General features: G+C 31.5%; 4 protein-coding genes across 4 annotated transcripts; all 4 read right to left on the reverse strand.

Moving 5' to 3' along the window:
- Positions 1–2,953: 2,953 nt before the first annotated feature.
- Positions 2,954–4,396, reverse strand: LOC107919048 (late embryogenesis abundant protein D-34-like). Its single transcript, XM_041109733.1, has 3 exons — positions 4,007–4,396; positions 3,465–3,773; positions 2,954–3,367 (listed from the first exon to the last, which is right to left on the reverse strand). The coding sequence occupies exons 1-3, from the start codon at positions 4,316–4,318 to the stop codon at positions 3,203–3,205; spliced, it is 786 nt and encodes a 261-aa protein (XP_040965667.1). The 5' UTR covers positions 4,319–4,396; the 3' UTR covers positions 2,954–3,202.
- A 2,152-nt stretch (positions 4,397–6,548) lies between these two features.
- LOC107898435 (uncharacterized N-acetyltransferase p20) lies at positions 6,549–7,494 on the reverse strand. The gene has a single exon (XM_016823913.2). It carries the CDS (start codon positions 7,246–7,248, stop codon positions 6,718–6,720), a length of 531 nt encoding a protein of 176 aa, XP_016679402.1. The 5' UTR covers positions 7,249–7,494; the 3' UTR covers positions 6,549–6,717.
- A 32,666-nt stretch (positions 7,495–40,160) lies between these two features.
- Positions 40,161–42,537, reverse strand: LOC107899417 (uncharacterized). The gene is made up of 5 exons (XM_016825124.2): positions 41,998–42,537; positions 41,702–41,850; positions 41,365–41,526; positions 40,815–40,930; positions 40,161–40,391 (listed from the first exon to the last, which is right to left on the reverse strand). Exons 1-5 carry the CDS (start codon positions 42,233–42,235, stop codon positions 40,370–40,372), a joined length of 687 nt encoding a protein of 228 aa, XP_016680613.1. The 5' UTR covers positions 42,236–42,537; the 3' UTR covers positions 40,161–40,369.
- A 3,410-nt stretch (positions 42,538–45,947) lies between these two features.
- LOC107919317 (putative phosphatidylglycerol/phosphatidylinositol transfer protein DDB_G0282179) lies at positions 45,948–54,232 on the reverse strand. The gene is made up of 4 exons (XM_016848796.2): positions 54,164–54,232; positions 53,434–53,551; positions 52,470–52,630; positions 45,948–46,259 (listed from the first exon to the last, which is right to left on the reverse strand). The coding sequence occupies exons 1-4, from the start codon at positions 54,230–54,232 to the stop codon at positions 46,119–46,121; spliced, it is 489 nt and encodes a 162-aa protein (XP_016704285.2). The 3' UTR covers positions 45,948–46,118.
- Positions 54,233–72,089: the final 17,857 nt, after the last annotated feature.

A 72,089-nucleotide genomic window follows, 5' to 3' on the forward strand; every position in this document is an offset into this window, starting at 1 on the left:
TTAAGCATACGAGGTATTAAAATTTATCAATTTCTTGCTAATGGTAGTTGACAAAATAAAAAATAGTCTTTGCAGATATAGTCAATGCCTAAAAACTTAAAAGACAAGTTTAAAATATTTAAGTGTTATGATTAGGTTTTTTTCGAAATAATATGGAAAAGTAAATTAATTATCGAAATAATATATTTTTTTACCAAAATAATATGAAGTATGTATGAAAACTCCAAATTGACACGATGATTCAAAGTTGCAACAATTGACATATCGATTTAAGGTTTAAATGGATTGTTATGTTGATGTATGTATAGTGAATATTCTCTGTTGCCTAGGAAAGTCAAATTGGCAATCAACATGCCCATTTGGGCTTTCGAAATCCTCTACTCTCCTGTTGTCCGATATGATTAAAGGTCGAGAATCTCAGACCTATCGACCCCAAAGTTTTTGGAAAAAAGTGCTTGGAAGTGAAAAAAAACATAGTTAAGAGAAGAAAGAAACAGTGAGTTAAGAGAGTTGAAAAAAATATAGTTGTCAAACAGATCAAATTTGTTAAAAGATAGTCCTGCTTAGAGAATGAGGGTTAATACTTAATACTCCAAGGTGTCAAATATCAACCATTAATTAATATTTTTAAAAAACTAAATTAATTAAAATAATAATAATAATAAATATTACACTTCATGATCTTTGACGATCGAAATCAGGATCCAACGTTACGAGATGAAAATCCAAACACCACCGCAATCTTCTTGCCGTCTTATTCCGGTAAGTAGAATTACACGGCGCCGTAATATTCATTGGTGTTTTCCTGGCTTTAGGTGTGTTTTTTTAATTGTTGTTTAGTTGATATAAACCACTGATTGACTAAATTTTAATAAAATTATTCAGCAAAATTAAATAATTTTTTTAGAACATATAATATTATAACTGAATTATATAATTTACCTAAAAATTAATATTTTTAAGCACCAATAAAATTTTGTTACATCATCAAACATGAAATTATTATTATACACTCATTCATAGAGAAATTATTTTATAGATCATTCACACCATATTATTCAGCCATTTTCAATTATTTAATGACATTTCAATAATTTTTTCCATATTAACCTATAATTTTGATTATTTTTTACCCTGAACTCCAAACTCTAAACATTGAATCTAAAAACTCAAATCAAAATCTAAAACCCCAAACCTTAAACTTGAACCTCAAACATGTGACCCTAAACCCTTAACTTGAATCAAATATTTGTAACCCCAAATATTGAACATGAACCTCAAATCTCAAATTGAAAATTCAAACTCAAACCCTAAACTTTAAATCCCAAGTCCAAACCCTCAATTCTAAGGTTTGAGATTTAAGATTCAAGACAATGACATAAAAAAATTACACAAAAAATATATATTTTTTAAATTGATTGCATAAAAATAATAAATATTAACTTACAAAAAAATAAAATGATTAAAATTTATAAAAAAATAAAAAGATGTTTATTTATAATTTTAAAAATATTTATTTTAAGTAATTTAATTAAAAATAAATTAAATTGAAAAAATATTAGATATAAATGAATGTATGATAATACTGTGTTATCTTTAAATTTTAATGACATGACACTATTTTATTAGTGTCTACAAACTATAAATTTTATTATATCTTAATAGGGAAAGGATTGTATTAAAATTGAAAATTTTGATTTATTATTTTCCTATTGGAAATAGACCTGATCATGGGTTGGGTCATCTAGCCTGGGCCCGAAGGCCAGACCGAAATGTGGGAGGTTTTAGGCAAAAATATAGGTTCGAAAAATGGGTTTGGACAAAAAATAAAGTCCGTTTAAAAAATGGACCGGGCCTCGAATAATGCATTTTTAGCCTCGGCTCGGCCCGGATTCACTAAATGACAAAAAATCTATTTTTTTTATTTTGAATGTTATTTTCTCCCTATTTTGCTACCATTTTACTATGGTGTTGCTACTATTTTGTTGTTATTGTTTGGATATTGTATAAAACCTATTTTATTGTTAATTTTGTTATTATTTTATAAGCATTTGCTTGTTAAATTGCATTTATCTTAGTGTTATTTAAGTCTACATATTTTTAAAATTTTATTTTCAATTTGTTGGGAAATATTTATTTTGATGTTTTTAGTATTTTTGAAGTATTATATATATTTAAAAATTATATAAATAATACAAAAAATTAATATGGGCGGGCCGAGTCGAGCCCGGGTTTATTATTTTTATCCAGTTCAGGCTTGGACAAAATTTTAGGCCCATTTTTTGGGCCGGGCCAATCCCGGGTCTAGCAAATGGGCCTAAATTTTAGTTGAGCCCAACCCGACCCCGCCCATAATCATCTCTAATTAGAAAGAGATAAGGATGAAGTTTCATACAATTCTTTCTTATCCTAATATTAACTAAAATTTTATTTAGAAGGGACACGCAAATAGAGGAGAGGAAATCTATTGTCTCGTGGTTGTATATTCAGAGAACTGACATTATTATAACTAGAGGTGCTCATGGGCCGGATCGAGTTCGGGCTGAGCTCAACTAAAAATTTAAGTCCATTTATTAGGATAAAAATACTAAAATTCGGGCCTAAAATTTTGCCCAAGTTCGACCCGAATAAAAATACTAAAATTCAGACCCGACTCGACCCGTATTAATTTTTTATATAATTTTTATATAATTTTTAAATATATATGATATATCAAAAACACTAAAAACATAAAAATAAATATTCCCCAACAAATTAAATTTTTTTTAAAATTTATGTAGACTTAAATAACACTAAGATAAATACAACTTAACAAACAAATGCCTCTAAAATAATAACAAAATTAACAAATGCTTTTAAATTAATAACAAAATTAATAGTAAAATAAGTTTTATACAATATCCAAACAATAACAATAAAATAGTAGCAACATAATAATAAAATGGTAACAAAATAAAAAGAAAATAACAAGAAAATAACATTCAAAACCAAAAAAAAGACAGATTTTTTTATCTTCGGGCCGGACCATCCGGCCCAAAATACTTTACTCGAGGCCTTATTTTTTTGTCTAAGCTCATTTTTCAAACCTATATTTTTGCTCAAACCTTCTTACATTTATATTTCAAATGGTCCTTCGGCCCAAGCTGATCAGGTCTAAAAGAGGTTGAGGTCTAAATAGGTTGATAGATATGAATGATGTGGATCATTTGGAAATTTGGTCGTTGAGCCTAGCAGCTGCTGTCACAGAAGCTGAAACACCGGCAGGATGTGTGGTGAGGGTTGGATCATTCCTCAGCTCTGCAACCGCCACCCCTTCTGCATCTCTTCTTGTTGCTGCCTTATCTGATCCCAACCTTTCTGTTGCATTCTGCCATTCCAAATATATTTCACCTTCTTCAATCAAATTTCCACTAAATCCCTATATTTTAAATTTTATTTGGTACTACTAGTAGTAAGTAAGTTACCGATAGGACATCACACAACTTGGTTTTCTCCTCTTCTCTACTCGCCCTAGCATTGAGAGTGGCAGCCGACTGAGCAGCAGCAGCAACCCCACCTGGCATTATGGAGGTACGACCGGTTGCTCTCACTTCCGCAGCCTGTATGGCAGCAGCATCACTCCATTCCACCGGCTTATTCCCTGCTGTGAGAGCCGTTGCTTCCAGTGCTTCTCCAATAGTGATTGGACCACCCCCACCCTCTTCCTCACTCTGTTCACAAGACGAGTAAGGTCCCGATGTCAACGGAGCTGCCTGGCTATATTGTCCGATAACCTGCAGTGCTCACAACAACAACAACAACAATATATATTTTAACCATTGAAACTTTTTTATATTATTCGTTGATAAGATAGTCAGATAATTTTAATTTTCAAAAAGTAACCTACAAAAATAAAATATAAACAAAAAAAATGAAATATAAATCGTATAAAAGATTATACAAAGCTAATATATATAAACGCCTCATATATATATGTTTAGGAGATGGCAAATTGCTAATGCTTTACCTCATTATCAATAGACTCTGTGATTATACGTTTGCCAGCGAGATGAGTCTCTTCAACAGTAACACCACTGTCGACATTGACATCTTGGTGACCAACAAATCCGGCTTTCTCATTCTTCATTGCCGCAGATACCATGGCGGCGGCTGCGCAACCCTTCTTGGTTTCGCCAAGCAAGGCGTTCTCCGCCATCTGCATCATGGCGGCATCTTTAGGCGCCACCGGCTTCTCGGCAAGTTTCCCTTGTACATCGAACACATCTCCGTATTTGATCGCTTCTTCTTCTTCAGGCTTCCTAAGTTGTTGTTGGCTCATCTTTTTATTCAACTTTATTCTTTCTTCTTTTAAATCTTGTTTTGGGTTCCAGTTACTTGCTAGAGTTTTTGAGAAATTTATTTGATGAAGGAAATAGAAAGAAATTAGTTAAAATTTAGATTAGACGTGCATGGAACATGCAAGGTTTGGACACGTTAGTTTCGGATGCAGGGAAACGTGGCGAGGAAAGAGATGAGAACGGTTTTCGGCAGGGAGGGCAAGTGGAGCAATCCTGATATTCAATTTTTAAACGTGGCATAAGATGATGTCCTGGTCTACGCTTAGTGGACACATGTATACTTTTTGTTTTCTTCAGGAATAATATAAATTTTTACCTTAAATTTTTACTAATTCAGTTTATAAATTCGAATTTCAAAATTACACTTTTTGAAACTACTAACTCAAGTCGTTACATGCATAAATAATTGTATATGAATCGAAATGATAAGTTTCATTATAGCATGACATAGAAAAAATTTGGTAATTGTTGTTTGACTTAATAATTACGTTCAAATGACATGAAATGTTAAGTTCAATTAATGTATTAGTAGCGAATGTCATGATTAGAAGTTGAATATGGATGTTGAACTTTTTTAGCAGGTTTTGGGGTATATTTTGAACCGATTGAAATAGGTACTTGATGCATATGTTGGATAATTTGGTTGGAAACTTAAAAATGAGATTAAATTATGTATTTTTGTCAAAAATAAGGGTTACGTCTCGACCACTAATTATTTTTGTTGCAATGTTGATAGACAGTATGTGATATCGAGTGGTTTGAGGTCGTGATGTGACGTACCGTTTTGGCAATGTCATGATGTCAGTCTTAAAATTTTAAATCTTTACAAATTGTTCTTATTTTATGCTCGAATTAATAAATGAGTTTTCGTAAGCTCGATTAAGACTCGATTTTAACTGTTTAATCTGAAATAAATGAGTTTGATATTGAATTGCATGTGCAGATGATTATTTATTGTGAATTGACTATAATTGCTCTAGTAACAAAAGTAACATTTTGTGACTCAAATCCAATAATTGAGTCGGACGAAAGGTGTTAAAAGTAAAAAGGATAATAATGACAAACTTTTTTATGAGATGATAGGTTTAGGGTGGTTTTTTTGTGATTTGGGTTTAATAAATGTAATCTATATACTTTTAGGTTTAACTCATTATTTTTAACAAAATAAAAGAAAATGTCTTTTTAGTTGATTATATGTCATTAATTCACCTGGATTATCAGAATTAGAAAAATGAACAGTTGGCACTTGTTAAGTGTCACGTTAGCTTGATTTAACAGTAGATACGATTAAAGAAAAAAAAGAAAAAGTTAGTTGAGAGATTTAATTGATGTAAAAAGTTTAACAATTGAATCTATTTTTTATAGAAAGATTTAATTATTTTGTCGCTTTTCTACCCTTAAGTAAAAAAATTTCCGATATTCAAGCAAATAACCCTAAAAGGCATAAATTAAACAGTAATCGTGGTTTAATTTGGCAATAGTCCAAATACATATATGATACAAATATAAAATAAATATCTAATGTCTTAAATTATTACCATATAAAAAATTTATTTAAATATAAAATATTTTAAACACAAATATTTATGAGGACCTTCCTTCGGCTAAGACGTGTAGAACCATGGTGCTTATTTATTTATTTATTTATGGAAAATGGTTAAATTTTGGTTTTAATGTCTCTATTATGCCTTTCATTTATATAATTTTAATTTATAATATAATTTCATTCTTATATTTTTATAATGTTATTAATTAGTCTAAAAAATAACTATTGTTAATTTTTTTTATTAAATTGTTATGTAATTATAGATAATTTGAATGTTTTAAGTGTTTTAGAGACTAACACATAATTTCTCATTTTCTTTAAGGTTCCCTATTTCTTTTTTACGCTATAAGATAGTGGCCAGTTTTTAATTTGGACTCTATTCTATGTTGAAACTTTATATTTAATTTATATACTTTAATTTTTTTACATAATTCAGTCCCTCTACTTTTATAATGTCATTAGTTAATCTAAATAGTTAATATTGTTAATTATTTAATCTAAATACTAACATCAATTTTTCTTATCCCAACAAAAAAATATATGAGATTTGTTTTCAAAACAGGAAGGTTAAATTATACAAAAAAAATAAAGTTACTAAATTCTTAAAAACAACAAAGCTAAATTCTAAATATAAAAATGTATGAGATTTGTTTTCAAAACAACAAGGTTAAATTGTAAAAAAAAAAATTTACTAAATTATTAAAAACAACAAAGCTAAATTCTAAATATACGGAGACTATAACATATTTTCAAATTTCAAATCAAGAAGCAAACCATACTGGTAAATAAAACAAAAGAAAATGCATGAGGTCTATTTTCATCTAGTGAAAGCTCTTATGGGTTAGCAGGAAGATCAGTTGATAAGAAACTATATATAAACATATCTCTTAATTTGCCCTTCATATATGCATATTTCCTTAACATCCCTTCCTTTTGAAACCCAGTCTTTTCAACAACCCTTTGGGAACCCAAATTTTGTGCATCAATAAATGCTTCAAGCCTTACCACATCTGGGAAGTCAGCAAAGAACTGAGGCACTGCCATTTTCAATGCTTTCGTTGCAATCCCATGTCCCCAATACTTGACTGCAACACCGTATCCAATATTAGCCTTGAACCTGTGTTCTTCCCCGGAGAACGGAAAGATCGAAATGAATCCGATCGAACAGTTGTCGATGCATATGGATCGACGCCATGGATGGGGAATACATACATCCTTGATGTGATCCAGAGCTTCTTGCTTTGAGTTCAGTGTTTGCCATCGAAGGTAATTGGTGACTTGATCGTCGCCTGCAAATAAGAGGAAATCATCGGCGTCTTCTAGCTTGAATGGTCGAAGAGTTATTTTTGACAAGTCAACTTCCATCTAGCCAAACACTACAAAGTAAGTCTATAGGTGAAGATGGTCTTATTTATCATATTAACTTGGTGGAATTAAAGCTACTTTAGAACATTATTTATTTATTTATTCTCTCGCGAAATTTCTTGGGAAAAAGACATTGATTAGCTTAATGGATGATCGAATAGACCTAATTTAAATTATTAAAGGATAGAAACCAGATAGTTGGTGGAATTAAAGCTACTTATTTAATGTTTTTTCTTCAATTTAGTATCTAAATATCACGTGTAAATATATTTTTTATTTAATTTGATATTTAAGTTTAATACTTTTACTTTTAATTTTTTATTTAATTTTTTATCCAATTTGATACTTGAATTTAACACTTTTTTCTTAAATTAGTACCTAACTTTTTTTTCCAATTTGATAGCTAAATTTGTTAAATGCTATACAAACGTGTAATTACTTTTAAGTTTTATTTGCTTATTTATTTTTTAATTTAACATTGTGAATTTCTTTTATTGGGGTTTTTAGAACTGTTGTTTTCTGCTTCGATATCCATTCATTAAAAATATCTCGAATTAGAATTTCTGAACACATATTTCCTCTAATATTGATGACATTTTTTGTGGAATTGAGAGCTTTATGAAGATCAAGCTATGCTTTATGTATGTGGTCCCTCTTGAATCGTTTCTTCCATTAGCAGTCAAAGTAATCAAAATTCCAAGTAAAAGTAAAATTTGAGCATATTGTTTAGTGAAACAGAGGAAACTCCAAATATATGTAATTATTCCTACCATTAAATTTCATGCATCTACCACATGTCGATCATATATTAGCTATTTCTATCCCTTCATAAAAACTTAACACCATTAGTGTTTTGTGGTAATTTATATAACATTTGATAAGTTTATGTACCAAATCAAATAAAAAAATATAGCTTAGGTACCAAATTAGGAAAAAGTATCAAGTCTATGTACTAGATTGGAACAAAAAAAAGGTGCAAAATAAAGAAACAATGTCAAGTTTAGATACCAAATGTTATATTAAGCATAAAAAATATTAATTATTAATAATAGTTAAAATCAGGGTAACCTGCCGCCAAATGTGGTGGTAGTTTTAGTACGTTTCGGTACTTAATGAACTTATTTTCTGGTCATTTTATATCTAATTATCGCATTTTCAGCTTTCGTAGTTTAGATTCAATTATGTGCAAAATAAGCGTTTTTACTCAAGAATTGATGTTAGTTGACCTATTAGGCCAATACATGCCTTAGGTGGTTTTAATATGCTTAATTTAGTGTGCAAGAGGTGTATTTAGCAACCCAACAACCTTATAGATGACACCCGAGTGTAGCACAAGTTTCTCGAGATGCAACACGTGAAACCAGAGCTCCAAGATCGAAATATCGATGTTGTGTCGCAGCACACCTTGGTTGTGTCGCAACACAAGTCTGAACGTGGACACTAGAATCGACAAGGTTAAAACCGTCCGCATAATCAATAATTTTTGAGATTATGACCTGTAATAAACCTAATTAGGGTTTCTAAACATCACTATAAATAGAAAGGTTATTGCTAATATGTCGGCGAGCCTTTAGGAGTCGTAGTTAGTAAATTTAGGTTTTATTTCATTTGTATTTTTAGTTTCTAAATACTTAGTTCTTTTCGACTAGGTTCAGCTTGAACCTAAGTCTTTTCTATTGAACTATTCAATAGTTTTATTTTATTGTTCTTTTGCAAACATCAAGACTAGTTAGCTATTAAGAGATTACGCAACTCCGAGCATATTCGATTTAATCAATTGAGCAATTTCTTACCCTGTCTCTTACTATAGTTTATTTGTGTTCTTTTACTTATTTAAATTAAAGCTAAGAGTTATGGAATCTAGATCCATGAGAGGCTAAGTCTATAAAGAGATTAACAAGTGGATGTGGGAGTAGTCAACGGATGAATTAGGGTTTCTTAACAGGAATTAACTGATTTCAAATTATGTGTGCCTAAACCCTAGGATTGATGACCTTAGAAAGTAATCTAGGTTAAACGAGGTCGGGAGATAAGTTTGTCGTGTAAATCATAATTTATCTCGGTGGGGAAAGTGAGGTTGAGAGATAAGCGAGTACCTGTTGATTAGTTAATTAGTAGAGGCCGGTAGGTAATACTAGTTAATTAATAGTTAATTTCATTTAAACCCAAATTCTGAAATTAATTACAACCACTGCAACGAGTTAATCTTCTGCATGTTATTCTGATTTAGTGGTTTGTTTATTTTCTATTTATTTAATTCAGTTAATTTAGTTTATGCTTGTTATCTCTTTTTTTGTTTATCGTAATATAATTTTTAATTATTAATGTTTAGACTTGTTATTGTAGAAGTAGATTTTTGATTTAATTCGTCCTCTAGGTACGGTCCTTAAAATACTTCCCTATGTTCCATTACACACATCTATATTACAATTTGACCTGTATACTTGCGGGCATCGTTGATTTAATTTACTATATTTTTGGTGTGGCATTTTCTAGTCAAACATTCGCACGCTTGGCATGTTGGGAAATGTGCTCATATTGTAGTAAACATGTAATTATTTTCTATTTATTTGAATGATGAATAAATAAATACAGTTAATTTCACATTGCATTATTATATCTTTTGTATTTTTTTCATATTTTTCATGCATAGAGAAATTGTGACAAACAAATATTAGCTCATTGATTGTCTAAATTCAAACTGAAGATAAGTGGCATTGTAAGAACGTTTATATTGCGAGAAAGACAACTTACTTCAGTAGATAATCTAAATGAGTTCGTAATCTCATAAAAGAAACAAAGTGAGCATGGAAGGATTATTATGTCGTCTACAATTCTAATTGGGGAGATAACTAGTCTTGGCTATCGAAGCAGTTGATTCCACAGGTAGAGGCATAGATGTATTCATTGGTAGAATGATATATTGGACTAAACCCAAGATGAATTAATTCTAAATTTGTTTGTGAATTAATTCACTTGTGACGTTCATGGTGTGATTTTTCTAAATCTGAGTTAGTCATTAACCATGCGTATGCAACTCATGTGCTTTGATATAAGTGGAGGCTTATGCTCTAAAGATGATCAAGCCCATAGCCCGTATGTTGGGTACATGACTTGTGTATGTCATGGCTTTACTAGCAATAGTGGAATTCATAGCTCAATTAAAGAATTACTGATATCCTTTCATTGGCATTGTATGGATTGAAAAATATGGAACATGACCATAGGTTACTTGTTCTCGAACGAGCAATTTATCACAGCCATTTGTTGACAATGATCATATTAATCATTAAGAAGACACAATGGTCACAATGAGATAAAATAGGATTGTATTGAGTGAACGAATTTAACTCAAAAGGATCAAGGATACCATATGAGTGTAACACACAAATGATGAGGTCATTGGACAAAATAGTTGGATGGATTATTTTCGTAAAGAGTATACAATAAGGAGTTTTCAATCATGGTACTTCTTGTGGATTAACTCCATGATTAAGTAATTGCGAATTATTAGAACGGTGCTTCTGGACATAATTGTAATTACTAGAGCCTAATTGAATATGTTCGATTGGTCCCTCCGCTAGCTCAACAAAAGCTCGATCAGATTGCATTTGAATTAGAAGAAAATTCTACGACTTTAAAAATAATTTAATTGGGTCGATTTATTCGATGTGGAATTAAATTATGTGGTCTTGTGAATTGTTCAACTAGAGAATTTGATTAAAGAATTTTCTTTAAAAATTAATTTGGAAAATCTAAGTGATTTTTGGGAAAATTAATTTTGATCAAGTAAAATTAAATTAATCAAATTAATTAAAATTAATATTATATTTTTGAAAATTAATTTTCAAGTCAGACAATTAGCCAATGAGTAATTGAACTTGAAAATTGGACTTGAGACCACAAATTAGGCCCGAAAGCCTAAAACGAGACCAAGACCCAAAATCTGGTCAAATCGGGTCCGATATGTGAAATCGGGCCGATGGTCCAACCGGTTCTATCACTGACTCGGATCGAACTGATAGTAGCCGAACTAGCTCGGGGTGCCGTAAGGGTGTCACACCTGCATCACCGGACACGGCGGTGCAGGCAGCTACGATGACGGCATCCCGGTGGCCAGCAGCGGTTGGTCTTCGGTGGTTGAGCAGTGGAAGAGTTACACTCCTACTGGGACTCTACAAGAGAATTTGATTTCACATTAACTATTCCAAAAATAATATTATTTTACTAGCTTAATATTAAATTAAATTTAATACTTATCTTAATAGTACTTTATTAATTTAATATTAAAGTGATTATCTTAATATTAAATTTAATTTAATGTTTATCTTGTAGATCAACATACTATTATTTTAATAAGATTTAATATTAAATTTAATTTAGCATTTATCTTGATAAATATTATATTGTTATAAAATAAATAGACAAGAGTAAATAACAAAGAAAACGAGAGAGCAAAAGAGAGAGCGTATTTTATTAATCAATTAGAATATTTGCAAAGCTTCTCCAAAGTCTCTATGTATAGGCATAAGAAGTATAAATGAAATAGAGATCTACTTCTAATAACTATTTGTAACACTCCTAACCCGTATCCGTCGCTGGAAAGGGGTTACGAGGCATTACAGAACATAATACGGTTTAATACAAATTTGGCTCAATAACGAACGCAAGGTGAACTTTCTTCAACCGATTAAAATAAATAAATAAAAATTTAGAGAAAGTTTCAAACTTAACCTGAACAACAGTATCAATTATAAACAATCATGTTATGTTCTCATATTCCATATTCAATTTAATCATGTAGCAAGCCAAAAACAAATCGAGAAAGAAACATATCAATTTAACCAAACTAACCAACGTTAATATCTTAGCATCCGGATAACTATAAAGAAAAAAAAATTATGTCATTCAAAACAACAATTACATTGAACCAATTCGGATAGTAATAAAACATATAATTAAGGTATTTTAATTTCTAAGGTCAATTTGACAAGTCCATCTTCAACTGGTTAGATCAGTCCACAATTTACAATAGCAAAAATCATGAAATTCAACTTACAATTTATATTTGGTTTGTCTAAATTTATTGGACAGTAAAGTACAACATTAACATACAGTATTTAATCAATAATAGCATGTAACATAATCAATATGTCCAGATTTGTACAACATGAACACATTAACAATACAACATAGATAAGGCAATTAAACAACATAAATGACAGCACATTAGATAAATTCAGACACAATTACTCAGCTTAGATTTGGGTAATTTGGACACAATAAACTCCAACCATCATACACCATTACTTGTAACATTTAAACCTCATAAACTCTTTAAATTTTCACATGTAAATATTTTAAATGGCATTTTCGAACAACCTTTTTATTTATTCAGACAACATTATTTACATTCAATTAACTTATTAATGCAACACATATTAATTTCCAATTACATTCTTCAACAACTTAATTTGGCTTCAATTCAGACATCATTAATTCACAAATATCCGAACAGCAGTAACAACATTCGGACATCATTGATTTGTACAAAAATGGATAGCATTTAAACAACATTCGGACAACATAATATGCTAAAAAATGGACAACATTTAAACAACATTCGGACAACATAATATGCTAAAAAATGGACAGCATTTAAACAACATTAGACAGTATAATATCCTCAAAAATGGACAGCATTTAAACAACATTCGGACATCATAATATGCTAAAAAATGGACAACATTTAAACAACATTCGGACAACATAATATGCTCAAAAATGGACAGCATTTAAACAACATTCAGACAACATAATATACTAAAAAATAGACAACATTTTGTTATCACACATACTAAATTGCCACCATCCAACACACAAGATATACCATATAATATACTTCCAAAATGAGCTAATTACATGGCCTAATATGCACAAACAATACCATCATTATCAAGCCATTTTCGCATGGCTAAATATATATACACTTCATGACCAAACAAAACAAATACTAGCTTATACATGCCATATATTCAAAGTTCGAGCTTTCAAAATATCGAGATAGAGATCGATAGTGTGACGGATTTCCTTGACGACCCCCGAGCTCGTAACTAACCTCCAAAATCTATAAAACAACGAATACACATACAAGTAAGCTTGGAAAGCTTAGTAAGTCATAAGTAATTAAATTATCAAATGAACATTAGTGTGATTATTTCAAGTAGGCCGAATACTCCCAATCTCAAATACATGTTTTTATAATCACATTTAAACAATTAGTTCTCAATATCATATTACGCAACAACACCTACCTGTATTATTAAACTTTATATAAACTTAAACATACCTGAATCGTTTAATTTGAGCTCACATTCGGTTTTACTGTACCATTGCCCGTTGAACCATTCGGAATCAAATAGGATACTCAGGTAACTCAAAAAGCTTGTACAATGCCAACGTCCCAGACGTGGTCTTACATGTAATCAAATATCGATGCCACTATCCTAGACAGGGTCTTACACGAAATTATATACGATGCCAATGTCCCAGACATGGTCTTACACGTAAATCTCAAATCGATGCCAACGTCCCAAACATGGTCTTACATGAAATCACATATCGAAATCCTAGGTCATGACATATGTATCCCAATTATTCCTATGGTTCGTATGGGGCTTTCGGACGTCGTAAATCGATCGAATCGAGCTCGTAACTAATTCTCCCATGCTTATATCAATTTCGGCATTTACCCAAGTATAATTAATAATTCAATTCAGCACTTATAAATCATATACATTTGAAATTAACGACATTTATTTACTTATGAACTTACCTCAGACGAAGACGAACTGACCGGGACGACTATTCGACAACTTTTGATTTCCCTCGATCCAAATCCGATTTCTTCTTTTCTTGATCTAATTTAATACAAATTTAACTTATTTAATAACATGTTCACTCAAATTTATTCCAAAAACACATAAATGAGCAAATTGCATTTTAACCCCTAACATTCACATTTTAACAATTTAGTCCCTATTTTACAAAACACAAAATACACATAATTTAAAAAAATCTAGCTTGGCCAAATATTCCTATAGCTCATATAAGTCCACACATTTCATTTATTTCACATTTTAGCCCCTCAATTTTTTTATTTTCACAAATAAATCCCTAATTTGGATTTTTATTAAAAATTACTTAACAAAATTTAATAATCTATCAACAAATATTTATTTTTCATCATCAACAACAATTTTATCACATTATCAACAATGGCACTTCTCAAAATCATAATCAATTCCAAAATTAACACATGGGCTATGTAATATACAAAGCAACGGTATCAAAAATGTAAAAATTATCAAAAAATCAAACAAAGAACATACCTAATTTTAATCTTCTAATTGCCAAAAATACAAAGCTCCAAATTCTCTTTTCTTTCTCAATTTTTGGCAAAATAAAGCCATTTGCATGGCTATATTGTGTTTTATTTAATTTAATTATAAGTTATTATGCTTTTTACCATTTTACCTTTAATGCATTATCATTAAAATCCACCTAACCTTGTCCAATATTGTCCACCACTATTATTAATGGTATAATTAACATGAAAGTGCTCCATATTTCTATTTTACATCATTTTGATGCCTTCAATAAAAAGACCTCAAATTTTTCACTTTACGCAATTAAGTCCTTTTTATCAAATTGAGCACACAAACGATAAAATTTTTACATGAAATTTTCACACGTATTAATTCACATACTGTAAACACCAAAAGAAATTTTAAAATATTTTTCTGACTCAGATTCATGGTCCCGAAACCATTGTCCGATTAGGGTCTAAACTGAGCTGTTACACTATTAGAATTTAAAGTACATTAAAAATTATCTTGACTTGATGGGCATTTACTTAATAAGATATTCATAACACTCCCCCTTGAATGTCCATTGGTAGATAATGTGTCTCGTTAAAACCTTACTAAGATAAAAACCCTATGGGAAAAAAAATTCCTAATGAAGGAAAAAGAGTATACATATCTATAATATGCATAATATGCTGCCTCATTAAAAACCTTACTAGGAAAACCGAGTGGGACAAAACCTCGGTTAAGGGAAAAAGAGTACAACGCGTATTTACTCCCTCTCATGAAAACATCACATAATATCTCATATTCTATGTATTCAGTCTTGAATACTAGCTTTTCAAATGACCATTTGAACGTATTTGCTAAGCATTTATATCAACATTCTTTTGAAAGTCATAAGTGAGGAAAAATTTGGGGGAAATATATTTTGATCTCTTCAGGAGTTTCAACAATAATCATAACAAACTTTAATCATGATTCTTCTATAAAAATACAAATAGGTATTTTGGATCATTTTATAATCCTCTTTCAACTACTATTGACTATGTAAAATTTACCATATATGTTCAATTATTTCAATTCATATAAATGAACAATTTCCCGAGAATTTCAATATGATTCTGGCATTTTAAATCCTTCAAACATTTTAATATAAACTTTACTATATAGTGATTCATAAAAGATTGTAACAATAACCATTAGACGCAAGTTAAATCATTTATGAACTGCTAGTTTAATAATATATCTAAAGGTTATTGTATCCACCACAAAAGAATATTGTATCTTTTCATAATCAATGTCAAGGCTTAGCGAAAAACTTCATATTTTTATTCCACTTTTGCAAAACTACTTCATTTGTACCTTCACTGGCTTTATACTTTTAGGTATTTGGACTATTGGTCCAAAAATTTCACGAATTTAATTATACTTGAGTTGCGTCTTTCTATTTTAAACAATCTATTCCATATCTGTATTTCTTAATAGATTTATTCAAGATCCTCATTTTATTTCATTATTTCACCAATAATATTGCATGCGAAACCATTGTCGACCACTTTTATTATCGGTTCGACATTTTCTCGAATTGACATAACTTATCGAGATATCTTATTTTCACTATTTTAATCTTCAGTTTCAGGTACCTGAATCTCTTTTGGAGTTTTACTTATTAGTTATGTCTTGGGCCTCTTTTGGAGCACCTACCTTCACTATATGACCATCTAGATTTATTATTTTCTTTTATGAGAATTTTCATATTTGAAACTTATAATGACTTATCCTTGTTGAACTTTTGGTTCAAATTACTCTCCCCCTAACTCATTACAAGTTATTATTTCTCTCTCTCTAATGTTGGGAAAATTATTGAATCAAAATAGTAATCACAAATCATGTCACAATTGAATCTCCAATACATTCAAAACATCTAAAAATACAAGGAGACTTATAATTAATATATATTCTCAACTTTCTTTGAGGGTTCACTCATCTTTGTGCATTGTGTTGGAGCAATTGGAACATATACGCACATACAAAAATTCAAATATGAGAAATATTTAGCTCTTGACCAAAAGTAATTGAAATGTGGAGTATTTATAACTTATTGGCTTGATGTGTACAACACGTAAATCAACATAGTCTCATGTTGAAATAGGAAGTTTAGTTCTCATAAGTAATGGTTTAGACATTAATCAGAGGCGTTCAATCAATAATTTCTCTAAACCATTATGCACTTAAATAACAAACTTTTACAATTTTTTTTCAAATTCAATCAATAAAAGACTGAGATATAAACTCATCAGTATTAGCAAGATGAATTGTCTTAATTGCATGATCTGAAATTAATTATTTGAACAAGCAATCTTGCAAACGACAGGTTGCAAGTTGATAACACATATGTGATTATTTTGTAGATGCATATACCAAAATCATATAATATCAAAACCATCCACATTGTGGATGAATAAGCCCATATTCATTTCAGAAATGTAATACATTAAATCCCAACTTTAGCTAGTGAGTTTCTAATAGTCAATTTTCATTGAGAATAAGCAGCAAATGAGAATTTTTTAAATTAAAGAATATTCTAGTTCTTTAATGAATGTCCAAATGAATTCTCAATTAATTTTCATATCAGATATGATCCAGGATGGTCTAATTGGTCACGCCAAGTAGTAAATGTATTTGTATTAGTAAACTTCTAGTTTACTTTAATATGCATTTCAATTATACAAAATTGTAACAAATTGATACTTTTACTATCATTCCTTTTACTTTGTATCCACATGTAAGTACTATTGTGACATTTACTACTGGAAATGTCTAAATCAATGTGAATTCTATAATGCCACTAAGTCAATAAATATAATTTCCAAATAATTATATGCAATATTCGCTTCAAGGAATATGTTAAAATCTTCAAATGCATGACATTTGGTCTAATGGTATGATTCTACTTCGAGTGCGAAAGGTCCCAAGTTCGATTCAAAATACTTTTAAAACCATTTTAACAAGAGTTTTACACAATCAATTAACTTCTAAGAATAACTGCCTAGGTAATGTATAGAAACAAGCCTAAATTAAATATATCTCTAACAACCCAATTTTCAGTAGTGTCGGAAACAGTGATTTGGGATCACTAAATCTGACAAGTAAGCTTAAAAATTTAATAAATTAATAATTATGGGTCAAGTGTGAATTTAGAAAAGTTTTTGAATTAGTGAATTTTGTGATTTAAAAAGAATTTAATAGATAAATTGGGTCTAAAATGAGGTATCGAGACCTCAAATTCATAACCCGAGCCATAAATATTTTTATAAATATTTATGGAGTGTCATTAAGTTAGTATTAAATTTTCGTTAGAAAATTTTAACGTTGGGATAGTCAATTAATTAAAAAGGACTAAATTAAAAATAGTGCAAAATTTTTAAATTGTGATTAAATAGCTTAAGTGACTATTAAGGAGGGATTTAAAAGGAAATTAGGCCCAAATTATATGGGATGGACGGTTTGGGTAAGAAAATCAGCAAGAAAATAAGGAGAAACAAGGGCAAAATTGGAAATTTTGCAAATTAATCATATAAAACAAAGAAAAATTGAAAAATCTAGAGATTTCATCATTTTCTTCAGCCAAAACGCCATAGGAGAGATTTTTCAAGCTTTTTTTCATATTTTCATCATGTAAGTTCAATTTTTTGCTTTTTATTTGTAATTTTTCACGTTTTGTGACTTTTGCAATTAAGTCCAATTGTTGAATTCATTTGTTTTTGATTCTATGAATGATTTTGAAAGTTACCATAAGTGAGTACTAGAATTTTATGATGAATTATCATAGATTTGAAGCTTTAATTTCATTATATTATGATTTTATTAAGTGATTTTAGTAGAAAATGATTTTTAGGACGTAATTGTGAAAAAGTTAAGAATTGGGGTTTTGTACTGAAATTCTAAATATAAAAAGCTGTATAATAGCCTAAAATGCTTAGATAAAGTGTTATTTGAGGAAAAATTAGTTCAATTAGAGTGTTAATAGAGTAGGGACTAAATTGTAAAAATTATAAATTTTGGGGTAAAAGTGTAATTTCAAAAATTGAAGGGCATAAATTGCAAAGTGAGTTAGTATTGAATTAGATGCTAATGAATGGAAAAATTTATATTATAGATCGAAAATCAGAAGATAAACGCGAAAAAGAGAAAATATCAAACTAGTCCTTGAATTTTTACAAATTCTACTGATTGACCCAAATAAGTTCATATGGCTAAATTTAATGAGTTGTTATGAAAATTTCATGAATTCTATGGTATGTTATTGTATATGAATGTTATGAAACCGAGATAATTGTGAAAATATGAATGTTTGAAGAAAAGTTCTAATTTATAATGTTGGGATAGTCAATTAATTAAAAAGGACTAAATTGAAATTAATGCAAAATTTGTTAAATTGTGATTAAATAGCTTAAGTGACTAATAAAGAGGGATTTAAAAGGCAATTAGGCCCAAATTATATGGGCTGGACGGTTTGGGTAAGAAAATCAGCAAGAAAATAAGGAGAAATAAGGGCAAAATTGGAAATTTTGCAAATTAATCATATAAAACAAAGAAAAAATTGAAAAATCTAGAGATTTCATCATTTTCTTCAGCCAAAACGCCATAGGAGAGATTTTTCAAGCCAATTTTTCATATTTTCATCATGTAAGTTCAATTTTTGCTTTTTATTTGTAATTTTTCACGTTTTGTGACTTTTACAATTAAGTCCAACTATTGAATTCATTTGTTTTTGATTCTATGAATGATTTTGAAAGTTACCATGAGTGAGTACTGGAAGTTTATGATGAATTATCATAGATTTGAAGCTTTAATTTCATTATATTATGATTTTATTAAGTGATTTTAGTAAAAAAATGATTTTTAGGACGTAATTGTGAAAAAGCTAGGAATTGGGGTGTGGTACTGAAATTTTGAATATCAAAGGCTGTATAATAGCCTAAAATGATTAGATAAATTGTTATTTAAGGAAAAATTAGTTTAATTAAAGTGTTAATAGAGTAGGGACTAAATTGTAAAAATTATAAATTTTGGGGTAAAAGTGTAATTTCAAAAATTGAAGGGCATAAATTGCGAAGTGAATTAGTATTGAATTAGATGCTAAGGAATGGAAAAATTTATATTATAGATCGGGAATCCAAAGATAAACGCGAAAAAGAAAATATCAAACTAGTCCTTAAATTTTTACAAATTCTACTGATTGGCCCATGTAAGTTCATATGGCTAAATTTAATGAATTGTTATGAAAATTTCATGAATGCTATGGTATGTTATTGTATATGAATGTTATGAAATTGAGATAATTGTGAAAATATGAATGTTTGAATAAAAGTTGTAATTTAGTGGAACATTGGATTGAGTACTTTCGTTCAGTGACTCATACGCATTGACGGAAAAGACCATGGTTGGACCATGACAATATGTGATATGTGATTTCCGTATAAGACCATATCTGGGATATGACATCAGTATAATATGTGCTTTAGTGTAAGACCATGACTGAGCTATGGCTTCGGTGTGTGATATGTGATTATGTGCAAGACCATAGTTATACTATGGCATTGTGAAAACGAAGTACTCAATTCCGTAACTATTCCCTAAATTGATTAAGAAAAGTAAGCGATAAATGGACCAAAGAGATTGAAATTGATTATTATTTGATATTGAGCTTAATTAAGTAAATATTGAGGTAAGTAACTTTATTGAATTGAATGAGAAATATGTGTTAGTATTGAATAATGCTATATGTGTTATTAAAAGTAAAATATATTGATACATGAAATTTTGTGCTAAGGACTAAATTACAAAATATATAAAAGTGATATGTGAAATACATGATAAGGATTATTAGTGGATTATTGATGAATAATGAATTTAGAAATATATTACATGTATTAAAGATAGTGAAGATATAAGTATACTGATTATCGGTACAAGGATTAAAGTGTAAAGTATATAGAAGCATTATGCGAAAAGTTTAAAAGTGATATATGTGCATAATATAATTTGCCCAAGTAGACGAGATTAGAACTACTAGGATATTAGTGGCATGCCATTAAAGAACCTTAGCGCTCTTTCTGATTATTAGCACATCAATGCTCTCAGATTATTAGCACGTTAGTGCTCTCCGATTAGCACATCTATGCTCTCTGTATAGCACTTTAGTGTTCTCTATTCATTAGTGCATAATAATGTACCTCTGTATTTTTTCCGTATAGCCGGTGTGTTCTATAAAGTCTACTTTGGGCTAAGAATATGAAATAGTGAATTGAAAATAGAATGTGAAATATGTTGCAAATATATGGAACATATGAGTTATATACTCATGAAATGACTATGGAATGGATATTGCCATTGTATAATGTAATGTGAAATAAATTGTGAAAAGCTATTTATATAGCAAACATGAGAATTGAGTTATTTGTGAAACAAATGAAATATGATATGGTTGTTGTAATGAACTCAAGTGTGACATGTCGAGAAAATAAGTTTATCAAAGTTGAATTTATATGTAATATGTGCAAGTACGCTAACTAGTTTGGTTGCTTGATGCATAGGCAAGTGCCAAGCCATTGGCGGAATGGTAATATGATTATTTATATAATGTATTGAAGTGGTAATGTTTAAATTATGCAATTTTTTTTATGAAATGACTTATCATGCGATCAATTTGAAAAAAAAAGAAAAGGCTTTGGTTAAATGCACTAGTTTGTGACCGTGATTGAATGATATGATTACGACTTGTGTGTTAGGCATATGGGATAAGTGGGGAAAGTAAAGAAATGCAAATGAAAATAAAGAAATTTAGAAGAGTTAAAGTTATATATAAAATCTTACTAAGCTTACATAAGCTTACTCCTGTGTGTTTAATGTTCTTTGTAGATTGATGTGAAATTGGTGGATCGGGTCAACACATCAGGGCATACTATCCAGATTACTTTGGTAAATTTTATTGTGCATCTTAAGGTTTATATGGCATGTATAAGGTTTAATTGAAAGGAAGTGAAGCTGTTATAAACTTAGTTATCAACATTTTTCACTAAAACAGTTTTGGACAGTAGTAGTAGTCCGACTTTGAAAATTTACCAAAAATTGTGGAAATCAAATTAGAGGTTGAATAAAATATTAAATTAAAGATTATTCATTCTAGTTTTACATAGAAGAAACAGTGTAAGAAAAAGAATTTCATATTATGAGATATTTAGATTTTTATGAGATAATGTCAGAGTGATTTCGGAATCCCCTATTCTAACTTTAGAAAATCATTAAAAATTATATAAAAATAATTATGGGTTATAATTTATATGTTTAAAATTCTTAATGAGCCTATTTTCAATAAAAACAAACGGTAACATCATCTGAATCTCGTATGAGGAGATAATTAATTTTTAGTGAAGAAGGGTCAAAACTGTCAGATAGCAGAACAGAGATGACTTTAAAGAATAAACCGTACTTACTGGTTAAACCATAAATTTTGAAAATTTTATGGTAAGAAGATATGTGAGTCTAGTTTCAGAAAAATTTAGTGGATCTTAATTCGGAGTTCCGTAACTCAAGATATAAATAATTTAATGACGATGATTTGAGTGAACAACTTTGATATGGTCATAAGTAAATAGTGGAATTATGTGTAAACTTCGGTAAAGCCTCTTAACTTATTCCGGCGACGGTTACAGGTTAGGAGTGTTACAATATCAATAACAATCACTTCTCAAATATAGAAATATGACATAATGAAATACTAGTATTTTTTTCTTTCATAACCATCATAATAAACATGCATGAAATTTAATTCAAAATCCAACCATTCATGCTCATAGAACTTTTCATTTACAATTGCTCATGTCATTTTTGTAAATAATTAACACATAGAATAATATAAAATGTATGAACTACTACCTTTAACAATTCTTTGAATTAAATCAAATTTGAATAACCATAAAATTCTTTGGTTTATTAACACAAATTTGCATACTAGATATGTTTTAATAAAATTTATTATTTAATTATAAACCCTACTACAGCAACATAAATAAATCAGTTAATAGTCATTTTCATGAACAAATGAGATGCTTAAAACAATATGTAACCCGTGTAATCAAAACTTAAAAAGAAGACCATATCAAATATTTAAACCATATATCAAGTCGATTTAATATTTAAAGATATACATTTTTTTTCTGTGTTGAGTCTTGACGATTTTATCAAGAAGTAAGCAAATTAAACTCCAGTAGTAGACTTTGAATCGAATCAAAATCTATTAATAGAAAAATTTGAGGGTGTATCTTATTTTCCAGGTGTACAACATGTATATAACCAATGAATTTTCATACATAAATTTTCTCTCTTGCAGGTTCTCATCAGTAATATTTTTCGACGTAATTTTAATATACTCACAATTTTTTTTTAAATTGCAACTTCAGGAGCATCCAACCATAACGAGCTTTAAATAGAATTACCATATTCTATTGCTCATAAGTAGATCTTTCACATTCAAATATTTTACTCTCAACCCCTTAATGGGAATGATGACAAAAGATCACAAAGATAGTCGCAATCAATTCAATTTAATAATAGGAGTAATCAATAACTCAATCCTCCATTTTTTTCATCCTTTCAAATATATATTTATAGCAATAGTGATTCATATGAAATATAATATTTTCTTCATTCACAATCACAATATGACATCCATTATAATAAATATCTTTTAAAACCAATGCATTAACAATCACAAATTTTGTGTTTTTTAGATATTGATATATTAGCTCTTCTAGAGATTTCAACTAATTTTGTATTATCAAATATTGAAATAATATTTGTTTGTTTCAGTACCAAATAAGATAAATATTTTCTATCTGTAATGATAGAATTCATTAATACATTCTCATATCCTTCCTCAAAGAATATTAACAGAAACAAAATATTTACGCATACGCCACATATGTGGCCAATAATATTTCATATCACATTGATAACATAAGTTATCTTTACCATTTGAAGAGTTATCTTGAGAACTATCATTGTTTTCTTATTTATTACTATGTTCCCACTTTTAGTGGTCCATGATTATATCTTTTATTTTCTTTATGTTTGCATTCACTTCGAGGAATGCAACAAATATAGTAGGAAAGACTTCTAAACACCTCCATTGATTCTTTATTTCATAATCACCATCGCAAACATACGTGGATTTCAAATCAGAATCTATCTATTCATGTTTGTCATGATTAATATCCAATTATAATAAACATGATATAATAAATAAATCATAGCAAAATATATCTAAAGATTTTTAACACCACCGTCGTCACCTTGGCTATTATCACGAGCACTATTACAAGTACTAAAATCACTATGCTTCCATAAGAACGTACTACGTATGACTTATAGAATCTTATGATGCTCAAATAAACTATTTATACTTTATAATTCAATCTAAAAGGTATAATCCAATCATTCAACAATAACAAATTAATGAGTTAATTAGATCTTATTGAATTTCATTTTTTTTCTTTAATCAAAGGCAATTGATTAGTGCTACTCTTTCACACAATTTTAATCAAATTTCAAGCATATTTAATAACAATAATTTAATCATAAAAAATTTAATCATCCAAATATCATGCATACTATAATTTAATAAAAGAATCTTAGTTTAAAAGAAACTTTAAAGTAATAATATTTTTTTCATAAAATAATTTTACCAAAAATCAATGAACAAAGGAGAAAAACATACCATGTAAGGATTATATAAATTTTTTTGCATAAAATGGTATAAATTTTTTTTTGAGATTTATGTGTACCTGAATGGTTAAAGGCTATAATGATTACCCATAGTGCGTAAACCTCAATTGAAATAGCATTAGCTCTAGAAGACAATCGACAACAGTAAATTTTGGGATATTTTTGTGACTTATGGATAAAATAATTAAAAGAGAATCATGCTGATAACATGTTATAAAATAAATAGACAGTGAGTAAATAATAAAGAAAATGAGATCGCAAAATAGAGAGCGGATTTTATTGATCAATCAGAATATTTACAAAGCTTCTCCAAAGTCTCTATTTATAGGCATAAGAAGTATAAATGATGTAGAGATCTACTTGTAATAACTATTAGAATTTAAAGTACATTAAAACTTATCTTGATCTTGATGGACATCCACTCAATAAGATATTCATAACATGTATTAATTTAATATTAAAGTGATTAAGTTTAATCGTAGTTGAACGCTCTAAACTCTCCCTATATAAAGAGGGTCTTGGGTCATTATTTGACACACACTTGAATTCAATAGAAAGTTGTACAGAGAAAATTCTCTGAAGAGATTATTTCATAAAATTTCTAGAGATATTTTTCTAATTTACAACTTGACCCAAAAGTTTAGATAAATTATGGAATTACCTAACTAATAATTCTTGTGAAAATTTTTCTAATTTGAAGCGAGCCCACACTCGGCAGGCGTGAGCTTGAGGATAGCGGAGAAGACTACTCAGTCAAAATGATCATCCAAGACAAATTGAAAGGGTACAATTTTGATTAAATGTTTATTACTTTAGATATCACAACCAAGATCTTGTTTTGAAAAAAAATTAAAACTTTGTTTTCCCTAAATTAATTTTCCACTGCATTTTTCAAACCCGTTTTTCCAACATGGCGAGAATCATAGGGTTAACTACACCATTTGTCACTCTAAATATGAATCATTCCTATTTTGGTCACCTAAAAGTGAAATTGGTCAAATTGGTCATTCCACTGTTAAATGGTAATGGAAGATTAACTGTGCATTTGTTCGAAAAATTTTGGGGTGACCAAAATAGGAACAACCCCTATTTAGAGTGACTAGTGGGTAGTTTCCTCTAATTTTATAGTGACTAACATGAAAATGCACTGTTAGTCTTCCATTACCATTTAACAGTGGAATGACCAATTTGATTGTAACACCCCATTATCCGATCCGATCGCCGAATCCAAGTTATAATGTGTCACATTAATTGCCGAAGAAACTACGATTAAATTACATTCATTTACAAACCATTAAACATTCTATTACAACTAGAACGAGTAAATAAAATGATACATAATCATTTTCAAGTCATATATGAGCTTATGAAAGCTCTTTTAATAACTTGAGGTTGAAATAGGACCAAATTGTAAAGATTCTAAAGTTTTGGGTTGACTTCACAATGCCGAGGGTTGCTCATCACGACGTAACTCACTGTTTGATGCTCTTCATGACCTTGAGCAATGGCATCGCCTTCTAGATTTTATTTTGTTTCTCGTCGCGACACCAGTAGTTCTTCGTCGCGACGTGACTCACTATTTTCACAAGAATCAACCTGGTACAAGTTTGGATGACCTGAAAACATGTTTAAACAAATTTCATACTACCATATCAAATTTCTACCAAAGCATAGAATGCAAGTTGTGCAAATTTGGCATTTTTAAGTATCATTACACTACTAACTTCTAATAACAACTAATCAATTTGGCTTATACAATTGACAGCCCTCCTGCGTACTATCATCGGGAGTGAGAATACTACAACTAAAGATATGAATTAAGGCGGTGTTCACAAGTATATGGGTCAAGTTGTAATATATTCTATACAACGTACCAGAAGTACTCCGAGGATAGTACCCGAAGGAGGCTTGAATAAACTAAAATTAATTCCTACATTAACGAGTATAACTAGTACTTTAACCAAATTATTTTAAAATGGTTAATAAAATAATGATAAAAGGGAGATTTAAAGTGCTTATAGGCCCCTTTTATTATCAATTTACAAAATTACCCCAATATTTTATCCTTTATGCAATTTAGTCCCTAAATCCGAAACTTACAAGTTAATCACATTTAACCATCATTCATGCTAGCCAAATTTCCTAAGGTTTCTAATCAACCCATATTTATCAAAATTTCAAAATATTTCTATAGAGTTTTACTATTTTAAGAAATAAATCCTTAAACATTAAAATTACTAAAAATCACTTAACAAAATACCTATATTTAGCTATCAAGTTCATGAATCGATCAAAAAAGTTCATAAACACATTTAAATAATTCATAGTAGGCCTTTAAACTTTAAACAATTTTACGAATTATCCCTCGGGTTGGCTAAATTAAGCTAATATGAGTTCATAAACATAAAATCACTAAGAACAAGTGAAAAATACATACCATGCACTTGATTTCAAGCTTGGCCGAACCAAAGAAGTTTAACCATGGTGTTTTCTTTAATTTTCGATGATGATGATGAAAAGTGAAGATGATAACATTTTTTTTATCTTTTATTTTTAACATATTTATTAAATTATCATTATAACATTGGTTTTTAAATCAATTTCTCACAAAACCTATCACTAACCGTCCACTATACTTCAACTTGGTAAATTTACCAACTAAAACCTTTAATTCTTGGTTTTATGACTATTTAATATAATTTGATTCTTAGCAATCAACTTTTTTGACTTTTTCAATTTAATCATTTTTACTTGATTAACTATCTAAACGCTAAAATTTCTTAACCAAATTTTAATACAATCCTATAATATCTTTATAAACATTAAATAAATAATAAAATACTGACTCGCTGGTCAAAATTGTGGTCCCAAAACCACTATTTTTGACACTCTTGAAAACGGGCTGTTACAAGCCCACTGAATTATCTCATTGTTTGTAACATTTGGAACATCACCGGCTTTAATTCAAACTGAGGGGCCTTAATTTTAGGTCTTACAATCCTTGGATTGAGTTCACTAAATAAGGGCACAACATACTACTAAATAGCTTGATCTCTACCATCAACAACAAGGATCAGATTTCGAGTATTACTGGCTGCGTCTTCCCTTGGATCTTGATTCATTTCTTTGACTTGTTTTTGGGTTGATCGTCCTCTTCTCCTTTACCTAAAAGTGCGTTCAATTTCTGGGTCAATTGGTAATAAATTGATAATTTAGTTAATGTTCATAAACCCTAAAATGTCACAAACATAATAAAATTAAAATTAAAATTAACAAAAACAAAAACAAAAACAAACTAAATTACAAAACAATTATCTTCATAAACAATGAAAAAATACAGTCCCCGGCAATAGCGCCAAAAAATTGTATCGTGGTTGCATGCAAGCGTACACAATTGTTACAAATAATAAGTAGTAAGTAAAGAGTTGTTGTCTCCACAGGTTGTAACACCCCTCACTCATCTCTGTCATCGGGTTAGGGTTACGAGATGCTACAGTAATTAAAAAAATAAACATAAACTATTTCGATCCAAAATTTATTTGGACACAATCATCAATAGATTTTCATTTAATAAACATGTTATTCATACCAAAACGAGACTTAAATCAAACTTACAAAGCTTTAAAAACAATTAAGAAACAAGTAGGGACTAATTTGAAACATAACATAAAAGTAGGGAAAAAATAAAAAATAGGGGTCACACATCTATGTGGTCGGGCCGTGTGATAGGGTTGAGGCCGTGTGGTGCAATAGCACACTGTTGTGTCCCCAAACCATGCAATAGACTGATGCTGTGTATAATAGGGTCACACGACCGTGTTGCTAGAATGTGTAGCAAACTAAGGCCGTGTGTACCTAAATTCACTAAAATCAAACAGAGCACAAAATCGTGTCCCATGCCCCTGTGAGTCACACGGCCGTGTGTCCTGTCATGTGGTAGACCGTGTGTGCCATATGGTACCTTGAAATACAAGATTTACTTCAATGCTTAATTTAAGTTCCAAACATACCAAAATCATGCCAAAATATTTCATTTGCCTAGTTCTAACCAATATGCCATAAGGCACCATCACATCTAACTTAACTATACAAAACAAACCAATCATCAAAGTTTGCATATGTCCACCAATGTGCACTTAACCTAAAAGGTTAACCAAACCATATCTTTTATCAACTAAGGCATGCCTAATTCATACCCAAAATAAAACTTACACCAAACTCAAACATACCATTATTTTGATGCCTATCAAAACTTACCATGTACATATATAAACAACAATTGCATAAATCATAATCATCAACTAGTACATGAACCAAAACATTACATTCAAAATTCAAGCATTTCATAATTTAGATCAACATACCATCTTCAACATGCCTTCATCACGTTCACCATATATGCATAACATGATAAACATTAGGTCCTTTAAGCACATTACAATTTCAACCTAGGTCTTCAAATTCACCAACCCAAAATACCTTTTATACATGCCACAAAACTAAAATAACGAGTCAAAATCTACCGAGATAGAAGCTTGATAGTGTGAGCTTGGAAGTTGATTCGTCTACCTAGTTTCATAAAACGTTTAATACAAAAAAAAACAGAGTAAGCTTATATAGCTTAGTAAGTCCATAACTAAATCTAAACCAACTTACCTCATTCTAACAATTGAAATTAAAACAACTTAGATTGTATGAGCTTGACAAACCATTTGCAAGAATAGATAGGATTAGCATTGAAATAATTCATCAAATATTTCATGTTATTCAATAGTTTAATCAATATCATTCGTATATACATTTCATTAAATCAATATCGGAAACATTCTTGTATATTCATTCATTAGCATAAATCTTTTGATATTTCATCACATATATTAACAAATCCTATAAAGATGATTAAAAAATTTTAATATCCTAATGAACTATAGTAAAATAACTCGGATACTCAGGTAACTACACCACAGTAGAGAGCATCAAAACGCTATATAGAGGCACCGTAGTGCAAAAAAGAGGCACTGTAGTGCAAATAGAGGCACCAAAGTGCAATCCCGTACAAGTGCACATTCTAACCCTATTGGCATATGAATCGTATCCTAATTGTTTACTACATTTAAACGGGTATTTAGCAGAATTCATAATATTTATAAATTAGAGGCACTTCCAAAATATCTGTACATATGTTGTAAATCAATTATGTTCTTTCCAAAATCATATTGTAACACCCCATATCCGGCCTGGTCGCCAATTCCGAATATCAAGGTGCCACACAACCGTAAAAGCTCATTTCCAAAAAAATACATCTTCTATTTTAATATTCATATAAGTTTTATGTCAAACACATGATGATTATTAATAGGGCATGTTAATTATACTTCAAACGAGCTTATAACATTAAAATAATCATGCTTTGGGACTATTTAGCAATTTTTACAAATATGTCATGTATGTGTCGATACTATGCATATGGTATCGATAGTTCTCTCAACTGGTATCGATCCGCTTGGAAAATCGGTACCAAACTAGCTTACTGTTTCTCAATCAAAAACCCAACTATCAAAAAATATTGGTACCACTAAACAAGTATCGATAATTTCACCCCCGAGTATCAATATTCGGGCCAAGGTATCGATACCAATTAGCAAGACTGACTTCTTGTACTCTGAAATTTTAGAGGTATCGTTTTTAACATACAAATATCGATACCTCTGCTTCAAACCAAAAAAATACAACATATGTGAGCATTCCAATCGTCTATACTTATACTGAACCAATATGCAACAATTATAACTCCTAAAAATCATCATAATGCCTATATAATCAGTTTTAAGCGTCGAATCATATCCGTATAACCAGACGATTAATCAAGCACCAAGTCTCATAAATCTTAAAAGCATTAACTCTAAAGTAACCACCATAATAACATAGCAAATATCAATATATTTCCACCATATTGCCTTATTCCCCAAACCCAAAATTGAAAAACTAATCATATTAAAACTAATTGAAAAACACTTTGACACCACGTTTTTATCCACAAACCCAAAATTCACCATTAAAGACCTGATTTTTGGTTTTTTTTAAGCATGCATTTCAATGGCTAAAAATTCAGTTTAAGGGACTATATATCATTTAAAACTCAAAGAAATTTGAATGGTTACCTTCGATGGAATAAAAATGAGTTTTGACGCAAATCTAAAAAAAAACCTACGTTCAGAGAAGATGACGTAGATGATGAAGTTTTCGAGTGATTTTCTTGATTTAAATGGAGGATTTAAGGTTCAAGGGTGATAGAAATAAAAAAGGATTAGGAATGGGAAGTAAAAATTGATTGGGAGAGTAAAAGGGAAAATAATGGGACAACACAAATATGGGGGAGGAGAAGTTGACGTGAAAACTATTTGGAAAAGGGGGTTTTTAAGTTTATTTTCACTCTTTTGCAAATTAGTCCTATTTTCAAAATTAAAGCTATTTAAAAATCATTTTCAGGAATTGATTTAATTTTCTAAAAACCATAATTGAAAACATTACTGATATGCCATGTCACAGGATTCCGAGCACTCAAAGGCTAAAATTCTTAAAATACCCCTAAAACTTCTAGGTCTTATTTTAGGGTGTTACACATGTAACTCGTGTTTCACATATGTTCGTCAATTTCCAAATAAGTACTTTGACCGCCTTCGGACGTACTAACGTCCAGAGTATGAATATTGCAGTAAAATATAGAATTACGAGGCGATATCCGCAAGTATAGGGTCTAGTTGTAATATAGTTTTATAATGGAGTGGGTGAGTACTCCAAGGATCATACCCAAGGGAGGCAAGCTCTAAATCAATTCTAACCTAAATACTAAAAGAATTTATTAGTACTTTTATATCTAGTTATAGTACGAAGAATATAAAATAAAGGATTTTTAGGGTTTTATAGTAATGAAAATAAAATAGCATAAAAAGATAAAATTTCAAGAGAATAAAAAGGAAGAATAAATCAAATCTGATTATGGGTATGTTGTGACATAGAAACCAGTATGCTCCTCTATAGCCATCTTTAGGGGTATGTCACGACATTCTCAGTCTGTGTCACGACATCGAATGCAGAATTGAGTTTTCTTAATTTTGTTCCCTATGTTGCGACACCAGTCATCCCGTGTTGCGACATAGCGTCCACTATTGTCTTAAAATGCCTTCTGATGGTCTTTTGCAAACTCACAAAGTATGTTAGCTTTCCCTTAGACCTCATTCGGCCCTTAAGGTTAATAAAAGACTCCATTTGCAAATTTTATTGAATGTAAGTACAACTAAAGAAACTTAACTAAAATTTAATGAAAATGCTTGTATTCAGGCTCCTTAAGTGTGAAAACTAGTTTAATCTGCTACACCGAATTTTGGCAGATCAAACTCCCTTACACTTAAGTCATTGCTTGTCTTCAAGTAACATAAACAAAGATGACAGATAAACATGACGACCCTTAAGCAAGTATGATATAAGTATTAACTTTGGAGCATATGACCTAGACATTTCATGTTTATTAACAAATTTAACATGATGAATAGTTTACTTACCACCTTTGACTTCAAACATCTAAGTTTAGTATGTTACAAAATATACAAGTATTAAGGGTTTCATCTATAAAAATCCATCAACAAATCATATAAGTACTTTGATTATCCGAGCAAAATACAAATAGTCGTTTATGTGCATGTCTAGTATGATATCCATTCATGTATAAGGATATTTAGGTCACATAGGACTTTTTGGCTTGTAACATTCTGAAGCTTAGGATAGGTACGAAATTCAAAAACAATAAGTAGAAAAAAGGGTTACAAACACGAAAATAGTTTGACACATCGTATTGATCCCTATTCTTCCTCCTCAGTGACCCTTTCTTGCTTACTGCCTCATTTCTTCTTCTTTCACCTTCCTTATCTCTCCACATAGGAAATCATAGCTTGACATAGTAACTACGGCTAGCCTATGAGTTTTTTGTGCACTAATGAATGAGTTTTTTCTATTGTTATGACGTTGTCACTTTTCTTTTTTAACTTATCTCACTCAAGAATGCTTTTTGGCTTTTCAGGTACTTTTTCTACTCATATGGACTTTCTTTTTGGATTTTTTCTTCTTGTTTTGCACTTTCAAGCTAACCTATAATTCCAATATCACACTAATCTTTCCTATTTCACTTTATTTTTACAAACTCCACCATGATGCATCTACTTAACCCTCAATACGTATGACCAGACGTCTATAATCGTGCAATGTAGGACCAAAGAACAAGGGCAAATACAAATTGACGTATTTAGGCTCGGGGCTTGTAATGTGGTTCATCAAGAAGTGTCAACAGGCTCAAAAATTAGTATTAAAGGTGAAATATAATTAGGACAACTTTTTGGCTCTAGATGTGTTCCAAACAATGCCTTAGGTCATCCCTAAATATCTCAACATGCACAAATTTAATCAACCAAACAAATACAAATTCAACTATTTATCATTCGTACTAGCATGCTCGTTTCCTTATATTTTCTATATTGTTTGGTACAGTTGATTGCTTAATACCTATTTATAGTGTAACATATAGAACTTAGTAGCCTAATAATCAAAAGTTTAAAATCACCTATCATCATGCCAAATTTTTCATAAACACAAGCAACATATGTACATGCTCCTAACCAATCACTTGTATTTCTACAAGCTCAAGCACGCAAAAGACAAGAAAAATAAAAGAAAATGTAAAATTTGAAGCAAATTTTCTATGTTACCCTCCACACTTTAGTTGACACATTATCCTTAATGTGTAGCCCATAAATAGATAAGGAAGAAAGTTACCTGATTGATCGTGGTTGCTCCAATTGCTAATGGTGGGTGCTTTCTCCTTTGATCGTGTTAGGTCAAATTTTTTTTGTGTCTCCTTCATGTTGGGTTCTTACATAGAAAATTTAACAAAGTGCAACAAAACAAAAAATCTATTTATTATTCCTACTCTTACAAAATCTAAATTAAAATCATCCAATAATTAATACATGTCTTTATAAAATTAAAATAGTTCAATCGTCCTCCTCATCATCTCCTCACTCCCATCATTCTTCTCATCTTCTTCCTCCTCCTTGCTATCATGCACTTTTTTTTCTTGTTCTGTATTCATCGGCCCGAACATGTCAAGTGTATAATTAGGGACTCAGATGTTATTTTGCCTTACAAATTCTTAAAATATTGGTCCCGACTCTTGCATCCACTGTATCATCCAATCAAGCTTTGGATGACTTTTTTCACCGATGTTTTGTTGAGCTCGTGTCAACCTCTATGATGAAGCTAGAATAGTTGTCGCTTATTGTTGTCACTTGTTCCAATCCTTGATTTGTTTGGCTTGCAATTTGAAGTACTATTGGAACAAGGTATCACCCATAATACTTTTGGAAGGTTTTAGTGACTACTCAGTGGATGCCATAGGTACACCCGCCTTTCTACATAATGCAGCCACTAAGTGGGGAAAGAAGACTCCCACCTTTTGCTTACTAATGCATCTTCTCATGTTCTGATGAATCCATTTACCAATACATACTTGTTTTTTCTGCAAAATAGCATAGAGTAACACTGCTCTAAAAGTATTAACGTTAGAAACATTTAAAGCATGTACAATTTTTGTGCATATAAATTGGATCCACATTTTGGCTTTAGGAAACATGATCGCTTGATGAAAGGATACTAGGATATTGGTACGTGCACGATATTTCCATTCATCCCTACCTTTAGTAAAGAAGTTTATAATACTATCCATATCTATATCTCTGAAGTATTCTAGATTGGATTCATCAATGAAATCATTCTCATAATATGGAGCACTATAAAAATCCCAAACGATTCGAGGGGTTACTCGCACTTCCTTCCCCCGTACAAGTACCATATCCCACATACAGCCTTCAGTATTTCTAGACTCATGGTCTCGTAAATATGCATAAAACTCTTGACCAATGGAGACCACGACATTCTCTTTCGGTATCATCCAATAATGTTCCCACCTATGATATCTAACCAAAGGTCATATTTCCTTATACAAAACCATTAACGGATTGAATCCCCTCTATTGGATAAATATTTTTCCTTGAAGTTTAGTAAAATATTTCCAAATATTCGAGTTTACGAAATTAGAGGGTTTGGATCCGTCGATAGTTCGAACTTATTGATTCTTCTACCTTTTCTTGGAGGCATGATATTTCAATCCGAATACAATACTAAGCAAACCATTCAATGGAATAGTAAAAAGTTGAGTTCAAGAACTCTTAACCTTTACTAAATAATCGAAGTTTGTTTGAGTTCCTTGCTTTCCCACGATGTTTTCGTTCCTTTTTGCCCTGAATATGGTCGAAGAGTTTACGAAGAATAACTAGAATGTTTAAGAAATTAAAGGTTTAAGGTTTAAGAGGTTTTAAAGGATTTGAAAGAGTTTTGAGGATTAAGGGTTAAGAGGTGTTTTAATTAGAAGTAAGTATGGTTTTAGGTTAGAAAATAGGGTTTTAAAGGGTTAAGAATCTACTTAAATGAAGATTATTCCGCTGGGTTGCTTGATTGGGTAGGGTCAACCTTGCAAAAAATTATAGCAATGTTGCGACACAAGGGTTCAGTATCACGACATGGCATACTACTTATGCCACGACACTAGGGTTTGATGTCGCGACACATCCTACAGTCTAGAGGTCTGAAAGAAACTGTCTACTATGTTGCGACTCCCTAAGGTAATGTCACAACACTAACTCTGTTTCGGCTAAAAACTTTCAGCTTTAAGGATGGTCTGATTTAGAGATGAACCTACATCAAATAAAAGTCAAAATCTAAAGTAGGTGATTAGTTTTATATACAATAATTTACAAAAGTTAAACAACAATTGAACTAATTTTTAAGTTTTACTTCCGGATTCATCCGACAGTGTCACCAATTCACCAACAGAGGATTTCCCTGTTTTGTCGGTATTGGTCCATCTTCCATCTTGCCATTCCACATGTGCTAGTTTGTCCCTTTCCTTAAACCTGTTTATTCTTTCTGCATGCATAAAAGGAAACGTGTCCCTTGACTCGGGGAAGTTAGTAATAAATAATTTTTTACATTATTCCCCTAACTTCTTCTTATCTTCATTGCTTGATTGATAACCACATTTAAAAGTTTCAGTCTCACCATTAATTTTCATAGTTAATTCATTCTTTTCTAAATCAATGGTGGATCTAGAAGTGGCTAAAAAGGGTCTTCCTAATAAGATCAGTATCTAACGATCTTCTTCAAAATCAAGTACCACAAAATCTGTGGGGATAATAAAACTTTGCACTTTGACTAACACGTCTTCTAATACTCCTTTTAGACGTATCGAAGACTTGTCAGCCAACTGTAATTTATTTGAGTAGTTTTCAGATCTCCTAACCCGAGTTTTTCAAAAATCAATAGAGGCGTTAAATTAATACTAGCTCTATTAAATTGAATGCTCACTATCTCTATGGGAATAGTAAAACTTCCTAGGTCTTTTAATTTTCAAGGTACCTGTCTTGAAATAAGTACACTACAAGAAGCATTTAAAGCAACTTTTTCTCCTACCTTAATTTTCTTACACCTAGCCATAATTTCCTTTAAAAATTTAGCGTATTTGGGAACCTTTTCAATTAACTCAATTAAAGGTAGGTTAGCATTTAATGTTTTAAACAGGTTTAGGAAACTTACAAATTGATCATCATCCCACCTTTGGTTTTCTTCTAGTCTGGAACAGAATGAGATTTTTGTATCGGAATGAGATTTACAAAGAAACAGTTCTTCCAAGAATCTTAGAGCAGGTAATTTTACTTTTTTTTCTTCTATTTTTTTCTCTCTTTAATATAAAATTAAGAGGTCTGTAGCATTAAAGGATTTTATCTAGTTCTTTTACAAGTTTTCAATTGCAAAGATGATCTTGCCCAATATTATTTGATGGATTATGCAGTTCAGGTGTTCCCTGATGAGTATCACTTGCATACTCTTGAGATGTTATTGGATGGAAGAGGGAGAGGGATGAGAGAGTAGTGATAGAGGGATGGAAAATGGCAGCTCTGCTATGTCTGTAATGAAAAATGGTAGCTCTGTTACGTTTGTAACAGAAAATGGTTAGTGGTGACTGTTTTGTTATTTTTCGAAAGTTGAGTGACTGAATTGAAACTTGAGTGACTATTTTGTCAGCTACCCCAAAGTTGAGTGAATGTTTGTATAATTTACCCTATTTTTAACTTTATTCTTGGTTTTAGCCAAAACACCCTTTTGTCGTTGTACCACTCACTCCCCCGATTTGCGTCGTAACCCTCTGACTCACATCATCAGCATTCGATTCTTGAGCATTAATCCCTGTAGCATCGACAAGATTTCCACCGAAGATTCTAAAACAACTAGTCTCGCCAGCCGCTGTGCCTCCGACTAACTTCGCCGCCACTGGTCTAGGTCTCCCCTTCTTTGTTTCTGTTCCACTAACATCCAAGGTATGTATCTATCCTCTTCAACGTTTTTCTGAACCCCAAACACCCTCCTTTGTGGCTGGTCACTCTCTGTAACCGGAACCGTCCCCTGACTTGTCTTGTAAGGACAAATCTCTTGACTATGGCCCTACCTTCCACATTCAAAACATACCATTGGTAGAGACTCGTACTCTAGCTGTTGAGTCCTTCCATCGATCTTTATTTGACACAAGAGGCTGCCCTAAGTCAACAAAGACCATGAGATGAGCGAACTGTCCTCTGGCTCTATTATCAGTGTTACGATCAATTTTGGCGACTGGCCCTATCGTACCACCAATAAATTTTAATAAACTCGTGGTATACATCCCTTTCGGTAGTCCAGGTAAACGAATCCAAACCATCAGATTGCTTGGTTGTGCTTGATCCGTTGAAAAACCAGGAGTCCATGGCCTTACCATAAGGTAATGACCAAAGATTGTCCACAGTCCTCCCAATATCGCAGTGAGATACTCATTGTCATCTTGGAATCTAACTGAAAAATAATCATTTTCCAAGTCTAGAATCTGTAATGGTTGTTTTGTTTTCCATTTTGTCTGAAGCTTGCTTGACATGGTAAGGTATGAGATCTTTCAACCAATTAGTTTCACCACTACAGTCCTGGCCATCCGTTGAGCAATAAAATTATGGACACGCTTAGAGAGGGCAATTGAAGGTATACCATCAACCACTTCCTTAGCAGCGTCTCCCTCCATTAAGTTAAAGTCTTCCTCCTTTTGTGAATTCACATTACTGCCTAAGTTGCCCAGTAGCTTGTCTTTCCACGACGCAATGGGAGTATCATCCGAGATCACTGTCATTCCCTTCTCATCTACTAAGGGGTCATCAAGAATGGGGGGTTCATTCAGCCTCTTACGGATCTTCTTTGTTGCTCGTCCAATACCGCCGTCGAAGCCAACGATTCTCCAGTCATCACTGGAACACTTGATTTAGCTAATTTGTATATTGAAGTTTGATCAATCGAAACCTTTTAACCAATGTTTTTTTTTATTTTAAAGAAAGTATATATATATGTATTAAAGCAAGCTTCTAACAAAATAAAGTAGCCATGTTGATAAAGCATAGTTGTTATATTACCGAGTGACAAATTTATTTATCTACACATGACAGTTAACATTTAATCTTTTTAATTTAAATCCTATTAAATAAATTCATTATAATATATTTCTTTTAAAAAAAACCTCCCATGTCTTTTATATAAAAATTAATGTTTCTCACAATAATTGCTGTATTCCTTCTAAAAAAAATTCATTAAAACAATATCATTTTTTAAAAATATTATTTACCAAAATACATAAATTAAGCTATTAATATATTAAGACCTTACATAAATTTTCAACGTTTCCATATTAATTTAGATTAAATATGTAAATTCAAAACATTATTTTTCCATAAAAACAATATCAACACTGACGTTTTGGAAAAATCAGTGCATTCACCTAATTACTTAAAACATATATCAGCACCGAAAATTGACTGCTAAAATTGCGCAATCTCAAAAGCAAAATTACATCACTTATACCCAAAACCCCTAAATCCCTTACGGGGATAAATGACATTGCAAAGATTTATTTTATCTTTAGGTTTTTCACATATGATGTCCAGTTTTTTTCTATAATTAGGTGAGTAATGTCAACAATTTACCTCTTCCATTGTCTTATGTTTACTTTTAAATATATTACTTGATTCTTCATTATACTAAATTACATTATTATTTGCTTATCAGGTATGGAAGCTTGTTGGGATTCAAATAAAACAAGCTAACTTCTCTATTAGCTGTATATTTTTCTTTTACACAATTTTCCTGATCGTTCTGTTTCATTTATCTTTCAATTATTTCTCTTTTTCATATCAATGAGAATATAGAAATATATTTAATAATAATTCTTTCTCTTGCTTTTTTAATATTATTTCAAAAAATTGAAGCACATTTTCTTAAAGAAATTTTCTTGCAATTCTCAAAATGTGCTTTATTTTATAAATTGCCAATGGCTGGAAAATCCGCATCATAGAACAAAGAGGTTAGATTCTCAAACTTATAACATTTTATGTTCAGATAAAATTTGAAATGTCTAATATTTTGTGTTATCATTTTAAGGAGTTTCAATCCAGAAAGTTCAACAAAAAATTCTTAGAAGAAAGAAAAAACAAGTGAGCATTCATTTATTGGCATAAACATGTATGTTTTTATTTCCAAAAAAAAAATTAATTTAATTTAAAATATGAAATTCTGTTTTAATTATTTACTTTATTTTTTAAAATGAAATACTATTTGAATTTATATATTAAGTATAAAAATTAAGGTATCTTTCGTATTAGGTTTTACAATCCATATTATCGCGTAATTTAAAATAAAAATTATGTTGTATCATTACTAAAACATTTCAGTTTTCATCTAATTTCATAAACTTGACTTCTATGTTTGAGAGTTGACGCAGATGATCATGAAATCGATCTATACCAAAATTACGTTTACAGCAAGTTGAAATAATTAACAAAGAAACTGTTTGAAGAAGCTAAGAATTGGGATTCAAGTGATGATGTCGATGCTATATTAAAAGTGGGATTCAAATAAATAGAGGGTATGAGTATTATTTTTAATGTAAGAAAACATGAGTTTAAGTATATTAAAACACATTATTTTCTTATTTATGGGTTAAAAAAAATTATAAGTAGTTCCATGCACCATGTCAAAAAGAATATATATAATTAGAATTTGTAATGAAATTGTTAAAAACAAACCTTTTATAATTTGATTTTAAATTAAGTTATAATCAGATTTTAATATATATATAAGAAAACACTTTCTAAACCCTTTATTTTAAATCAAATACCTTCCAAAATAAAAACTACCAAAATTTGAAAAATAAAAATTTATATTATATTATTTTACTTTTTCAATTATAATATTTTTAAATTTTAACAAATAAATAAAATATATTTCAATACATACAATTAAGTAGTTATTATACAATTTGGTTGATTAGTTCCATTTTTCTGCAATATTGTTATAAGTTCATTTATATTTTGGTTCTGAAAATTGTAGTAGAAAGTATAGTCCGGTGAAGTCTGAGGAGGTCAGATCAATGAGTAAACGCAAACTACAGAAGGTCAACATAAACGCTACACCAATATAACAAATATCTCAAGATTTACGAATCATTAGATGCGACAAAATACATGAATGTGAATTGTGAAGGTTAGAGAAAACCATAAAATTCAACTTGTTATCCGGTTATAAACAAAACCATCCCATTCTGGTTCTAAATTTGTTCCAATAAAAAGCTTAACCAATTCCACGAAACTAACAAAAATATAACATGAATCGTCATATTATTCAAAACTCAAAAAGTAAAAAGTACATAAACATTACTCTTATCCCTAATAAAAAATGCCCGATTTAAGGATTTATGTAAGCCATATGGTTGTCTATCTTCATCTTCGAATCTATTGATCCTTGCCGCAGCACCTTCTCATAACAAAAGCATTGGAAACAAAATAAGTTTAAGAGTTTAAATGAACATGAGAGAATTGTACAAGTATTCTGGATGTTCTGGATGATATCAGTTATACACTAATCTTACAGAATTAAGTTTAAACGTTCACAAAAGATAAGTGTAGGTAAAATATCCAAAATATCGAGTCACAAAAGATGAGTGTAGCTAAAATATTCGAAATATGAGAATCTGAGAAAAACTTTTACTCTAGTGCCAATGGAGGATAAAATGATATAATTTGAAATACCATGTAAGATTGTGCATTGGATACAAATGTCGGACACAGGTACTTAACTGTAAATGATGAGTTAGAGGATTTAAAACCAGCTATATGTGGCAAGCTCTATACAAATCTTATAATTCGGATTTTAACAACTTGTCTGTGGCAAAAGTACCTTTTGTATCTCTTCTTCGAACCACACGGACAAAGCACATTTCTGCTAATTTGCCCACTCTTTGCCATGTTAGACCTGGCATGATCCAATGGTGTGGAACCCATTAGCTTTTGCACCTACAAAACAAATAATGTTTTTCTTAGAGAAAGATAAAGGGCTCATTACTGATATTTTAACCGCAGTCCACAGAAGAAACTTTCCCGTGAACTCAAATGCAAATTTAAGCTATTGAAAATCGATGAATATGGAAATCCCAGTCTCCCAACATCGAACTAAAAGACTAATGCTCAAGAATCCAAGAAAAACTAAAGAGCAAAAGCAACTCCTTTGCCCTCCCCGACAAATATATCCCTTATCTCTTTCAAATAGTTCATTTCAAAACCTTATCTGCTGGGCAGCAAGAGAAATAAAGATATATTAATTTTGGGAATAAAAATTCAATCCGTATTTTGAGCACTAAACAATGAAGACACTAGCTTACTTGAGATCGTTTTAATCATTTAACATATTCAGTTGAAAATTAACCAAAAGAAACCGGTGGAGAAACTACCTCAGCAAAACTCTTCGGCATCGGTTTCCCTTCCTCTTTCAGTTGAGCCATCTTCTGATGTGCTTCTTTAGCCCAAGTGAACTTTGCAAGCGCATTCTCGACATCCAACAACGTGCAATCACATTGCTTCGCAGCTTCTTTCTTTTGACTTGGTTGAAGATTCTATAAAAATTATATAAAAAAACCCCTAAACCCTAATTTACTATCAGAACATTCACCCACAGGCTTCTTCAACTATAAACATAAACAAAAGCAGCAACCATCAAACTCGCTAAATAAATAAATTTATCCTTATAGAACTAATGGAGAAAATCCATGAAATAATATAGAAACTAACCATTCCGGTCGGATCACAACCTCCAAGGTATCTAATAATGGCTTCTTGTTTCTCGAAAACATCCGCAAATGTGGCGTCGCTGCTTCTACCAACTACGTATTGCTTAAATTTCCCCAATTTTCTAGCATTCTTCAATTCATCGGCGAATCCTGATTTAACAAACATTGATTTATAGAAAATTAATTTTGATTTTTTGAATAGATGTCCAAAACTCCAAGCTAAAGCAACAGGGCTAGGACAGAGAGGACTAATAGTATTAAACATTCAGACAACAGAAGGCTGAGGCGATGACTCACGGAGGAGAGTGAAGGATTCGGCGCTGATGTTTGGATCATCTGGAGAAGTCTTCTTGCCGGTAAATGCACCTTTGATCGAGTCCATCCATGAGAACTGGACAGGTGACGTGGTGAAGATCGAACGGTGAGGCGTTAAAATTAAGCGACGATCAGGATAACTGTAGCCGGAGAAGGAGGAGGAGCTGAGATTTCTCTTGGAAATGCTGGTTGCGAATCTAGAAGCGAGCATTTTTTTCATTTTTAGGGAATAAGGAAAGGAAGTTTTCCTTTTTGCAAAATTTAGGGTTTAGTTGATAGATTTCTGGGGTTTTTCAATTTTCAGTGGAAGAGATGCTCCTAAACGGTGCGTTTAATTTGGCAGAAAAAAAACAACAGCGGGTCATTGAAATTAAGAGATAATTCAACTAAAAATATCTAAATTCCATTCAAAATTTTATTAAAAATTAGTTGACATGCCATACTTCTGTATGTTGATCCAAAATAAATGGTTTTACCCCTCTTATGCTCATGTTATCATCCTCCTTTCCCTTTCCTTTTTTTTTCACCCTTCTTTTTCTTTCTCTTCAAATTTCTAATTTTAAGTTATAAAATTTCTAATTTTAGAGGGTCAAATTTGAATTTTAAATTTGAGGGCCAAACAAAAATTTTATTATTAGATTATACTAGACAAACCCACCATGAGAATGCTTTTTGGATTATTATATAATAGTCAAGACATTTTTTATAGTGATAATTGTATGTATGATCTGTAGATTTGATGTAACGACCCGATTTTTAATGGTACTAGAAAATGCAGTTTCAAATCCCAATTTCATAAACAAGCCTGTAAATATTAAATATAAATATTTACGGGGTTAATATAAAAATATATTGAAGATTGGTCGAGTAATTTTTTGTTAAATTAATAGTTAATTAAGGCCTAGGGACTAAATTGTAAAAGTCTAATCACTATATAATTTTAATTAATCAAAGACTTGAGGACTTAAATAGCAACTAACCAAAAGTTTAAAATGGTAATTAAATCATTTTTATATAGGAGTTAGTGGATGATGATATGAGAAACCATTAAAAGTTAATTGGCATTTAGATTAGTTAAATTAGATTTGATTAACTTTAATTAAACCAAATTGTCACACCCGAAAATATCAAAGGTTTGGCATAATTGAAATTATGAGTAATTAATTAGAAAATTTTCTGTTTAAGCAGGTTTTAGTGTAAATGTGTGAACTTTACGGGTTGGTTGGGTAAATAGTTAGATTATAAAATTAGTCATGTCAAATTAGAACTAAGAGTCTCTATTAGTGGGAAACATTATGATTAATGATATTAATAAGAATGATTGTCTTGGGATTAAGGGAAACGGTGGTGGAAAGACTATATATAAGAAGGGTTCTTCACTTGATATTCATTTTTCTATCGTTCTTCTATTTTTTTTTCTTTTTTGGTTCATTCTGTAAGAAAGGAAAACTAAGAAACGGGTTGCATGGAAGGAATTATCTAAGCTGTTAGCATAAACATTTGAAAACTTAGCAATCTGATAATTTTTCTAGATCTTACGTCTGTAACAGCCCAAATTTCAGTGGTGTCAGAAATAATAGTTTCGAGACCATAATTTCGATGAAAAACTTCGTGAATATTATTTAATTAGTATAATTATGAGGTCTCTAGAGTCATATTAAATTTTGGTTGAAAATTTTAATTGTTTGGATAGTTTAATAAGTAAAAATGATTGAATTGTAAAAACTACAAAGGTTAAGAAGTTAAATTAAAGGGGTTAAAAGGATAATTAAACCATGGAAATTAGTTAGTGGACTGGAATGATGATTGGCTTAAGTAAAAATGAGTTAATTAGGCTTAAGCATGGTTAATTAAGAAATTAATTATGAAAGTTGTAAAAATTACAAAAAAAACCTAGCCATATAAAACAAAATTTAGAAATTTAAAAAAATGAAATTAGATGAGTTATCTCATCTTCTTCATGGCAAGGGTGAGAATTTTAGGGTTTTAGCTTCCAAGCTTTGAAGCTTCAATTTGTAAGTGAATTCTAGCCCGTTTTTAGTAATTTTTATGTTTTTGAGGTCGTATTAGCTTGATCTAGCTAACCCAATGATCAATTTGCGAATTTGTTAAATGTTATAAATGTTTCCATTGATGAGTTGAGTTATTCTTTAAAGTTTATGATGGAAAAATGAAAGCTTATTATTTGGGTGGACTATTTTGTAAAGTGACTTTTATTGATTTTGATGTTTAGGGACTAAATTGATTCAAATGATAAAGTGCTTGTCTTGAGGTGAAATTATGGCAAATAGGAGCTAATATAAAGGTATAGTACAATTGGCTAACATGGGTGTTAAGGAAAAATGGATAATTTGCATGATTAGGGCCTATAGATTAAATTGAATAAAATAAAATATTAAGGGTAAAAATGTAAATTTACCAAAAAGGACTCAATTGCATGAAATGGATCAAATTATGTGTTATTCTAATCAATGGAATGAAATTATTATTTTTAGATCAAGAACGTGTTGATAATCGTAGAAAAAGAAAAATTGTGGAGTAGTCCCTGTACTTTAGAATCTTTTGCAAAATAGTCCGGTAGGTTTGTATGCTTAATTATACCCTTAAATGCTTACATTCTTGTTAACATGTTGTTAATGAACATTGTTTCATCTACTGAAAGTACACTCTATTGAGCCAGATCTTACTGTTACATTAAATGGAGCTCAATCAAGCAAATCATATCGTTATATTGAACGGAGCTTAACTGAGTAAGGGTTAGTTTGGATGGGCGGTGTGTTTACCTTCAGTGAGGTTAAAAACAACGGTGGCGGTGAGATTAGTTATTGTAGTGGTGAGATTGGATACTGTAGCGGTGAGATTAGAAACAATGGTGGAGTGTGTATTTGGATTCAAATGCAGCTGTAGCGGTGAGGTAAGAATAAAAAATGACTATTAAGGACATCATATTAGAATTGATATATAATAGAAGTTTTTTAAATTATTTTAATTTTTTAAAATTATTAAAATATGTGAATTTATAAATTCATTTAATAAAATATTAAAATGTATCTTCCAATATTTTAATGAATTATATAATTAATTTAAATTATTTATTAGATAAAATGATAATTATTTTTAATTTTTATAGTTAAATATTTTTTTATAACAATGGTAAATATTATTTCACAAATAGTAACATTATACTTGGATCAAATTTTAAAGTATCTAAATGGATGATTGTTAATAAAAAAAAAATAGTAACATAAGACATAACAAGTTTCATTATTACTAGAAATTAGGTTATGATACAAAATGTTTTTACAAATATGGATTCATTAAACTAGTTGCAATGGTTTCCTTTAACATCGTGATTTCAAGGTCACTTTCTCTGTTAGAAGAACTCGATTCACCTCTGTCAAACTGGCTTGAAGAGATTGGCATGTCAAGTATATTCTCAAATTCTCGAAAATCCTCATCATTTGACCAAGCATGTCTTCGAATGTAATTATGCAAAACCATTGTTGCAATAACTATTAAAACTTACTTATTGAATGAATAACTTGGAACATCTCTTAATGTTGGCCATTTTTTTTCCGCACTCCAAATGTTCGTTCAATCACAGAGCATAACGAAGAATGGGCATGATTAAAGATTTCCTTTTTTCCAGATACTTGATGATTAAATATTATCATTAAATATTAACGGTCAATGTTAGTAAAAGGATCTATTGTTAATTCAAAAACTCAATTGGATGTAAAAAGTTTAGAAGGATTCAATTGACTATTTTGAAAAAAAATTTGAGAGCTTATAATACCAATAAGCCTTATTATTTTGAGTTGAATATCAACATCTCAAGCCCTAGAGTCGTAGAGCTCGTTCTCTAACCCCCCAAAATCCCTTGTTTACAGGCTCCTTTTGTATCATAAAGAATATACAAGCATGTAAAATGATTTGATATTAAGGGAAATTAACATTGTTAATATGATTCAGCAGATTGGAGTGACTTCCATGTAAATGACATCTTCACAAGAACGATAATACGAAATACAAGTACAAAATATTGTAGAATGTGAGATCTGTTTGCAATAAATAAGATATAACATCCTACTACATTCCACATTTCATATATATACTTGGTGGGCTGATAAGCTATCAGAGACTGAAGATTCAGAAGCACCAAAATTGATTTTGAAATCGAAGGAAATGCAAGTTAACTGTTTAATTCTCGCACCTGATAATGTCATCTTAAGTTTGTAGGAACCCTGCAAAATAAAAAGTAAAGATAATTACCTATTTATGTCAATTGTAATGTAACTAGTTGGTGAACGAAGCCTAAAAGAATCTAATTAGGATCTCAGAAGTTTGAAACCCATATGATCTGTTTTCACTTCCCACCGGAGTTCTTTTGGGATAGAGCCACCAAGGCAGCTGAATGAAGCTAATACATAGGTGCTACAAAGGATAAACCTCTGGATTCTGGTCATTATTGACAATTTAAGTATGTAACCAAGTATAATAATAAAAAAGTAATCAACCAAGTGGAGCATATCTTTCATATGAAAAACTAGATAGAGGGAGAAATTACCAAATTGACTACATTATGAAATCTAACAAAAATCCCAAGTGAAAACAAGCTCTAAAGAAAACCAATTAAGAAAGATTAATCAATGGAATGATAGCAAACTAGTTAGCAGAATACAAGAAAAAAGGAGCTGAAACAGTCCATTCATGACTGCAGTGAAAGATGGACTTGGTTATAAGTTCATCAGCTTGTGTGCAAGACGAGGTCCTTGGTTTGAACAAAGGCGTTGGAGTTCTACTTTTAAAGAGAAACGACAGCCAATAGGTGGAATAAGAAAATCCCTTGAAATATTCATTACGCTAAAAATTTTAAAAATATAAGTTCAAGTTACTTCTTCCTTGAGACTATTTTTTTCGATAACTCCAGATTGTTTACTTTTGTTCAGATTACTCTTTATATAGCTTTGCTAATGGTTGGAGCACATCACAGGTTAACAAATTAGAAGCAGGAAGATGGCATCATAAAAGGCCAAGTGGCAAACAACTCATAAACTATCAGTTTAAGGCTTCTTAGAGAGGATACTGCCCAACAGAGAAATGAGACCTCAGGAAATAGGATATCATTGCTTTAAGGTCTCTAAGCTCATCGTTCACTAAAGAATATCAAACAGGCAAGGATTTAACAGAATAAAGCCAGGGTAGCATAATCTGAAATCAAAACATGTTACAGTCTTCTCATTCTTACTTGAACCTCAGAGAATATCCTGTGCAAGGAAGTAAGTACAACACAATATAGATATATGAATGATACGGGGTTGCGCACGGACCAAGATCGAGTTGCCAAGTCACGAGAAACTCCTACGAAAACCCTAAACAATTAGATCTGAAACGAAATAGAAAATTAAAAGATTAGATTTTTGAATTTTCAGATCTGAAATAAAATCCCCAAATCAGCAAAGAATCAAATTGAGAATAGAAATAAGTGTTAGGGTTCTTGAAACCCTCAAGGAGATTGTGATTCTGCCCAATTGAACACCCAGATAGTTTTCCCCAAATTTCGACAATCTAATTTCACCCAAAAAGAGTATGGAAAAACCCTAGAAATTGGGGATTTTTGGGCTGATTCCTTAAGATAGAAAAAGGCTGAAAACACAATAAGAACAGAAAATAGATTAGATAATGATTCAGCACAAGTAGAAATAAAGAAAGAATTGACAGTAAGAAATTAAAAGATAAGTCCTAAGAAGCCTTGAAATCTCGAAAGATCTCACAACTCCCTTCAAACGGCTCTAATCTCCCCTCCAAAGAATATCAATGGCAAGAAGAAGGTTGAAGATGGCTCCCACAATCACAAGATTGTTAAAACAACTTCTAAAGAAAACTCAAGAGAGAAATCTTGGAGAAAACTCAAAGAAAATTCTGCTCTCAACAAATCTGAAATTTTAATAATAATGATAAGTGTTTAACAAGGTGGACAGCCATGCCTTTAAATAGGCCTTACAACTAGTCCCAATCTAATTAGAAAACTAAAATAAAAAAACTCCTAATTATTTTAATATGGAAATTCGGTCAAAGGTCATTTTATCTGGGACTCTTGGACTGAATATTGACATAAAAATTTAAACTAAGTAAATAAATAAATAAATAAATAAAAATAAAAATAAAACTTTACAACTTGGGCCACTTTGACAATTTGGCCTGATTTTCAACTAAGTATGGATGGATTTCTTGATTGGGCTGGGAATTTGCTTATTGGGCCTCGCCTTCAAGAATTTGGGCTTTTGTGACTCGTATCATTCCCCCCTTCCTCAAAAAGATTCGTCCTCGAATCTGAAAAATCAAATGAACTCGACTTTCCTCTATCGAACGGGACTAATGGCAATTGAGTCCACTGAAAAGAATAGCCATGAGATAGTAAATAGCAACGGAAACAAGCTTGTAGTCCAATCATAAGCATAACAGAACAGGTATAACGCATGTGAATGGACAGATTCAGATTACCATGCAAACAATCTAATTTACTCACCACTGCCTCGTCAAATATTTGAAACAAAGATGGACATGTTTTAAGGCATTCAGTCGTCTCACATTGTTCCCACAAACCATGAATAAATTGCGAGGAATAAATCAAATGGTAAACATAATCGTCACAAGTAGGTATTTGAAAAGATTCACATGGTTCACAGAGTTGCATAATCATACCATGCATTAATCGACGGTCTATGGATTCACTCACACATGCATTATCAAAAACAAGAATCTTTTTTATCAACCATCAAAACAGATAGATCATCAATAAATAAAATAGGACAGTCAAGCACGTTTCGATCTAAGTGTTCATCAACACGATCTTTATCACTATCCGAGGAGTACAAAAGTGTTTCAAAGGTTTCAAGCATCTTACCTCGATAAGCAGAAGAATAAGGGTCGATTTTACCTTTTTCATTTAAAACAAACCTTCGCTCATCGGGGGCATAGTGTAGTCGAATCTCCGTTGTTGAGTTAACCTTTGTCAAATGGAACTCAAACTTCATGTACAACCACATAAACTGTTTAAGGCACGAATATAAATTGAAAACAAATTTGGAAAATTTCGTTACCTTATTCTCCAAAACAGATTTGGACAAATTCGAGGATTTTACACAAGGTAAATCAAGAGAATAACAAATCACGCTTCTTTTCGTAATGACTTTATCAACCACAATCGAAGAGTAATAATTAATCGGATCAAAATGAGGGGATCTTTTAAGAACTAAGTCACCAAAAGTTTTATCAATAATTTTCAAATCTGCACTGGACTCGGTTTCTAAAATTTCCTTACCTCGCTTACCTTCGGGATCATGTAGTGTGATTTCATCTTTGCCTAAGTTGATCGTATGAAAGCGTCTTTCATTTGAGAGGTATTGAAGTTGAAAGTTATCTTTCGATCTTTCGGGAACCTGAAAAGTAGCAACACAAGAAAAATTCATATCTTGGTTAGTGGAAACATTCCTCACTACCCTTTCCACGTCTTTTTCTTTTGTTTCTTTTTCTAATTCATTTTCTCTTCTTTCTTCAATTTCTTTTTCACTCTCAATCTCTTTTTGCTCTTTTTCATTCTCTTTTTCTTTTTCCTCACTTGTTTTAACAGAATTTTTCAGTTTGATTTGGTCCTCATGGACTTGTTCCAGAGTGAGCGGCACTAAGGTGAGTTTCTTTCCTTGATGCTTGAAAGAATACCTATTGGTACGACCATCGTGAGTGACTTTTCGATCCAGTTGCCATGGTTCTCCTAGCAACAAATGGCAGGCTTGAATAGGCATTACGTCGCACACAACTTCGTCTTGATACTTACCGATAGAAAAGGCGATGCGCACTTGTTGAGTGACCCTAAATTGGCCTTCGTTGCTAAGCCCTTGTAGTTGATAAGGTTGTGGATGCTTGGTAGTGGTTAAGCAAAGCTTTTCCACCATCGTCGTGCTGGCTATGTTCGAGCAACTTTCACCATCAATAATAACTCTACAAAGCTTACCTTGTACGTGGCAGCGAGTATGAAAGAGATGTTCTCGTTGCTGCTCGCTCTTTGGTTTTGCCAAAGATGATTGTCCATGATCATGACAATCATCATCCATTCTAGGGACACGTTGAGGGTTGCACCTATGGGGCTGGTTATCCCTATCTTCCTTAATTGGATCTCGATATTGATGTTTTTGATTCACTCGTACCTCATTCAAAGTAGTATTCAATGCTTGAAGTGTAGCATTTATTTGTGTGATTGCAGCAGTATGTCTGTCTAACTGTTGTTGGACTTTCATAAGTGCATCATTATTATCACCTTTAGACATCTTCAAAACCTGTAAAAAATAAACACTCAACACTCAAAAATAAAAGTTAGCAAACCTCACCATTAATCACTCAAAAAGAAAAATCAAATTCTCAATGAGGTCGAATTCAATCTTGTGAGTTCTTTATCAGAGTTTATATCAACCAATTAGAGAGTGTGAACCAAACTACCAAAGAATCCTAATTTGCACTAGGATGCCAAAAACTGACGAGACACCAAGTGATTCGTGTTGCACCGAGAAAGGATTGTGCACACGTTTAAATCCTACTAACACAAGAAACAAGAAGGTGTTAGATATTTTAAAAGGATAATAAAAAGCAAACAAATGAAAACCTACAGCTAAGAATCAATAAAAATTGCTGAAAACAGAAAACCCGAAAAACTGTGGAGTAACTTGACAACTTCGTTCGAGGTGTTCCCGATCTCAAAAAATCACAAAATTAAATCTGGAATGTCTTCAAATATTGAATTTTTGATCTGGAAAATTTGGGCCCCAAATTCAACCCGCTGAATATTTTTTTAATTTTTTATTGGATTTCGTCTTTTTTCAATTTTTTGACTTTTTCGACTTATTTTTTTGCGGGAAATATTTTTGTATATTCAATAACAGTGCCAAAAATATGTATGTAAAAGTTCAGATCAATAAAAAAACGTTTACCCACTCAAATGAATTTTTTTTCGAAAATTTTTCTGGGTAAAACTGCTGTTTGTAATTTAAAAAATAGAGATCAGTTTAGAAATCAACCAAGAACACCCAAAACGCCCAAAATCTGATACCAAATGATACGGGGTTGCGCGCGGACCAAGATCGAGTTGCCAAGTCACGAGAAACTCCTACGAAAACCCTAAACAATTAGATCTGAAACGAAACAGAAAATTAAAAGATTAGATTTTTGAATTTTCAGATCTGAAATAAAATCCCCAAATCAGCAAAGAATCAAATTGAGAATAGAAATAAGTGTTAGGGTTCTTGAAACCCTCAAGGAGATTGTGATTCTGCCCAATTGAACACGAAGATAGTTTTCCTCAAATTTCGACAATCTAATTTCACCCAAAAAGAGTATGGAAAAACCCTAGAAATTGGGGATTTTTGGGCTGATTCCTTAAGATAGAAAAAGGCTGAAAACACAATAAGAACAGAAAATAGATTAGATAATGATTCAGCACAAGTAGAAATAAAGAAAGAATTGACAGTAAGAAATTAAAAGATAAGTCCTAAGAAGCCTTGAAATCTCGAAAGATCTCACAACTCCCTTCAAACGGCTCTAATCTCCCCTCCAAAGAATATCAATGGCAAGAAGAAGGTTGAAGATGGCTCCCACAATCACAAGATTGTTAAAACAACTTCTAAAGAAAACTCAAGAGAGAAATCTTGGAGAAAACTCAAAGAAAATTCTGCTTTCAACAAATCTGAAATTTTAATAATAATGATAAGTGTTTAACAAGGTGGACAGCCATGCCTTTAAATAGGCCTTATAACTAGTCCCAATCTAATTAGAAAACTAAAATAAAAAAACTCCTAATTATTTTAATATGGAAATTCGGTCAAAGGTCATTTTATCTGGGACTCTTGGACTGAATATTGACATAAAAATTTAAACTAAGTAAATAAATAAATAAATAAATAAAAATAAAAATAAAACTTTACAACTTGGGCCACTTTGACAATTTGGCCTGATTTTCAACTAAGTATGGATGGATTTCTTGATTGGGCTGGGAATTTGCTTATTGGGCCTCGCCTTCAAGAATTTGGGCTTTTGTGACTCGTATCAATTAATGTAACCATCCATTTTATTAGAAAGTTTAGATTGGTATTAGCAAAGGATGTCACATATGAAAAGTGTTTATGAGGTTTTCTTACTGAGCCTAGCAAAACTTGAGGATATTGAGTCGTTTATATAATAGAAATGTACATTCAAATATAAAGATTGAAGTGAGGCTTAGAAAAGAGAGACACTAAGATCAATCATGAAGCACTGCAAACAGCCGGTGGTTTCTTTAACTGAATATATAAAAGAATAGGTTAGTTGAATATTTCAAAAGTTCAAGTTATAAAGGAACCTCACAAGTGTTATAATTTGAACATAGCTTCGAAAAAAAAAGTGTGTTCCAGTTAAGTGAAACTTACAGGTGGAGTAAAACCAGGTAAAACTTGATTGTAAGAGAGCACAAAGTTGCCAATTGTAATAGGGCAAGATGTTTCCTCACAAAGGTCATGAGTTTCTTGATGGATATGAAACCCAAAGAAGTAAACTTCAATCACCGCTTTGCCACCAGTGATAGCTTGACCTGCAAAAATGCATTCATAAGATGCCAAAGAAGGCCCCCTCTATGAACCGTAGATGTGAAAACAAAAGGCAATTCTCATATAAATATACACTAAGTGTACCGTATAAAAAAAGGCACTCATTGACACAAATGAAGAAGGTTCTCAATGCCAAGAAATGGCTTTGCCAGTAAAAGACAGCACAATGTGAGCCATTAAGAATGAACTTTACATGCAAAAGCATAGTCCACTAATATTAGAAATGTATTTACTAGATAAATTGGATAATAATGTAGGGCATTGTAAATCAGAAAGAATACTAGGAAGAATTAACTTTCATCAAGAGGGTTTCAAATGAATTGATAAATTAATGATATGGGTTTTGGGGTTGTACTACAACTTAAACAGTACTGAGACCGTTATTTAGGGGTTTTAGGGTTAAGTTTGACAAGAGCTTTAACCACTGTTTCATACAAGTCAATATATTGAAGGTTAGATTCTTAATTAAAAGAAAACCTGAAGCTTTTAACCTAGATTTGTTTAACCTTCATGCTTGATGTCCCTAAGATTTAAACATGGTATGATATATGATCTTCAAAGACCCTTTAAATACATGATAAACTGAATAAATAATTGTATTCATACTCCAGTTTAAGTAACATAGATAAAAATTATCCTTACACACTTCTAATCTTACCCACAACAAACTTAGAAAAAGATTTTATTATCTTTAGTTTATGATCCAGAGAACTAAACAAACCCTAAAGCTCACAAAAAAAAAGAAGAAGTCAAAAACCATTTAGAAATTGCAAAAGCTAAAAGTTACCAGTAGAAGCTGAGATCGTGAAGGTGGCCGGTTTCCCACTAATCACAGGATTAGGTGATATGTCGACTCCATCCACTTTTACAACGTAATTACCTTTATTATTTGCATTGATTTCAATCTAGGAACTCAGGCATATTGAACACACAAAAAGAACTAAAAGAACTGAAAAGCGATTAACTCAACCAGAGGCTGAAACTATCTGAACAACAGTAAATCACAAGAACCCAATCAATACCATAGATAATTGAACAATTCCAGCTCTTCAGTTGCGAGAAAAAAATAAAAATTTTAAATCAGATCCAGGCATGATAATCATGTAAACAAAAAATAATAATTCAAACAACTGGTGGAAGCATTGAGTTAAAATCAATGAACGATAGAAGTAAAGATAGAAAAAGTTTGAATCTTGGGAGAATATTTAGATGGGTTACCTTAGATTCAAAGGATTTATCTCTGTTCTTGGTGAGGAAGTAAGGAGAAGTAAATTTCTAGCATAGAATTGAAGGAACCTAACCTCAATGAAAAAGAAAACGTCTGAAGATTTTCCCAAATCTGAAAACAAATAAGGTTGGGAAAGAATATACTTTATAAAATTGTAAAATAATAAATGAAAATATGGGCATTTTTGTCTGCAATAAAACTTGACTGCCCATTGTGTTTAAGCTGGAGCTTTTACCTCCAGTTGGAAATAAGGTTGGCAGTGAGGTTCAAACCTTCAATTGCACCTCACCATTGTTTCTCCAAACACCAACACATTACAGGGAAAAAAGAATATTCCTTCAAAATTCCATCTCACCATGGCTGATTCTGCATCCAAAGGAAGCCTAAATCTTACTATTTTACTGACTGATGTTTAAATTGATCAAATTCTATGTATACTAAGTGAAGCTCAAATGATTAGAAATCTACGGTTATACTGATGAAAAGTTCAATCGAGCGATGCTCACTAAGTATACTGAACTACTAAATTGGTTGTGATTACTGTTATAAACTGCGTATATTGGAAATTTCTATGCTTAAGTTATTTGAATCTAGTTGGATTGGAAAGGTTATGAATTTCTAAACAAACTTACTAAGATTCATTTAAGCTTACCTTTAAATTTGTTCATTTTGTAGATCACATTTTGAAAGCTAAGAGGATCGGGTCAACGCTAGGAATCACACTATCTTGGAACCTTGGTAGACTAAATTTCTCGGTTTTGATATATGGCATGTACTAGGACCATATGTATTGTTATGTCAAATGCCTAGCTTTTGAGTAAAATGTTGTGACATGTTGTGCACTTGATCATCTTGCGATTTCCAACTTGTTACTTAGATATGTTTGAAAGACCATAGTATGAAATGGTATGCTATAGGTCACCTTAATGCTTGTAATGCAATGGATGCTTGTTTAAAGAGATAATTGTGTTGTGGTTACAAGTTGGGAATGGGTATATGATTATGTTTATGTTTATGAATGTTGAAGTTTAATTGCACTTCCCATATGTGTGTTTGAAAATGTGTAGGTACCTATGCCATAAGGAATTAGAATTAGGAAAGAAATAGGTAAAATTTGGACTCACACGGCCTGAGGCACGGGTGTGTGACTTGGCCGTGTGTCACCTGATGGTTTTTTGTATACAAGTCAAGAGTTAAATGGCCTGACACACAGGCATGTGGGGAAATTTCAAGATTTAAACGGCCTAGCACACGGGCATGTGACATGGCCGTGTGACCTTACTTAGAGAGTTACAGGGTAAGGACACGGGTTGGAACACGACGATGTCCCTACTTCGAAGGTTACATGGCTTGAGACACGAGCGTGTCTCTCAGTCCTGTGAGGCACATGACTTGGCCACACGACCGTGTGTCCCCTATTTTCAAATTTTTCTACTTTTGTCCAAAATATTCTAAAGTGATTCAAATTGGTCCCGAATTGTTTTTAAGCTATTTGTAGGGCATCCAGGGCTCGATTTAGGGACAATATGTATGCGTTTGAATAGTTTATATTGTGATTATAATATTGAATGATATAATGTTCAAATGTTTTTGATTTTTTAGTAATACTCTGTAACCCTGTTCTGGTAATGGAGACGGGTTAGGGGTGTTACATACATGCCTTTTGATATTAACTAAAAAAAAGGAAAGTCTGGGGATTTAAGTATGATTCATTTTGAATTGTGATGTTAAAGTCGTAGATACAATTATAATTCTTTTACATGCATATGAATTAAAGTTTTTTTTACATATGTATACCTTTGTTTTGATCTTTATATAATTTTTATATTTAGCTAACCAAGAAAGAGGAGATCCAAGTGATAAAGGAAAGGCTAAGCAGGTGTAAATTGTGCCTATCAGAGTATTTTTTTGGTGAGTTTCTAAACTCAAACTTTCTGTGGTTGTTTATATATATTTATATCATTAATATGTTTTCATGTTGTGGTTGTATTCATGTTCGGCTGATGATAAGTTGCATTATCGTGAATGGTTTATATAAAGCATTGTTTTACAGTTGCATGTTCAGTTATATATTCTAGTTCACTATTGATAAAATTTTACTAGGAAAATAATTATTGATGAAGTTATTATTGTAATGGTCCGTTAGATGTTATGTTTGGTATAATATGTTGTATTATCAATAAAATGAATACTTGAATGCTACTATATGCCCGTTATAATTATGAATGATATGTGGAGTATGGAGGGTTGTTTTGGTGGATTGAAAGATGAAGAAATGTCACGTTTTGCGCTCTGTGCCACGTGTTACCTGGCTTTGTAGAGGTTCGGTTGGATTTTACGAAGATATATGAAAAAATGAATATGATAACCCAATGTGGGCTCTATGTATGTATGAGACTCTATGGAGCTTAAGACTTTAAGCTATATATGTGTAAGCAAGTCCATGGCCATGGCATATAAAAGTTATGAAAGATATGAAAGTCTACCAAACTTATTCAATAAGTTTTATGTTAAAATTAAATGTGAGATTTCGCCAAATAAAGTCCGCGACAAAGTCCACTTGTATGAAATTGCTATGATTGTGAAGTTTTTCTATGAATCTGTGTGTTTAAATCTATTTTATCTTCGAAGTTTCTTCTATGAATTCACATGAATGGACTGCTATAATCTTGAATCTTTTTATAAGAGTATGCATGGTGAGTCTGCCATTTTGTGAATCGTCTTCTATGGATACATATGTGTGAGTCGTTATATCCATGAATCTTTTTCTGAGTCCGCATTTAAGAGTCTGCATTATAGAGTCCGCAAGATTGTCCACCAAGTTAATCCGAAATGACTCTCTCTCCTTTCGGTGGGTTATATTAAGATCTTATGCAACAAGTCTATATGAAGAGACTATATTCCTCACTATCTTTCATAAGGGGGTTCTCATGCATATTTTACTGTGCCACTATGTGATTTATGCTCAAATACAAGTTATGGAAAATGATCTCACAAATTTAAGCTAAACAAGAATCTTGGCGAATCTTAAAAAGTGAAGTAACTTATTTTAGATCTCACTAAGTTTCTCATGAACTTACCATTTTTTTTATTCATTTCAGGTAATACTAAATTGTAGTTTGGGAAGAATTAAGGAACTAAGCCAGAAGCTCCAGGCCCTATGTGAGCATGACGTTTCTATTTTTGTAGCATTTATAGATACCAGGGTATCGCGTGGTTTAAATCTCTGTTTTGTGCTTATTTTCAAATCAAGTTCAAATTGTAATTAGATTCTCGTAAGTTGTTGGACATATTATTATAAGAGATGAATTTTTATCAGAAAGTAGTTTCATATATTATGCTTTAACAGAAAAACCATGTGGCATTATTATTTGAGTATTAAATTACTAATACTTTTTTTAAAAATTGAATTCTCGAAGGGTCGATCGTTCGGCCATTTGGGTGTTACACAAATTAATTAAGATTTAATTAATTATATAAGCTAAAATGAGTGGAGAAAATAGTATCATCTTTTCCATCTCATTGTGTCCTCCAAAAGAAGAAGAAAAAATAAAAGAGAAAAAGCTTCCAAACCCGGAAGGCTTCGGCTACACATTAGGTATGAAATTCAAGTCTTTTTTTTGTAATTTTTATAAATTTGGGGTCTTGGGAGCTTGATTTAGCAAGCCCATGTACCAATTTGTAAAAATCTTAAAGTTTTAGAAAGTTGTCATTGTTTATTTCTGGAGGAATTAGGCTTGAAATTGATAGATTATAAGCTTAGATTATGAAAAGGACTAGATTGTAAAATTATTTAGCTTGTTAGTTAACTTTGTTACATTAGGGACCAAACTAAATAAATGTGAAACTTGTCATGAAATTATGTTAGAATTAGAAAGTATAAGGTCCTTAATAAGGATATATGAAATCGGACCTTAAACTGAAGCTAGGGATTGAAAGTTATGTCTATCCTGAGCTCAATGACTAAATTGTATAAAATGTAAAGTTTTAGATACATCGAAAAACGAGTTCATATAGGTTCATTCATATCATTGAATCAAATGAAAATGTTTGGTATTGATTTGTTATATAAAATAATTGTATAGATCAAGATTTGGATCAAAGTGGAGTTATTAGTGGAAAAACTAAAATTACAGATTAGTCCTTGAAGTATCTACTCTTTTCACATTTTGAACACGTAAGTTCATATGAAACTTACTATTTTATTTTATGTTATGTGTGATGTTGTATTTGATTCCATTTATATATATTTGTAGAAAATTAAAACATTAGTGAATTTGTCATGAATTGAAATGTTATGTGATATTTGGTTATAATGAAATAGTATAGGGTACAAATGTGGAAGTTTGAATGTGTCCAGGGCATGTAATCAAATCATGCGACCATATACATGATTCAATATGAAATATGGATAATTACAAGGATGAAACATGTAAAATTGAGGTTCGTGTGAACTTAATAAAATGTTAGGATACGTTTGGCATGCCAATAGGGTCTTTTGCACGCTTGTACAAGAATTATCATAGATTTTAATGGGATCAAAATTTGTTGTAGATTCTTGGATATTATATGACACATGTTTAGATTGGACGAGTAACTTGATGTGTCATGATATAGGTTTAGCCCGGACGGGTAACCTGATATAAATATGTGTTCAGCTTGGACGAGCAACTTGGTATGGTGTAGTTTACCAGTTTATCCGAGTCCATTTTACTAGGGTTCATTAGGTGAAATGATGTAAATGAACTTGGGAACTTGAAAAGAGGATTTAATGTATTTGGTAGCTAAACTTGGAAAGGGATAAGGTGTATGGAAATGGCCACCTTGGATAGATGTTTAATTAAGTGTAACATGGTTTCTTTATGACTTGGTATATGTGTGGAAAGGAATGTGTTTCACGCAAGTATAAGTGACATCATAATCTTGATTGTTTTTGTATAATTGAGTGTTATGCTATAAACATAATTGACATATGTTTGGATTGGTTCATACTAAGGTCATACATGTACTTGAAGTATGAAAGTGTATAGTTAATCATGTAGTAAATTTATATGCTATGGTTAATAAGCTTAAGTGAATGGTTAGAAATACTAAGATTGAAAAATTATGCATAATTCATGGCTTAATCTATATTTTGACAAAATCATGTCAAACTTATTGAGTTGTTGATTTGCTGTAATTTGATACGTCAAATTAGGCTTTCCATTACACTTAAGGAACTCATTCTCAAGCAATTTAAGTGTCTTTTATATGTTATTTTTTCAATTTTTAGTTTTGTTTTCAATAAAAAAATATTATTTTTAAGTCGTTTTTGAGACCTAAATTGGTCAATCTTACCATGGGGAACCTAACAAGTTGATTGAGTATTGTAGAGAGTCGATGGTGGCCCGAACATGAAGAAAACATCACCTAGAAGAGGGGTATCATGATATTGAAACATGGAAGTTGTGTTACCCCTGACAGTGTTGAAATGAGGAGAATAGAGGCCATCTACAGTGGTATTGCAATACCGTTGTCTGACGAATGAAAAAACTGCAGGGGTAATTTTGTGTCAAACAAGCTGATTTCTTCTTTTTACTTTAGGGAAAATGGTCAATATTAGGTTAAGTGTTAGTAGGCTATAAATACAACTTTATAAGCCTTTCATTTCAAATTTTTGGTGGCTAAATAGTATCTTTAGGGTTTATATTTTTCAGGTTAGGTTTTCTTTCTCTTTTCATTTTCATTTTATTTATTTATTTTTAGTTTAGGTTTTCTCTTTTCTTTTTAGAGTAGATTTTACTCTTGTAGTTTTCCTTCTTCTTTCTTGTAAAAAAATTTGTAAATGAAGATGGATGAAGCTTTTAGGCGCCATTGGTTCCATATCTAAATGATCATTTCTCATTATCTCTAGATTGTGCTTATTAATTATTCGATGAAATGTCTATTTGGATGTTAAGCTTTATTCTGTGCTAAATTGTTGGATGGTTGGTTGATTGGTTGTTTGTTAGATTAAGTTAATGTCTATTCTTGATTGATTGGTTGTTCGATTATATCAAAATACTTAATACATTAGAATTGAAACCTCTAGCAAAAAACGTAGATAAACAAGACCGAGAGGAGAGTTTATCTTTAGATAGTTCAGTATAATAGTGTGGAGTAGTGAGACCAAGAGGTATTCTTAGGTGGTATCTTTTAGTCTAGAATGAGACTGATAGAAGATTCCTAACTAAGAGTGGAAACCAATATAATTGGTATAGGTTCACTAGTTTAATTAGCACTTAACTAATCAATCTATTATCGTTTAATCATTTACATTATCTGAAACATTAGGAATAAAGTTTAGTGTAGTTTGTTTAATTAATGGGTTAAATATAAGATTAGTACTCGAACTTGTCCAACTTCTCCCAGATTGGTACTTATGGTTTTTTCTTTGTCCCAGATTGGTACCTGAGTCTAATGGCGTTAAATGCGTGACACTTGGCACTTTGAAATGAAGACACATGTAACACCCCTAACCCATATCTGTCGCCGAAACAGGGTTACAGAGCATTACCAGAATTTACAGATCAAATACAAACATTTCATTTCATTTAGAATTCATGTCAGAAACCAAATCAAAATCAATCATATTGTCCCTCACTTGAGCCCTCGAGGCCCAAACTACACATTAGAAACAAGTTGGGACTAAACCGGGAGCTCAGAGAATTTTTTGCGAAACTTTAAAATTTTTGTCTAGGTGCAAGGGACACATGCTCGTGTGGCCAGGTCATTTGGCTCACACGGTCAAGAGACACGCCCGTGTCTCAGGCCGTGTGGGCATTCGAAGTAAGGCACACGGCCGTGTCCCAGCCTGTGTTCAAATTTAGGGTGCTTTTTGACTTGGGTCACATGGCCAAGCCATACGTCTGTGTGCTAGGTCGTGTGAGCATACTGTTTTGCAATAGTTAGGTGCAAGGGTCACACAGCCAAGCCACACGCCCTTGTGCTAGGCCGTGTGAATATTTTGATCATTCTGTTGCTCAATTTTTAAGATGCAGGGGACACATAGCCAAACCACACTCCCATGTGCTAGGCCTTGTGTCACACACGGTTGAGACACATGCCCGTGTGGACGAAAATAGGTCATTTCTAAGGCCACTTTTCTCACCCAATTTGTCTTCCACCTATATTAACACATTAACACTTTCACCAACCAATACAAGACATCTAACTCAAGCCAAACCAAGTTTAATACATATCATAACACCCCATAAATTTTCCATTCATAACCATATCAACACAACAAACATGATAAGCCACACATATATACATATCAAATATGTCCAACTCAAGCCATTCCAATGGCTATTTACAAAAAAAAAAAAACTTTTAAGCCAACATTGGCCAAATTACCCTATACATGCTATTATAACCAAAAGTAATATGCTATTTATACCGAAATGAGCCGAATGATAGTTTGATGTTGCTTCGACCAGCTTCCAACCAAATCGAGCTTCCAAATTACTATAAAATAGAGGAAATGAAACAAAAGAAGCATTTAATGTTTAGTAAGTTCGTATAACGAAAATGAACTTACCATTTATTTACATTTAAGGTAAGTATACAAAATACATCCAAAGAAGTTTGACTAATAGCCTAAACACATAACCTCATCAAACATGTTAGTCATGTATTTCACATTAATTCCAAGAAACATGTATGAACTCATCAAATATCAAATTTCCATGTGTTTCATGTATATACAGGTAATGATTCATTTCAAACTCATATTTTCTCATGTCAGGATTTTGCCTGTTGAATCATTTAAAATATCGATGGATACGTGGGTAGTACACACGGGGTGTACAAAATTGTTATCCGCCAATTCTTATAATATCTGTCAATTCATGTTCGGGAATGCTCATATGAGCACATAGACAGGAAACTCTCTCTTGAGCCAAGTAACGGGAAGCTCATGTGAGCCAAGTAACGGGAAGGTCATTCGAGCTATATAATGGGAAGCTCATAAGAGCCGTAATCAGGAAGTTCAAGCAAGCCCATATCGGGAAGCTTCGAAGAGTCGTTAATCGGGAAGCTCATAAGAGCCAATTATCAAGAAGCTCGTAAGAACCATATAATAGGAAGCTCTAGAGAGCCATATATCGGGACGCTTATAAGAGCTGCGGTGTGTCCACAACACATGTAGGATCACAACCAAATATTAACGGGAAGCTCGTGAGAGCCAAATATTAGGACACTCGTAAGAGCTATGGTGTGACCACAACACATGCAGGATCACAGCCAATTGGGAACCCTGTAACCATTGAATTTCATTTATTCAAACAGGACTTAATACTTGTTGGTCATTGTTGGTTATGTGATTAATAAATACACCTAGCAATTTATACAAATTTCATACATGGAAATTACACCATCCACATACACAACATTCAATTCAAACATATAGTTATCAGTAACACGAAATTACCTCGACAATTGCACGTTGATTTGTTGTCTACTAATCTGATACTTTTTCTTTTCCACGATCTAACTTCATATTTGATCTATCCGGATCTATAAAAATAAATTTAACATCAATTTAGTACAATTTACATTCAATTCAATCCAATTCACATCTTAGGAAAAATTACCATTTTGCCCTTACACTTTTAATTAATTCCAATTTCGTCCCTAGGCTCGGAAAATGAAATTCATGCAATTCAATCATTATTCTAAGCCTAATAAATTTTTAAATGTATCATTAGCAGCCAATGTATTTCAAAAAAGTAAAAAATTTCCATAACTTTTACATTTTTTCAATTTAGTCCCTAAATCATAATTTCATCAAATTTCTCTTTACAAAAGTTGTTTATCTATCAACAACCTTTCATTTTCTACCATAAAACATCATAATTCATACATGTTCATCCATGGAAAAACCCTAATACTTTGATAAATTTACAAATAAATCTCCGAGATAGCTAGATTAAGCTATTACGATATTAGAAATATAACAATGATTAAAAATGGGTCAAGAATACTTACCTAATTAAGCAAAATAAGTTGGCTTGAGCTTAGGTTTCCATGGCTAGGGTTTCCATCTTTTTAATTTAGGAAAGCTGATAATATGATGATATTTTCTTTTATTTTATTATTTATCATCTTTTTATCTTTTACTTTCCAATTTAGTCCTTTTCTTCATTAAATTTTCCAATGATGACTAACAATACTTATGTACTAACTCCTCTTAATGGTCTATTTTCCATATAAGGACCTAAAATTTTGAATTCCATAGTTATTTGATTACTATAGCTACTAGAACTTAACTTTTGCATTTATGCAATTTGGTCATTTCCATCTAATTAGACATGTAACCGATAAAATTTCTTTATGAAATTTTCATATGAAATTTCTATCATAATACAGACCATGAAATAATATTAAAATAATTTTCTTTCAAACTTAGATTAGTGGTCCCGAAACCACTGTTTCAATTTCACTAAAAATGGGTTGTTACAACTTATGGTAATGATGATGTCATTATGATATAATCAATTGAAAATTTTGAAAAGAATATTAAAGAAAATTAATTTAACTTTTGTCTCCCTCCATTTTCGATTCTTATTCTGCAGTCGCCTCCTTTCTTTTGTTTTTTTCTTTTTCCTTAGATGAACTCGTCGTTACCGTCGCCGTTTGAGCTCCAGTCAGGCACCATTAAAACACTCCTCTCCACCATATCTCTTCAAATAGTCAGTTAGTTTACCAAGGATCCGACTTAAATTTGATGAAACAAAGACTAAAGTTTTGATCTATTTCTTTCTCCGATCTCCCTTTTTACCCTATCAGATTACCACCAATCTCCGGTATGTGGCAGATGGTGCCATGGTTCGCCTTACCACAGTTGGGATCATTGAACAGAGATTCGAAGTTTTGTCATCACCGTTGTTGGTTCAAGTTTGTGGCTTTTTATTGTTATTATTCTTTTCTCTTTTCTTTTTCTGTTTTACTATTATACTTTCGTTTATTTTTTTTGAGGGGGTATAATTCGATGAATACTTTATTTGTATTTGATTATTTTCCAAAGTTTAGTCATTCTTTTATATTCACCATTTATTCTCCATTGTATTTAATTGTTTTGGTTTATTATTTCCCCTTTATGGCATCTTGCTTAACATGTTTGTTACTGGATTATGGGTTTAAGATTAGAATCTGAATGTTAAAGAAACCCTTTCCGGTTTCTTGGAAACACTTATCAAATTTCAATCATTTGAAATTGGGTTCAAGATTTTTGGTAATTGGGTTTTTTTAAGCTCGATTTTATGGAGTAAACTAGGGATTTTAAAAGATTCAAATTTGGATGAACCTTAATTTGAAAGAAAACCTTAATTTGAAACCCCAAATTAGCTCAACTTAGGTGCCATTTTTAGGCTGAAAAAGAGGCCAATCACCCGCAACGACAGAAATAGCAACTTGGGTTGAGGGGAATGAGACGATGTATGAACATTGGGAAATTTTGGGGGGTTGATAGAAGAAAGGAAGAAAAAAGATGTAGAAGAAGACCCAAAAAAAGAAAAAAAAGAAACAAAAATGAGAGAAAATAAAAAATAAAAATAAGGTATCATAGGACGCCACGTGGCAGCACGCGATTGGCCAACAGTACCACATCATCAAAAAATTAATGGCGTTAGTATCAGGTACCAAAATAATGGACGGAAAAAAAAGTTCGGGTACCAATCTGGGACAAAAAAACCATAAGTACCGATCTAAGAGAAGTGGACAAGTCCGGGTATTAATATTATATTTAACCCTTTAATTAATAGTTTGATTTTTGTTTATAAACAATTTTATTTGAACTTGCACTAATAATTTCTGACTCGATTAGATTAGTAATTTCTTAACTTGTAATTGACTTGATAAACACATTTACCCACTTGGAAATCTTTTGAGTTCGACCCCTTGGAATACTCCTATGTTCCATCAGACACTACAAATATTACAATTGACACTGTCCGCTTGCAGTTAAAATCTGTTCTTTAAATTGTTTCAGAAAATTGTTTGTTTTTCTGCGCACAAGCGCATTCGGGTCAATTGATTTGCTCACAAATGTGCATAATGAGACATGTTTGGTTGGTATTGAAAGTATGTTTGGGATTATGTGGTATAGGTGGAAATGGAAAATGATTGAATTTGGAAATATGGTTAGTTGGAATGATTAAGTGATCTTATTGACATGAAATGGTATAGAATTGGTTTTTTTTATATTGTAAAATGGATGTTTGACACATTTAGGTTGAGTTGCAAATCATTTTCATAGCTTTGACTAACCAACTAATACTTCCCTCCGTACTCCACATTTTATAAACATGCATATCATGCATATAATCACATTCACTAACATAACATGAAGTACGCCACATAACAGTTCATAGATACATAACCATGTCTTACATTCAGAGAACATACTTGTAACAAGTATACAATCGCACAACCATATGCCAGCATAACCTTTCTAGTTTGCGACAATTATATATGTAGAAAATAAACTCAACTGAACTCTATATAGAACAAACAAACAATACCAGAACAAACTAGAGCAACACTCAAATGGTTGTGAACAAAAGCTCACTTGAAATCCTTTGTCCTCGCCAACTTAGCTTTTCCCAAATGCTAGAGTCCCATTCATCTTGGAAGCTAAGCATAACCACTAGTATATCAATTTAACCAAAATTATTGGATTTCAAAACCTGAAATCCAGTAATATGTGAAGCTTTTCAAAGATTTCAAAAATCCTTACTTCTATTTCTTAAGTCTACGAATACTGAAAGATTGAAAAGCATACCAACTCATTGGATTTTCTACTTCTAGGACTTAAACCTCACGATCACTACCCCATTCAGGAATTTTCTCAACTTTCTCTTCTTCGGAGAAACCGAAGAAGATAGTTCAAAAGAGAAGAAAATAAAATAAAATGAGGAGAATTCTACCTACAGAAAGATCCTCATCGTACATATATATAACCCCTCTCACACATGGCTACTAAAGCCCTAAATAATCATCCAATATTAATCAATCTGTCTTTCATTAAGGAACCAGTCAATTCCAACTTAATTGAACCAGAATTGAGACTCAAGTAAATACTATTCAACCACTAGATTTTTCCAAGCTTTTCATTAGAGTCCGCCCAACTTATTATCTTTTTCAATTAACTCCTAACTTTTCCTTAATTTTGGGACTTTAATGAAAACTGAGTGTGACAAAAAATGGGTTCAAATTAACACTAATTATATATGATTAACCTGCCACAATTTCTAGTCACAAATTAGGTACTTTCTGTCACTTAATGGGTTTGTTTTTTGGTCATTTTACATAGTTTTTATGCCTTTTAGTTTTATTAGCTTCGATTAAATTTCTTGCAAAATAAGAATTTTTATTCAATAAAATTGAGTTAGTTGATCTATTAGGCCAACACAGGACTTAAGGTAGTTTTAACAAGTTAATTGAGTGTGCAGGACACTTATTTTCAGGCCCAAAAGTGTCAGAAATGACAACCAGGTCACAACACAGCGGAACAAACTCTAGATGTGAGATTCAAAGTTGTGTGTCATGACACAGGTCTGACGGAGGGCAAAAATTAATCAAGGGTGTTTTTGTCTGCACAATTCATATTTAGCATAATTAAGACTTGTAATTAGCCTAATTGAGTAGCTAAATTTGCCTCTAAATAGCAAAGCTTGGGTTAAGCTATGAAAGGCTAATTGGGAAGTCGTTTTTAGGTTTTAGCTAGTAGATTCAATTGTAGTTAGGATTTTAATTAGGGTTTATTTTTTTTGAAAATAATTTATTTCTTGTTCTTTGACTTGGATTTGATTCGACTTGGATTCGATTTGAGTCCAAGATTTTGTTATTAAGTATTTTAGTTTTTTTTCACTTCTCATTTTTCAATATCAATATCTCGCTAGTTGTAAAAGGAGTTTGTAGAATCGAGCACATCTAGCTTATCAAATGGATCAATTTCTATCTTGCTCTCATTTTAATATAATTTGTGTGTTTTGCATGATTAAATTATTTTTAGGGAAAATGACATTTAGATTCATGAGTGTCTAATTCTTTTAGGAAGATTAATGAGTGAATATGGGAATAATTAATGAAAAAAATAAAGGTTTAGCTTAGAATTTGTTAGCTTAGATTGTTCATGCTTAAACCCTAAGATTAACGACTATAGAAAGTAATCTAGGTAGATAGGCCGAAAGTATAAGTCTACCGAGCACCTCATAATTTATCTTGGTTTAAACTGCCAGGTCAAAAGATAAGTGGGTTTTCACCGATTAATTAATCAGTTAGAGGTCGAAAGGTAATAAATGGTTAGTTATTAGCTAGTTGACTAAAAACTGAGTTTTGAAGTTAATTACAAACACTGAAGCGAGTTAATCTTCTGTCTGTTTATTGAGATTTTTTTGTTTGTTAATTTCTTTTTAGTAATTTTATTTTATTTTATCACCTTTATTTTTATTATTAATTATTGTAATATGATTTTTAGTGATTACTATTTAGATATGTTATTATAGAAGATTCTTTTAGATTTAATCCTTCCTCCCTTGGGTATGATCCTCGAAGTACTTCTTATACCTCGTTTGTAACAACTCATTTTTTATTGGCATCAGAAACAATGGTTCTGGGACCACAATTCCGATGAGACAGTCCATAGATATGTTTAATTAATATTTATGATTTAAATATAGTGTAATATTGAATCTTGTTGTAATAGATTTTATTAATTGGCCAGTTAGTCAAGGTACAAGTGGTATGTACTGAAAGTTAAGTGGTTTTGGAAAATGAGGTATCTAGACCTTATTTTCATAAATTGAAATATTTATGGAGTTTTTTTTTGTATAAATGGAGATATGCATAATGTAATTGGAATAAATGATATTTAGATGGATTGATAAAATGATCAGTTATATAAGCCCGGTGAGGGGCCAATACGGGAACTTGACAAATTGATGAATTTGATTTAAAATTCGCATTATTATACGAAGTAGTAATTGAAAATAAATTGGTAATTGTTGTATATTTGGTATAAAGATGAATTGATATGATGTGGGAATGAAGTTCATATGATCTTATATGAATTTGATTGAAAACTCAAATTATGGAATGGAAATAATGTTTGGCAGTAATTTGAAATGAGATGTATTGTGGATAAATAGATTGTATGATATGACTTAGATGATGAACTGATTAAATGATTGTTTTTTTTATGGATGATGTTGAAATATAAGTTCAAATGAATTAAAATGTTATATGGAATGGTTTGATAGATGTTGAACTCACATTTTTATTTGTTTGGAATTTCCATGTTAGGCAAACTATACTAAGCTAAGTAACATGTAGTGTATAATTATAACCTAAGGTAAGTTACTTGGTTTTAAATACCTGTGAACTTATAAGCATTTGTAATGCTTACTTCCTTGTTCTTTTTCCTGTAGTGTCAACTTGCGAAATGTGTCAGGCGGATTGTCGTGAAGCTCACATTATCATGGTATTGATTCTATAGTCTTTTGACTATACGAATGCTTGGTTATGTGTGACATGTACCTAGGAAATCTTAAGCTTGTGTAAATGATATATCTTGAGTGAGTTTCACATTTTGAGATTATGTTTATGTAAATATGTGTATGATGGTGTAACACCTTAAAATTTAGGGTTAGAAGTTTTGAGGTTTGTAGTTAGGGTTAGTGAATAGGGAAATTAGTTGAGTTTATTATTGCGTTTTAGTATTAGAATGAGCTTGTTAGTGTGGTGGTAGTGGGTGTGTTAGTTTATCTTTGGGTCTCAAGTTCAAGTCTTCATGTATGTTTATAGAAGTTAATTTTTTTTAGATTTGTTTTTAAGTTTAAATAAATATTTATTTTTAGTTATTTTATTTATTTAATTTTAATTTTTAATTTGGAATGGGAAGTTATTCCAAAAATTTTATTTTCACGTTCCTCTTTTCTCTCATTCTTTCTCATGTTAGTTTTTTTTTCTTTTCTTATAGATTTCTAAAATTTGACATTTCTTTGCCATTGAAATCTCTTTATCGCCACTTCTATTCTATTTTCCTTTGAATTTTTTTTGAAATTGTTGGGTCTCATTTGATTTTATTGATTGGTGTTCGGGTAATTCAAGGAATTGAAGCGGAAGTAGAGTAAGTAGTGTTCTCTGATTCTTTTTAGAATAATTTTTGGTTGGCTCTTTTGTGTTATTTTGGTATGATAATAATAGATTGGTGTTTTTGTGCAAACGAGTTTTTAGAATTGTGTTGTAGAGGCGAATCAGTCAGTTTCTGGTACTTGAGATCCCAATTTAAGGTGTGTTTTTGAACAATTAATGATTAGAGTCTACTTTGCTATTAAAAATTCTTGGTTTTAGCCTATTTGGTATGGTCTCGTGACCACATGGGTGGCCACACGAGCGGTTCACACGACTGTATGACATTAGAAATTAAGGTTTTAGGGTGATTTTTAGTGTCACACGACCTAGCCACACGACCGTGTGGCTACTGTTTAGGGATTTTTTTTATTTTCACACGGGCGTGTCCCTTGGACGCACGACCGTGTCTACTCTTCACCTTATTTTGGCATTTTTGGGCAGTGAGTTACATAGGCTACTCACACGACCATGTAACTCAGACACACGGGCATGTACCCCTTCCACATTGCCATGTTGATCTTCATAGGGCTAGACCCTCTGTTTTGTAGATTTTTGTTTTGAGTCATAAATCGTCTATTTTATGTTTCTGTGTAATCCGGCCCTCGGTTAAACCTTAGTAAGTTTGTTTGGGACTCGGTAAAGTTAAGGTTCGTGTAAATATGTGCATTTATGGGATTTAATTTAATTGTTCGTTTATGTGATGAGTAAATCTAAGTTTATTGTTGTTGTCATAACTGAGTATTGGAATGCAAGTGTACTCAAATCTTAATTTGTTCAATTGGAAACATTAATGTCTGTTTTGTATGTTTGTCTACGTACCGTGTGCATTGTTGCATTAGCATGAAAATTTTGGGATTTGGTTATGGAGAGAAGGAAGACTGATTTGGCAGTTTTAACTGCAATACTTCTGTACAGTGGTTTACCGTACTATACTATACATATGCTAGCTCAGCTCCATGTTGTTATTTTAGTGGCTTAGTTCCACATTTTGGTGTGTACGGTGGATAAGCCTAATATGGTTCTATGTGGTGTACAAGGTGGACGAAGAACTGTTTGGTTATTGGCAATATGGATAGTGTGTTCTAATTATTATGTATGGTAGGGACTTCGTTTCTGTGGTTTGATATGATTTGGGAATATTTTTTTATTTTGATTACTAGTTTGATTTTTTGTAAGTGATTTTTATATAGATACTATTCTGGAATATTGTTGTGTGACTCCGTCTTTTACCGTCTGTTGTGTTTTGGACTCACACTGAGCTCGTATAGCTCATTCCTTTACTTTCTCCCTTTTAGGTAAATTTCGTGTTTCAAAGCTAGACTCGGCGAACGGAAGTCTCAGATGGATAAGCTTAAATTAATTAAATAAAGTGTTTCTCCCTTTCTTGAATTAGTGAACTATTTTGGACTGTAAGTACTTATAGGAACTATTTTGGACAATTGTAAGGTGTTATTTGGACTGAACTTTAGAAACTATGGATTTTATACTAAGCCTAAACTTACCATGTTCATGCGTGGTTTTTACGAAAATGAAACTAGTATGAATTTTTGAGACTGTGATGTTTTTAAACGCTCCAATTTGAAATTGTACAAGAAACGTTAAATTATTCAATTTGAATTATTTTTGAATTTTTTACCCCAATTAAATAATGTTTCAAAACTTAGCTAAGTGCTATTTAATTTCCTAGAGATGAGGCAAACAAAATGTTTTCTCGGTTTTAATTAAAGTTTTTGCTTCGCCACTTTTTGTGGCCAATGTAACCTCCGGGATTCGGTCTAATATTCTAGGCTGGGTTTTGGGGTGTTACAGATGGCATTAATCATGAAGTTGGTATCTTGATGAGAAGATTGACTTAGATATTTACTTGCTTTGATGGTGTCTAAATGATTTGCTAGAAAATAACTACACAAAGAAGAGTTATAAGTTTTGGTATGTTTGAAATGATTTGGTAAGATTGATGCTTAAGCATGATGGCTATTTTGTAGTGAAAGTTTCCTTGAAGGCTTAATTGGTTCGTATGTATGTGGTCATGTGGTTGATTTTAAATTGTTGATTGAAGTGCCAATTGTGGCATATTGGTGAGACACTTAGGATGGTTGATATAAATGATAATTTTGGTTGATTTGAATGCTTTTGAATTAATTGAATTTTAAATTATAATGTGCTTGTAAGTGTTTGTATTTGTTTGTAGCACCTTATTACTCGGGTTTGGCAACCGGACTGAGTAAGGGGTGTTACACCGTTGTATAATATTATATTACAATTTGACTCGTATACTTGTGGAGACCACTGCTTTATTATATATAGTTTGATGTAGTATTTCTAGTCCAAATGTTCACACGTTTGGCAGCAGTTAAGTTATTGGTGTCATTGTCTAAGAGCTTTCAGAATTAAATTTTATTTTATTTTCTGCAATTAGTAGGATAAATAGGAAAGTTTGAAATTATACATATGATCTTTATTTATTTTTTTAAATTTTTACAGTTATTTACTATTTTTTATTCTCTGTCTCTTGTTTCAATGTATGACTCAAAGGGGAAGCATTCCAATCGAGCCACACCTCGCATAAGGATCACACGTTAGATTTAGTCAATAACATCACTTAAGGTTTGGCCAATGCAAAGAAAAAGATGTGATTTTCAAATCTGTTTTTTGAGAACACATACACTTTCTACTGGTACAGAGGGACGATGAAGTTATTTTCAATCATTAGTGTAGATTTGGGTAATTCCGATTTGAACCTTGAACACAAAACATACCAATTTAACACTAAATATTCGGCCATGAGTAAAAGAAAAAAGATTTATTACAAGATTATTTTTTGTTTAGATCTTAATTTAAATAAACTTACTCCTTTAGATTATAGATCGAGAATGGGATAGTTAATGGGTATCTGCACAATAATGATGTTGATGATGATTCGATAATGATAAACAACGAAAGAAGAAAATAAAGATGTGAGAAAAGAGTGAGAGAAACTAATGGTGCAATTATGGAGAAAAATAAAAGAAAATAAGGACAAAGATGTTGAAGGGTACAGCGGTGAACAGAGTAAAGTGGAG

This window comes from Gossypium hirsutum, chromosome D13, assembly GCF_007990345.1.
Source record: "Gossypium hirsutum isolate 1008001.06 chromosome D13, Gossypium_hirsutum_v2.1, whole genome shotgun sequence".
NCBI lineage: Eukaryota > Viridiplantae > Streptophyta > Magnoliopsida > Malvales > Malvaceae > Gossypium > Gossypium hirsutum.

What these genes read in the sequence shown, in the direction of transcription:
- LOC107919048 (XM_041109733.1), bottom strand. Translation starts at nt 4,318, where the DNA reads ATGAGCCAACAACAACTTAGGAAGCCTGAAGAAGAAGAAGCGATCAAA. An exon ending in CAGAGTCTATTGATAATGAG is followed by an intron (nt 3,774 to 4,006) that starts GTAAAGCATTAG and finishes TGAGCACTGCAG; the next exon opens with GTTATCGGACAATATAGCCA. An exon ending in AGTTGTGTGATGTCCTATCG is followed by an intron (nt 3,368 to 3,464) that starts GTAACTTACTTA and finishes TTGGAATGGCAG; the next exon opens with AATGCAACAGAAAGGTTGGG.
- LOC107898435 (XM_016823913.2), bottom strand. Translation starts at nt 7,248, where the DNA reads ATGGAAGTTGACTTGTCAAAAATAACTCTTCGACCATTCAAGCTAGAA.
- LOC107899417 (XM_016825124.2), bottom strand. Translation starts at nt 42,235, where the DNA reads ATGAAAAAAATGCTCGCTTCTAGATTCGCAACCAGCATTTCCAAGAGA. An exon ending in GTTGTGATCCGACCGGAATG is followed by an intron (nt 41,527 to 41,701) that starts GTTAGTTTCTAT and finishes TAATTTTTATAG; the next exon opens with AATCTTCAACCAAGTCAAAA. An exon ending in TCGAAGAAGAGATACAAAAG is followed by an intron (nt 40,392 to 40,814) that starts GTACTTTTGCCA and finishes TGTTATGAGAAG; the next exon opens with GTGCTGCGGCAAGGATCAAT.
- LOC107919317 (XM_016848796.2), bottom strand. Translation starts at nt 54,232, where the DNA reads ATGGTGAGATGGAATTTTGAAGGAATATTCTTTTTTCCCTGTAATGTG. An exon ending in CACGATCTCAGCTTCTACTG is followed by an intron (nt 52,631 to 53,433) that starts GTAACTTTTAGC and finishes GCATTTTTGCAG; the next exon opens with GTCAAGCTATCACTGGTGGC. An exon ending in TACCTGGTTTTACTCCACCT is followed by an intron (nt 46,260 to 52,469) that starts GTAAGTTTCACT and finishes TTTATTTTGCAG; the next exon opens with GGTTCCTACAAACTTAAGAT.